This window comes from Lygodium microphyllum, chromosome 5, assembly GCF_053477565.2.
Source record: "Lygodium microphyllum isolate KBCC chromosome 5, Lygodium_microphyllum_v1.1.10, whole genome shotgun sequence".
Lineage (NCBI taxonomy): Eukaryota > Viridiplantae > Streptophyta > Polypodiopsida > Schizaeales > Lygodiaceae > Lygodium > Lygodium microphyllum.
Genome location: NC_141139.1, coordinates 112,306,812 through 112,378,900, shown reverse-complemented (window position 1 = coordinate 112,378,900; position 72,089 = coordinate 112,306,812). Strand labels below are relative to the sequence as shown.

The 72,089-nt window shown below is 41.0% G+C and overlaps 2 protein-coding genes and 1 pseudogene across 5 annotated transcripts; all 3 read left to right on the top strand.

Moving 5' to 3' along the window:
• The first annotated feature begins 25,633 nt into the window (after positions 1 to 25,633).
• LOC148036299 (UDP-N-acetylmuramoyl-L-alanyl-D-glutamate--2,6-diaminopimelate ligase MurE homolog, chloroplastic-like) lies at positions 25,634 to 67,296 on the top strand. Of its 4 annotated transcripts, none has more exons than XR_015690926.1 (5): positions 25,638 to 27,220; positions 27,371 to 27,487; positions 27,719 to 27,894; positions 60,785 to 60,979; positions 67,090 to 67,296. XR_015690926.1 is itself a non-coding variant. In XM_087678303.1 (4 exons), exons 1-4 carry the CDS (start codon positions 25,762 to 25,764, stop codon positions 60,908 to 60,910), a joined length of 1,878 nt encoding a protein of 625 aa, XP_087534429.1. In that variant the 5' UTR covers positions 25,638 to 25,761; the 3' UTR covers positions 60,911 to 61,395. The 4 variants fall into 4 exon arrangements, 1 of the variants encoding a protein (XP_087534429.1); XR_015690925.1 differs by lacking the exon at positions 67,090 to 67,296 and adding an exon at positions 61,404 to 62,123; XM_087678303.1 differs by lacking the exon at positions 67,090 to 67,296 and having other exon boundaries at positions 60,785 to 61,395.
• Positions 44,934 to 48,123, top strand: LOC148036301 (uncharacterized; annotated as a pseudogene).
• LOC148036300 (uncharacterized) lies at positions 49,171 to 49,866 on the top strand. The gene has a single exon (XM_087679130.1). It carries the CDS (start codon positions 49,171 to 49,173, stop codon positions 49,750 to 49,752), a length of 582 nt encoding a protein of 193 aa, XP_087535256.1. The 3' UTR covers positions 49,753 to 49,866.
• Positions 67,297 to 72,089: the final 4,793 nt, after the last annotated feature.

The window sequence follows — 72,089 nt, the reverse complement described above, 5'->3', positions numbered from 1 at the left end:
GGCGTCCCCATCAACTTCTCGCACAAAGAATCCACTTTGTGTATGAGCCCCGGTCATCAAAGTTTATGGAATCCACTGTAAAACCTCACAGAATCCACCGTGGAATATGCCTCCTGGCATCAGCCTATATGTTATGGGATCTCCCTCTGAGGAGAAGGAAAGGTAAATGTTGGACTACATATCAGCTACAAATGCATAATTAAGTCTATCTAGTGTACATCGGTGTATTACAGACACTCCTGGCCCGTGAGGCCGTGTGATGGGGTTGCCTGTTGTATGCATGAGGTCCGACTAGTGCATAGCGAGTGTCGGCCCATTTTAGGTCCCATCAGTGGTACATCTATCGGGAGGCACCAATAAGTGGTGGTTTTGAATCTAGGGTTTCTAGGGACCAAATAGTTGGTTTATGTCCTCTGACAAGAACCATTAAGCCGAAATAAAAAAACCAGAACGTGCCAAGAGGGCTAGACGGCTATTGGAGATTGTAAGGCACTATTCTCCTCAAAGAAGCAGTCCACTATGCATAAGCGACAATGGTTCTAATAACTTAAGTGTCGTAAGTAGCCCTTTGAGTGCAAGCAAAAGTCTTAGTACTTCCCCTCTTCCAGTCAATCAACCCACTTCAAGTGGGGTTGTAGTTTTACCTATACAAACTCCTGTTGTGAATCCGGTTGTAGCCATGGCACAACCCATCGTAATTCCAGCAAGAACATTGAATTTACCGACATTAGGAGCACCTTTTCCCATCTTCCATGGGTTAATAGAAGAAGATGGAGAACTCCATATTAAGGAGTTTCAAACGCTCATGTTCAACTATCGAATCCAAGACGAAGGATACCTAATGATATTCTTCAATATGATGTTAAAAGAAAGGGCAACAGTATGGTATCACGGTCTAGAGACCGGAACCATAACTAGCACTTGCGAATTCTTCATGGCCTTCCATAGAGAGTTTGCTCCTGAGAGGGGTGGACAGTATTGGTTATGTGTCTTGAATGTAACATGCCAAGAGCCACATGAGAATGTCTAGGCCTATGCCAAGAAGCTAAAGCAAGTTCTTCGCAAACTTAATACTTATATCCCCATTCCACCGGCTGCACACTTGCAATTTTTCCTACATGGATTAGATTTCAATATCCAGGTGCAGCTCAGTAGTGTCGCTTTGACCAACATTGACACTACTATTACCCAAACAGAAGGAGCAGAGTTGCACTTGCAAGCGGCTTATGCAGCAAGGATAAATTGGAATGGTAATAATTTGGCATTGACCAATGGGAGTCAAGGTGACCCCATGTCAAACGTGAATGGAAGAGGGAGTATCATGCCGAATCTGCTTATGTTACCAGCTCCTCCCAGTAGGTAGACTATGCCCATGGCTAGTCAGAAGTGCCCACTAAATGGTGGAGGCCAAATAACGAATCCTAATGTTGTCCTAGTAGGTCAGCGGCCAATTCCTAATCAAGTGGTTAGGCCAATGGGACAACAAACAAATGATCGCGGCTATGAGTCGAGTGTCTCTAATGTCCTGGGTGAAGTTAAGGACATGATGAAGCACTACAGCGATATGATTTCTGAAGAATATAGACAAATAGTTGTGGATGTTAATTTTCTTAAGAAGCAGCAAAAATTTTTAGGGAGTCGAGCCCTGAAGAGTGTGCCCCCTCAAGATTCAGCTGTAAGTGGTATGGTGGCCAACATTTCCTTAGGAATTGTCCGAATGTCAAATGTGATATTTGTGAAAAGTCTGGCCACTTAGCTACTACCTGTTGGAGTAAGATCAGTTCTCTCCAACAAGGGAGTAAACTGCCGTCACAAAGGAATAATCTCCACCAAGATGAGGGACCAAGACAAATACTGCAACAAGGAAAGGCTATTGTAGAGTAGTTGCCTCATGGCAGTGGAGTCAATCTTATTGAGGCTGTATGTGTCAATGACACTAAAACTTCTAATCTAGAGTCATAACAAGAGGTCAAAAGATTAGAGAGGGTGATAAAGGAACTGTAAAACCTATCGAGGGAAACCCTAGGCAAGATGCTAGGGGAAAGCAAGCTTTGAATCCTGATATGGAAGGTGGACCTCTAAGGCCTATTGATAGTAAAGTTGATCCCGAGAAGGATAAAGGATTGCCAAGCAAGAAGGCAAAAGTTAGGCACCAAAGCCAATCCAAAGACCAAAGGAGAGAATGGTTTGGCGTGAGAAGAGAACTTTGGCTAACTACCACGACTTTGATCTAGCAAATTCTCTTTGCAAAGTTAAACCAGATGTAAATCTCTTACAATTGATTAAACTTTCTCCAGAAGTACGCAAGGAATTCAAGAAAATCATGCGTATTTGGTATACTATAGAACCTTTGGGCATAGCGCAAGTGGGAGAAGATTGGTTCGATCATGTTGAAAAGCATTGCCCTAGGGTTCCAGCATACGTGGATGGAATATTGGTGAAGTGCACTATTGTGGACATTGGATCCTCCGCCAATATCATGAGTTCAGACTTGATGGAGAGGCTAGGTCTCAAAATTCAAAAAGACAGCTCCACACTTCTTAGGATGGTTGATGATAGTCTAAGACAACCGAAAGGTTGCATCCTAAAGTCCACGTTATCGTTGCAAGCGTGGAATGTTATCTGGACTTTAGGGTGATAAGGTCTGCAGGACGTCCTAGCTATCGAGTTTTGCTAGGTAGGCCATAGACTTTACAAACAGATTGTCAAGTTGATATACCCCTGGTCGAGTGATTCTAGATAGAGGTGCCAATCATGTAATAGTGGATGCTTACCTTGAGTCTCCTCAAACTGAGAGATCTCCTTTATCCTCTACTGAATTAGAAACAGTAGATGATCCATCTGCTAGTGAGACGGCATCGAGCGATGGATCTAAAGAAGGGTCTACGATAGAGGACATTTATCAGATAGCATTGAATGAGTCGATAGAGCATCAAGATCGAATAAGAGATGTGGACGTTATTGAGTTGGACCTTGGCACACCTAATGAATCATGGCCAATTAAATTAGGTTCCATGTTCAATTTGAAAGAGAGAGAGGCTTATGTGTCCCTGATTCAGGAGTTCTGTGACATCTTCGCTTGGAGCTATGATGAACTTAGGGTCATTCCCCCTAGTCTGGCTATGCATACTATTCCTGTAAAGGAAGGTACTTGTCATGCATGTCAGAAAGTAAGGTGCAAACCTTTTGAATTAAGGGATGGGTTGTTTGAGGAGCTACAAAAGTTGTGAAAAGCGGGTTTGATTTTCCCTGTTCAGCATACTGAATGGTGTTCACCGGTTGTGATTAGAAAGAAGAATAATAATCAAATCCAGCTTTAGAGAGCTAAATAAGAAAACAATCAAAGACTACTACCCATTCCCTTTACTGACCAAATTTTGGATCAATTAGCGGGTAGGCAAATATATTCATTCATGGATTGCTTTGCCGGGTATAACCAAATGGCGATTACCAAGCAAAACAAGCTCAAAACAACATTTATTACTGTCTTCGATATCTTTGCATGCCATGTGATGGCATTTGGTTTATGTAATGCACCTGGTTCATGGCAAAGAACAACCGACAAGACCTTTGGTGACATCTCCCCAAAGGAGTTGAAAGTATTCATTAATGACCTAGGAGCAGCCACCATAAGAAAAAGGCAGTTGATTGTTTTGCGGAAGTGTTTTGAGCATTGCAGACAATTTTGCATAGCTCTCAACCCACGAAAGTGTGTCTTTGGAGTGCCTTATGGGCTATTGTTAGGCCATGTGGTCAGTCCAGTAGGGATTGCAACTAACCCTAAAAAGATCAAGATAATAGTCGCCATGATTTCGATGTGTACTCCAAAGGAAGTGCAGAGCTTTCTGTCACATCGGTAGGGTATTATCGGAGGTCTATCAATGCCTTGGCAGAAAGAGTGTTGCCGCTGACGAACTTATTGTCTTTTAATTGTCAGTTTGGATGGAGTAATGCTTGCAAAGTATCTTTTGACGATGTGAAGCAGGAGCTTACCAAAGCACCTATTTTAAAAGCATCTAAAAGGGACGAAATGTTTTATATATTTTCAGCAACCACCATGTATAGTATCACATGCTGCTTATCCGAAATTTGGGAGGAAAAGTGGTACCATCCGATAGCCTTTGCTAGTCGGAAGTTGGGCATATCTGAAATTAACTATACCTATATGGAGAAGTTGTGCCTTGCGATGGTATTTGCGACCAAAAATTTCAGGCACTACATTCTTTATGAGAAGGTGGTTTTTTATGCGAAAGTGGAAGGGCTTCGATTGTTACTGAATAAGTTACAGCCGCCTGATCATTTAGCAAAGTGGTTAATCACTTTGCAAGAGTTTGATTACGAGATCAAGAGCAAGCCACCGAAGCTATAGGGCATTGTAGAATTTCTTGTGGATTTCAGAGAGCCAAAAGAGGTCTTGGTTGAAGGAAGTGATATGGAAACATTGTTTAAGATTGACACAGCATCTATTCCCTCCTGGTATGCTGTTATAACGCACTATTTATCTACGAAAGAAACTGGAACTACTTTATCCAAATCTGAGAGGAGAAAAATTAAACACTAGGCATTGAAATTATCCTCAATCTTAGGAACACTATATCGGTAGGGTGTCGATGATATATATCGCTGATGTGTGATGCCTAACAAGGTTCCATTTATCTTGGAGGAGTGCCATGACTCCACTTGTGGTGGAGGGCACTTTGCTGGGTGGTTGACGGCACAGAGAAGGCTTTAAGAGCTGGTTATTGGTGGCCCTCCATCTTTCAGGATTCATTCAAGTATGTTAAGATATGCGATACATGTCAAAGACATGACAGTAGAGAGAATAGCAAGCGTCCACTTACTCCAGTTATGGCTACCCTTCCATTTGAGAAGTGGGGAATCGATTTTGTGGGTCCTATTACCCCGTCATCTACCACTCAGAAGAGATACATTATAGTAGCCACTGATTACTTTACAAAGTGGTCAGAAGCACATGCGATGAGGTAGGACAATGCAAAAGAGACTGCCAATTTCCTACTTGAGTAGATCATTTGCCGTTTTGGTCCGCCAAAGGAAATAGTATTGGACCGTGGAACCCATTTTTTGAACAAGGTGATTAAAAGTCTAACTGAAACTTGGAAAATTAAGCACAATAAGATGACTCCCTATAATCCACAAGCAAATGGACAAGTTGAAAGTACCAATAAGCAGCTTGTGGGTATCTTGTCCAAGATAGTCTTCGAAAAGAAACGGAACTGGGATACAAAATTATATGTGGCGGTTTGGGCATACAACATGACATTTAAGCGAGCAACTGGCCACACCCCATTCAAATTAGTTTATGGGGAGGAGTGTGTCTTGCCCTTGGAAATTGAGTTGTCGACTATAAGATTCACAATCAATCATTCTTTGGGTGAGGAAGATGCCCTATTCGAGCGGTTTACGACTATAACCCACTTGGATGAGCTTCAATTGTAGAGTCTGTTGCACTAAGAGGTAGCTAAGTGTTGGATGAAGCACTTGCATGATCTAAAAGCAAAGAAGTATACCTTTAAAAAATGACAATTAATTTTGTACTATGATGCACGTAGGGAGCTATTTCCAAAAAAGCTGGAACCTAGATGGGATGGCCCTTACAAGGTAGTTAGGATAGGTAAAAATAAGTCCACGACTTTATCAGCTGATCTACAGGGAGTGGAATTTAAAAATAAGGTTAATATTAATAAGATTAAACCTTATTATTTCTAAATATGCTAACGCGATAAATGCATTGCAGGTCCATATTAGGGGGTTGAGACCTACATGAGAGCTTAAATTGGTTGATGGGGCGCGCTTAATCTCTTATTTGGAGCACCCATATCTAGAGCAAAGGTATCATTAGGGGAAGCTTATCTAGTGGAGCAAAGGATACAAAGTGATTGAGCACGAAGACGGTACCTTTGTATGGGAGATTAAAGTTTTCTGCCATCACTATTTAAAAATCTTGACAAGCATCCCTATTGAGTTTAATGAAGAAGGTGGGATGGAGCCGTCAGTTCATCCTCTAAATATGTTGAATTTTAACTATCATAATTATGAATAGGGTAGTTCTGGATGGCTAGCTATGTAAAACCATTGGGGACGTACACATTATACTTTGATGGAGCATCCCGGGGCCCTAATAAAAAAGGGATGTTGGAGTAGTTGTCCGAGATCCCCGATGTAGAGTTACAATGAAAGTGGCTACTTATCTTGGGGTAAGATTCACTAACAACATGGCAGAGTATAAAGCCTTGATTATGGGACTAAATATTGCCAAGAAAGATGGTATTTGGCAGTTGCTAGTAAAAGGGGATTCCTAGCTGATCGTAAATCAACTAAATGGGGCGTACACAGTTCGGAATCCCATCCTTCATATGTATCATTGAACTACTATAAACCTACTTGATGAATTTAAGAGCGTATCTCTTCAGCTCATTTCACATTATTGGAATCAGTTTGCAGATTCATTAGCCAATTTTGCTTATGAGGAGGACCTCTTCTTCAACTGTGGTCCTAGTCCGGATGTTGTTATTGATCATGAGACAGGACCTAGTCATTTGTGGGGAATGTTACAGACCACGCGTTATATGGCAGGCAATGGTTGATATGGGTAATGCAAAAAGTGGCTGAGACCCATCTACCACTAATATCTTGGACCCGTAGGTTGGTTAGACAATATGTTATGCGTACACCTCTTGCTCTATATGCAAGAGGGATGGGTCACAACTTGATGCATTTAGTCTAGGCAAAAAGCCCTATTTTTCCCCTTGGAATAGAGCATATTTTCTTATATCTGCCTTTCCGAGGAGGGATCTATATGAACTGGTTTGCTTGATTTCTTTAGGCTAAGAGAGTCAGTTACTTTAAGGTTTTAATGTTTGATTTCTTTAGGCCAAGAGGGCCCTATGTCTGTTTGGTGCAAGTACGTTTAATGGTTTGTTGTTTTCGTGATTGCACCATACAGGTTGACGAAGTCGCTAGAGGGAGCCTTTGCTGTGAAGGAGCTTCTTATGGCCATTCCAAGTGGTTTCGTCCCCTTTCTGAGTCTTTTTCCCTTAATAAATTAATGATACATGTGTATGTAAGGGTGCTTTCTTTTTGCTTGTTGGGGACCGGCAATCAAGGCATGAAGTCCCAGATTTAGGTTCTGTATGTCTAGGGGAGGTTTGACTAGTCATTGCCTCCTATACTGGCATTGTCTGGCACTAAAAGTCCTATTTTAGATGGGAGTTCTCGTGACCCTGTTGTGCTAACCTGCTAGGCAGATGTTCTAGGAGGTCCTGGTAGTGTGGGGCAGTTAGAGAAGCCTACTAAAACTAACCAAAAGGAAAAAATCCTAAATATTCAAAAGAAAATATATGAATATATAGAGGTGTGTAAAAAGGGATTCTAACCCTCATAAAAATAGAGAAGAAAGAAAAATCTTTGAGCAGTTGTTTATCGCCTTGCGAAGGCCTGATAGGTTTTTAGGGACGAAACAAGACCTGAGGCCGATGCCTTGTCTTCCTAGGGTGGCAAATAGCTGAAAAACAAAGCAAATAAAAGAAGGTTGGAGCGAAAATAAAAGTGCGCATTAGAAAAGGATTAAGTGTCGCCTTGCGAGGGCTTGGTAGGTTCTTGGGTATCGAGATAAGAACTAAGGTCGATGCCTTATTCTCCTTGGGTCACTATGCTCAGCTCCCTCCTTTTTACACGCCCAAATACGGAAACCTAAAGCAAGATGTGGAAAAAAAAAATGATAATACTTTTTTATCAGGCTATAGGAGTCCTTGCCTCGTAGGAGTTCCTTGTTGAGTTGTCCTTAGTTAGGTTGGTAGTTTAGACCACCACTTAGAATGACCTCTTTGCTAGTTATTTTTAGCTTGGTCGTGTTGGAGCACTTGGTTAGTGACTAGCTTTGAGCTTTCTGTTAGATTATGCTAGGCCTATTCCTCGTGGCTTTCATATTTTGCTTTTGTCAGGGGGTAAGGTGAGAGCTGTGCTGGGTTTTGTTATGTATCTATTTTGTATCAGCTTGATGCTCTTTGTGGTTGTGTCGATGTGCAGATTTGTTCATGGGATTTGACGGGCTGAGTCGCCCTATCTATGGTCACCAATGAGCGGTGATTTTTGACTATGAGAAGCGCTTAAAAATAGCCAAAAAATCTGAATTTCAAGGAAAAAATAGACTTCGTCAAAGGCGACAGCTGCAATTAGTACGATTTTGAGTGGCAAGCCCCAAAAGTGCTTTAAAGACCCACCAAGCAATCGTTGGAAAATTTTCATAATTTTTTTGATTGTTTTATGAGACTCTGAAAAGTGCCAGGCAGTGCGGGACTTTGAGACAAATGCCCATGAATTTTCAGAAGCCAATTCGAAGGCCGGACGTGGAAGGAGTGTCAAAAAATGGCCAACCACTTGAGAGTTGAAGGGGTGCCATCCTTTGGGGGGCCTTGGGCACCCCCAAATTTGAAAATTGAGGGGGGGGAGGGGGGCATTTTTTTTCAATGCATGGAAAAATGAACGCCATTATTGCAAGCGACATGATCTCGAGGGGAAGGGGGGACTATATTAGCTGAGAACAACCCCCCCTTTTGATTATATCCCTGATATTGTGCTTCTCTACGCTCTCCATCGCCGGTATTTGCATGAGCAATGGCTGCTTGGACATGGAGATTAGAAATCTGTATTTCTCTCTCCTCTCTCTCCCCCTCTCAAGGGGCTGTTCATGCACATGAAGAAGAATGAAGACCGGATGACAGAGGCTTGTCCGGCATGAATCGGATTGCTCCAAGATCAAGAGGGGGATAAGGGAATATGTTCAACATTGAAGATTTGCTGCTAGTCGATCTATTGGCAACCCATAAAAATAATAAAAAAACCCGCAACATGCAAGTAAGCGATACGCGTCATTTTTACAAAGGCAATTTGCTTCTTTTTTATGTTTGATGGTTGAAATGGAATTCATATGGAACAAAAATTTGTTTGGATATTGTTTGCATTATGATTGAGGGCTATGCATAAAAGAAATGCAAATCCGTAATAATAAATAGTCGCAATAATTAAATTATAACTCAAAAAGTGAATTTTTAGTGTAAAAGTGAATATATTATTGGTTTCGGGTAGAGAAAAGAGATGCGTATGGGATAATATTTTGAGACAAAACATCTTTCAGTTGTCATAATCAGTCTAATCATAAATCAGAAAATAATCTATTTTTATGCACAAATAAATAGAGAAAAATAGCTAAAATGAAAAAAATAGGATATTCACGTTATAAAAAATCTAGAAAATTATGATTCGTGGTTGTGGCTGTATAACAAAATTGAGGCATGAAGTTTGGCTTTAGTTTGGCTTTAGTTTGGCTTTAGTTTGGCTTTGTTTATGTGTTATAGTTCATGGTTTTTTTGTTTTATGCGAAAAATACATACAAAATAAAACTCTATACCTAGGCAATGCAGCATAACCTAAACGCTAGAGGGAAAGGGTGATGTTAAGAGATTAAGAGGGTTGAGAAGGTTTTGAATATTTGAAATATTTGATTTTTCATTGCATTTAGAATTGTGATATTTCAATTTAAGGGGCTAGTAGCACGAGGAATCGGTGCTAGTCTCCATACATCGAAGCATACGTTTAGTGAAAAAGGGTTGTTTTTCCACATCACAAAATGCTGATTTGATAAATATTGTTTGTGCACTAGGATCATATGCACTATGCATGACGCATGACATGATATCAATCCCGGATTGCATAGCAATTATCTTCCTAGGATATGACTTACATGTGGAGTGGAAAGGAGCCTTTGCTATAGGGCAGTTATATGCATTCCTTGGGACTGTTTGGTGAGGGTCTATATATTCCTGGACTGTACAAAACAATAAAAGAGTGGAGTTTGTGCGTTATGTTTTATATGTTGGAGCGACGCATCTTGGGGCCAATCCTCGAGGTGTAAGAGAGTCGTAGTGGAGCCGTGACAATCAGTCGAGGGGAGCTTCCCTATGTTTGTGTCACGAGACACTATGCCCATATGTTATGGGATCTCCCTTTGAGGAGAAGGGAAGGTAAATGTTGGACTACATATCAGCTACAAACGCATAATTAAGTCTATCTAGTGTACATCGTTGTATTACAGACACTCCTAGCCCGTAAGGCCATGTGGTGGGGTTGTCTGTTGTATGCATGAGGTCCAGCTAGTGCATAGCGAGTGCCGGCCCATTTTAGGTCCCATCAAAGCTGCTCAACAAATGTAAGGGCTTGACAAATCACCTCACCATATACGGCTTGCTCATTTTTAATAAAATTGAATATATGTTAAGTTTACTAATACATGTTCCTTTTGAATTTTAGGTTAAATAACATAGCCTAAGAGCAAATGTGAGATAGCTTCACGTCTCCAAGTGCTTAGTGCACCAAATTTGAGAAAATTTAGGAGGAAGATGAAGTTATCCTTTATATAAATTTATGTTTATGATATTTGCTCTTTAACTTTGGGATTTTGGACAAAGAAAGTTGAGATTATGTTCCTCTACAACTTCATATAAACTTTTAAAATTTTTATATTTTCCTCCATTTGAGGTGTCAATCCCTAGGAAAGATATATGTCTTATATCCTTCTACAATTTCATGATTAACAATGGTCTTAGAAAATTAAATCGTGTTTCTTTGTATATATAGAGTACAATTACACAGGAAAGACACCAATATTTTTAATTAAAGAAATAGTCTAGGGTGTGTTTAATGCATCGTTTTATACAAAGGTAAGGAATAGATTTGATTTTTCTCACGATGCACAAAAGCTTGGTCTAGATATGAAGCACAATATTATATATATACCAAAGTGTGTGCCTTGGTTTATGTATAATGTGGTTTCTATGGTGAAAATTTTTATTCAATGTCATTTAAAAAGTCAAACATAAGTTCTCAATTAAATAATAGTTATAAAAACATTATTGAGATGTAGCTTTAAAAGTAAAATGTAAGTGAATGTATACATGATGCAAAGGCTTCTTGATGCTTCTGTAAATAGCATGACATTACACAAGTTTTTTAAAATAGGGTTTATGCTTCTTTAATGCACAAAACCTATTGTTACTAACATTGGTGCCAAGCATGGACCTAATACTAGTGCGTTGTTAGAGCGTTTGGGGTCGAAGGTCTACCACGGGGGTAAGAGACAATAGTGTGAAAGGAGATTCAAGGAGAGCGGTAGATGAAAGAGAAGGGGTTTGAAGAAATAGAAGATGTAGAAGAAAACTAATAGAGATGAAACCTATCAATTTATTTCAGGATCTTGCCATACATGGAAGTCATCAGCTCATAATCATAGCTCACAACCAAATACATCCAAATAAGGGTGGGTCAAATCCGAAGACACACTGAGACAATAGCTCAGCTCATACACGGATATTTAACATAATCCTTGATCATAATCCATGATCCATGCTGCTGCCATCCATTGACTGCTATAGATATTCACCTCAAAATTACATGCAAACATCAAACTAGTAGTGGTAGAAGCCACAACAACCAAGACACAAATCAAATGCTCTTGTCAAAACCAAAGAAGCACTTCAGCCCTGACAATATCTGTGTATTCCAGCCTTCAAACAAGGCTCCAAAATGCACACAAATCAAATCATAAGCCTCTCTAATGAATGCCCAAGGTTGCCTATTGTTTAGGGGCTGTACCTAATACATACATTCACTTAAATCACTTGCAAGCTCTTTCAAATTGAGTGGACTATGGGCTGCCATGTTTACGACAGTTTTGAATAGTCTAAAACAGTCCATAGACCAAGAAAAATCACACCTTTGGCTATCCCAAGTGGTACACTAGATCATGAGAGCAAGAACCAAGATCTAGGCATCAAGAAAAGCTATAAGGGTGAAGACGAAGCAAGAAGTGACCTTGTTGGTCATGGATTCCCTGTTCAGGACATCACAATAGCTCTCTTCCTCTCACCCAAAATGTATATCAAAGACACACTTTACCTTCCTCCCCTTAATCTTTCCCGTTCCTCCTTAAGTTGAGCTTTTTTTGCAAGCTCTTGGAAGCTCCTCCTATGGTCCAACACTCTCCTTGTGCAACCCACGCCCGTGATTGGCGACGCATTTCACACTGAAGGCTCTGTTCTCTCCCACATAACTCCAAAGTTTCACATATCATACTTAAGTTACCTAAGTCACTAACAAAGGCATATACCATGTCCTGTGCTCAAACCTAGTAGACTTGTTGAACTAAGTGACATCTAAGCAAAATGAAATTAAAGAGTCATTGCATTATGTCATGTAACCTGTCATCTTGAAGCTCCTATAGACCAAGTATGCAAACCTACATGATCCACAACATCTCCATTTTTCACACTGTAAATATAAAATCCCATAATAGCGTGCCATAGGACACATAGTGCTCTAATAGTTGAGGATGACACCACTAAGTGTATGAGATACACTTACTTGTTTTCTTACTTAAATATTCTCTTTTTCCCTCCTTTTTTCTATATTTTTTCCCTCTTTTCTTGATAAGTAAGGAGGACTCTCTCTCTCTCTCTCTCTCTCTCTCTCTCTCTCTCTCTCTCTCTCTCTCTCTCTCTCTCTCTCTCTCTCTCTCTCTCTCTCTCTCTATCATACGTTATTACAATTGAATATTATTATGTAAATTATATTTAAGGTATTATATATGTATAATACTTAAATTATGATATTAATACTTAACTATTATGTATAATAATTATTAATTTATTATTAAAAATAATTATAATAAAGATACTAGTGTATATATATATATATACTATGTAAATATATAACTATAATCTCTACTATTAACTAATATATTATTATTTTAACTAATTTAGAAGAATAAGAAAAAAAAGTAATTTTCAATATACTTTATGAATTTTTAGATTTATATAATATTATAGGGCCAATATATGAGGATAATATGTATGGCATGATAGACTCAATGTGAATAGAAATCACCATTAAATGATAGGCCGAATGTGTGAGGATAATATACATGCCATGATAGGCTCAATGTGAATAGAAATCACAATTACATTGTTTATCTTTGAGAAACTTTGAGAAATAGTCATAAGGGTTCTTCGAAGATATAATTTAGGCTTAATCCTATTAATGTTGGTCTTCCACTCCATATCTGGAAGTGAGTGTCACATTCTCATATATTGCATTTTCATGCATTCAACATTGTATTAGTCTAAGTTACCAAATCTTTCAAAGTTTGGATTATGTTCCTTATATCAACCTCCCATGAACCCTCTTGCCACATGAAACGTGCTTTCGAACTTTGGTGCAAAGCACTAAGAGAACACCGAAATCTAGGCATGGAGCATGTTTTGTATACGTGTGTGTATGGGGAGAGAGAGAGAGAGAGAGAGAGAGAGAGAGAGAGAGGGTGGGGGAGATGACAAAAAATAAATATAATCCCCAATCAGCCTTAAAGAAAAAACCATGTTGAATACCAAACTCTTTTGCCTTGTGCCACATAGGCTTGCGAGCCTTCTCGTTGATTCGCAATTCCCAAGAGAAAGTTCTCATAATATATAGAATAATAATAAGATAAGATTTTATATACATAGGTTTCATTTAGATGGACACCCTTAAACCCTTTGCCTCTTTCTCTATTTACAATGCCTAGGGCCTTCATAGATTTGTAGGATATTTTCACTTTTTAACTTTTGGCAATACGATGCCACATGGGAGAAGAACTTGGTAGTTAGATTTATCCTTACTATATATTAAGGGGAGGTCGGGGGCTGCTGCCACGTGGCAGCCCCCGACCCCCCCTTGACTTTCCGTGGGCATGCCACGCGTCTAGCATCCCTCGCCCGCGAATCACACGTTGATGTGCCCGCCGCCCTCGTCTCCGGCGAATCCATATCCTCGGGCTGCGTCCTTGAGCTCGAGCTGCGTGGTGAGCTGCGTGGGGGCGAATCGCGATCCTCGGGTTGCGTGGCGAGCTCTGCAGCAACCAGCTCTATATAAAGAGCTGCTGCAAGTATCGTCTGCCACTGTTGTGAGTATCGTCTGCGATTGCTGCAGGTATCGTCTGAAACCTTATGTGTCCTTATCACTTATTAAAGTTTTTAGAGAAGGCTTTGCTTTTCTTACCAACAATATATCAAGTCATTATCTTTCTAATGGCATTGAACAAGAAAATCATTGGATGCCTTCCATAAGGTCTATTAATAATTTTAATCAGATGCAATAATTGACATAAGCAAAGTTAATTTTTGGTATGGAAGTCCCTTATAAGGTTGCTTTGTACTTTGTATTTGCTTTGGGATGCTTTGTCTCAAGGGCTTTTTGTAATAGGAAATTTATCTTTCCCTTGAAAAGAATGTTTAATTGGTTTTATGAGGAGGTCACAAATAGACGTGCATGCATGCACACATGTGGAATTTGTGCTACATTAAAGTTGAATGGAATGTATAATAGGCGTTTTAGCCCATGTGCAAGACCAAAACCCCCATGTGAAAAATGCTTGCATGGTTTCAAATTCTCTATCTTATCTTTACATCATAAGGATGATTTTAGTGGTTAATATTCATCAAGTGCTATGACTTTTTTTTTTCAAATTGAACTTAGGAATTCAAAGTTTAGTAGGCTCAATAAAATATTTTTGGAAAGAAGAGTCCCACAATTTGAAGCTATTCTAGAAAGTCCACATAGGATTTCTCACATATTCAATGCATGACTCTAGGTCGCATTCTTTAGGTTCCTTCTAAAAGCTATATTTGATAGCTTATAAACTATAAAGTATAGCTCTAGGTCTCATTTTCTAGGTGAGTCCTTTTGTGTAATGGTAGCCGTTTCTATAACTTTCTTAAATAGGTCAAAGTTCAAAATAGCAAATGCATCTTTCATAACTAACAATCAAATTCAAGAAATATATTTACATAAGAGGCAAAACTTTCATGGCCAACAAATGATATAGGAGGTTGGTAGATTTGTTCCTTTCTCAATGCTTCTTTGTGATACCTTCATGTAATAAGCTACCATGAAGTGGTCTTAAGTTCCTTACTAAGAAAAAAGGGAAAAGAAAACTATAATGCATGGGAAAGAAGTGAGGAAAGTAAAGTTTATTTAAGGGAAAGGGTTAGCATCTTAGGAGAGTAGCTATAGACCTTGGTTTGAGTTTCTTAAGGGCAAGGATTAGCATCAGTTATTAATGTACAGGAGTTATAGCATGGGAGTTATTAATGTACGGGGGTATATGAAATGGTGGTTCTATAGTCTATAGCACGGGAGTTATTAATGTAAGGATATCTCGTGTGTGTGTGTGTGTGTGTGTGTGTGTGTGTGTGTGTGTGTGTGTGTGTGTGTGCAAGTGCGTGCGTGTGTGTTGTGTGCATGCTATTGTGAAGAATGAGAGAGGGGGATGTGTGTAGGCATGTTAATAATTAATGTGCATTATTACATTGCCAATGTTTATGATGCACTTAAATATATTTGACGTTACTCTCTAACATCATTTTCATTTTTCCATGCAGTTTTTTGTACATTTGCTTTCATCATCAACTCTACTCTTTCGTCATCGTCAATACTTCTTAGGTGCATCTCTCTCTCTCTCTCTCTCTCTCTCTCTCTCTCTCTCTCTCTCTCTCTCTCTCTCTCTCTCTCTCTCTCTCTCTCTCTCTCTCTCTCTCTCTCTCTCTCTCTCTCTCTCTCTCTCTCTCAAAGGTATAAAAGTTAAATTTTAAATATTTTAATTTATTGCATGTTTAATTTTTTAATGTATGCATGTCATGTCTTTTGATATGAAAGTGTGTTAATATTATTTCTTAATGTGTTTATGTATGTTATTAATTAATGTGTTATGTGTGTCATTACATTGTTAAGGTGTATTACGTGTTTTTCAATGTATACATGTCATGTCTTTTGATATGAAAGTGTGTTAATATTATTTCTTAATGTGTTTATGCGTGTTATTAATTAATGTGTTATATGTGTCATTACATTGTTAAGGTGTATTACGTATTTTAAGTATGTTATAAATTAATGTGTGTTATGTGTTTTAGTATAAATGTGTGATAACGTTATTATGTTTGTGTTAATAGTATGTATTCATATGTATATATGTGCTAATAATTCATGTCTATTATGCATTTAAAAATGAACGTGTGTTATTAAATAATGTGTATTATGCGTATTATTAATGTATGCATGTCATGTCTTTTGATATAAAAGTGTGTTAATATTATTTCTAATGTGTTTATGCATGTTATTAATTAATGTGTTATGTGTGTCATTACATTGTTAAGGTGTATTACGTGTTTGAAGTGTGTTATTAATTAATGTGTGTATGTGTTTTAGTATAAATGTGTGATAACATTATTATGTTTGTGTTGAAAGTATGCATTCATATATATGTGCTAATAATTAATGTGTATTATGCATTTAAAAATGAATGTGTGTTATTAAATAATGTGTATTATGCGTGTTATTAATGTATGCATGTCATGTCTTTTGATATGAAAGTGTGTTACTATTAATGTATGCATGTCATGTCTTTTAATATGAAAGTGCGTTAATATTATTTGTTAATGTGTTTATGCATGTTATTAATTAATGTGTTATGTGTGTCATTACATTGTTAAGGTGTATTACGTGTTTTAAGTGTTTGATTAATTAATGTGTGTATGTGTTTTAGTATAAATGTGTGATAACATTATTATGTTTGTGTTAATAGTATGTATTCATATGTTTATATGTGCTAATAATTAATGTGTACTATGCATTTAAAAATGAATGTGTGTTATTAAATAATTTGTATTATGCGTGTTATTAATGTATGCATGTCATGTCCTTTGATATGAAAGTGTGTTACTATTAATGTATGCATGTCATGTCTTTTGATATGAAAGTGTGCTAATATTATTTCTTACTGTGTTTATACATGTTATTAATTAATGTGTTATGTGTGTCATTACATTGTTAAGATGTATTACGTATTTTAAGTGTTTGATTAATTAATGTGTCTATGTGTTTTAGTATAAATGTGTGATAACATTATTATGTTTGTGTTAATAGTATGTATTCATATGTATATATGTGTTAATAATATTTTAATTAATATTTTATTCATTTAAGTTGTAATTAATACTTGAATACTTTAATAGTTTAATGCTTTTATGATGTCCCTCATGTGTGTATGGATATTCATGCTTTGACGTGGAGAAAAAGATGTGTCAAATATTTTCTCGACATAGTCTCATTGTGTCTCTCTCATATATGCATAAATATTGTAATACTTTGGTGCGCCTACGTCATGAAAGTATACTTTTTAAATATGTTCTCTCTCTCTCTCTCTCTCTCTCTCTCTCTCTCTCTCTCTCTCTCTCTCTCTCTCTCTCTCTCTCTCTCTCTCTCTCTCTCTCTTTGTGTGTGTGATCTCTTAATACTTTGTGTAACCATGGCAGTATGGAGCATGCTAAAACATCTAATGCAAGAAATAATGTCCATGTACCAGACATTGTTTTGTGTACTCCCAATGCACGAATGAATGTGCGTAAAGCCAAAGACATGGCTAGGAGGAAGTCAGTACGGCATGCCCTCAAACATGTCAAAGGACACAACACTTCCGTTGTATCCCTAAAGGTCTTGCATCGGTTGGATGCAATTGAGAAGCAAATCAAGAGTTTAAACAAATGTCAAAGAGCTTCGAACTCCTTCTATCAAAACTTTGGTGATCGCCTTCAAAGGATCGAAAAAATCCTGGCAGAAAAATATGAAGGAGGCTTGGTTGATGGGATAATGTTGCAAGACGAGATAGATGAAATAAAGGACTATATAGGAGAAATCTATGAGTTGGTTCGCAAGCACTGGCCAGGGTGTGCTTTGGAAGACCATGCAGAAAAGTTGCGAGACCTTGCTAAGAGCAATAATCGTATAGAGGATGGAGTGTGTGAATTACTGGCTCAAAAGAATGCAAGCATTCTTGCACCTGAGAGCATTTGCCTCGATGTGCATGTCACATCTCTAAAAGTTTGCCTCAATAGGTTCTTTGCAGTGTTGAATCTATTGAATCGTCAAATGAGTTCATCATCCAATGCATAGTTCTCTTAGCATATCTAAGGATTTCAATAACTTTTTGTCGGATCCTCCGATAGATATGCCATTCTATTGTTGGATTTGAGAATTTTCATGTGATTTGGACTTTTGTATGCCCCATGATAATGACATAATATGCTCTTTCAATTTATATTCTTGCACATGTAAGATTATATTGTCGCTTATATGATGTTATAATCTTCAAATTTTATATTGAAATAGTGTTTAGAACAAATTTATCTTGAGGTATATCTTTGCTAAAGTCTTCCCTAAGAGATAGGAAGAAATTTTAGTACGCCTAGGTCATAAAAGTATGTAATTACTAATATCAAAGTACCTTTTTCTTTTTATCTCAGGTTTTTCTCGACAATGGTACTTCCAACACATTCTGTGCCTAGAGATTGTGTATTACGTGCACGTAGGGAAATGCCCAAAATTAGTAGACATAAATGTAAGCACGTTGCAAGAGTTAGGACTGAATTACATGTTCGTGACCATGCAAGAGATATGTATGAACAACATCATGCAAATGGAAACTATATGGATGTTCAAATCCCAAATCAGCTATATCAAACCAATCAATTTCACGCTGCATCTCACTCTGCTGCTCATGATTTGGTATCCTTTGAGGTTCAGATGTCTACCACAACTCGACAATACAATCCTAATGGTGGCTTGAGTGTGCGTAGGCAAATGCTTAATGTTACGAGAGCTGAATGTATGCACATGGCAATAGTTAGAACAGAATTGCAACAACTGCATCATGCTACCATAGATAGAGATAGATACAATGGCATCCAAGCTACAAGTGTCCAAATGCCAGTTGCACCATTGTTGTTGTTGGAAGTTCAACCACCTCCTATTCATCAAGGAGACAATGCAATTATCCACAATATAGATGTTGAGATGTTGGATAACCATGAGTTGCTACCCTTCAGAGTGGGGGTACATAGCACAAGTCGACAAAGAAATGGAAACACAAATAATCCAGATGGTGGATTAAGAAATTGTAGGCAAATGCTTGATGCTACTAGAGCTGAACGTAGACACAGGGCAAGAGCAAGAATGCAATTACAACAATTGCATCGCACTACAACAAATACAATTGATATAAGTGCTCAAATGCCTGGTGCACCATTACTGTCCTTAGATGTTTAATTGCCTCGCATTATTCAAGAAGAGAATGAAGCTATCCATAATGCAGGTGCAAGTACTGAGATGGTACATGACTAGTACAGTATTCAAGCTCCTATATTTCTACCTCAAAATGGTGGAATTTTGTTCAATTCTCCATGACATGCCACCTAATTTGGATGTTCATCCATCAGTAACAATTTTGCTCTTCCAAAAACCAAATTTGCATGCAATTGGTACCTTTTGCAAGGTTTGTCACCGTTGCATGGCTAAGTTGTGGCACGATGAAACTAAAACAATTCGTACAACTTCGATTGGAAAGCATTGCTATAGAGAAGGGAAAGTAATTTTACCACCTCTACAGCAGCCACCACAACCTCTATGTAACTTGCTTGATGGCACACATCCACAAAGCAGAGAGTTCAAAAAAAAATATACGTGCTTATAATAGCGCATTGGCTTTTGTTTCAATGGGTGCAAAAATTGATGAGCTTTTGCCTCAAAATGGAAATGGTTATACTTTTCGAGTTCATGGATCAGTATATCACCAGATGGGTTCCCTATTGCCAAGTGAGGATGGACAACAAATACCAAAGTTTGCACAACTTTATATTTATGACACTGATCACGAGTTATTGAATCGCATGGGGGTTTTACCTGGGCATTTACCAGACTTACCACAAGAGCTTTAACAAATGATGCATGATCACAATGCTTACGCACATGCCTTTATAGCAGTTGGTGCAAGCTTGCAATGCAATCCATCAGTAGAAATAGGAATGTCCATTTTTCAAAATCGATCCACCTCTAGATCATATTCAGTTCCCACTGCAAGTGAGGTTGCTGCAATCATGCCTGGACAAGGTGATGATGATACACTTGATCATCGTAGCATTCAAGTTCGCACATGACAAGGCCACTTCATTTATATTTCTAACTTACACAAGGCATATATGGCACTGTTATATGTTCTTCTTTTTCCAAATGGAGAGGATGGATGGCATACTAAAGTTCCATATGCATTTATGGATGCTCATATTAATGCCAATAATCTTGCAAATAAAGATTGTGTCACTCAAATGCAGTATTACGCTTTTCGACTTCAAATTCGAGATGATACTAATGCATGTCTTTTGCGTGGTGGTCGCTTGCTACAACAATACATTGTCGATGCTTATTGTAGCATTGAACAATGTAGATTGGCTTGGTGTCGTCGTAATCAAGCAACATTGCGAGTTGAAATGTATAGGGGATTGGCTGATATGGTCAATGGTTCATATGTAGTTGAGCATACTAATATTGTTGGGATTGGTGTGGGCAGGAGAATAGTATTGCCATCTAGCTTTACAAGTGGACCAAGATTCATGTACCAATTATATCAAGATGCTATGGCAATTGTGCGTAGCAAAGGTAAACCTGATTTGTTTATCACCATGACATGCAATCCTAAGTGGTCTGAAATTACAGATGCTTTGTTGCCTGGTCAAATTGCACATGATCGACTAGATTTAACTGCTAGAGTTTTTCATTTGAAACATAAGGACATGATGCAGTCGATAGTGAAAAAGGAGTTGTTTGGTAAAGTTGCTGGATATGTGTCCGTCATAGAATTCCAAAAGAGAGGCTTGCCTCATTCACATACCCTCTTGATATTAGAACCATGCTTTAAGCCACTAGAAGCACGTCATTATGATAGACTAGTGTGCGTTGAGCTACCTGATAAGGAAAGGTTTTCGGATTTGTATCGAATTATTACTAAATGTAACATACATGGTCTGTGTGGTGAGTTCAATCCAAAAAGTGCTTGCATGGTGGACGGAAAGTGTATAAAGGATTATCCAAAAAAAGTTTATACATACAACTATAGTTGATAAAACTGGTTACCCTTTATACATATGTCGAGAGGATGGAAGGACCCATAATGCTAATGGTAACCTCTTGGATAACCAATGGATAGTGCCTTACAATCCTTATTTGAGTTCCAAGTATAGTGCTCACATAAATGTTGAGGTTTGCTCAACAATTGTAGTTGTCAAATTTTTGTATAAATATGTATATAAGGGCCATGATCGAGCAACCATTCGGTTTACAAGTACGCGTGTTCCAGAACCAATGATATTGACATAAAAAATATTGATGCACAAAATATTGATGAGATTGAGAGGTACTTAGATGCACTATATATTTCAGCTTCTGAAGCATGTTGGCGAATATTTGAATTCAAACTTCATGATGAGAAACCCGATATTCAACGATTGCAAATACATTTACCTAGAGAGAATATTGTTTCCTTTCATGACTCTGATAACATTTGTGATGTGGTGCAAAATGAAAATGCTCAAAAAACAACTCTCACAGAATGGTTTACATGCAATCGTTTGCACCCTGATGCTAACAACATTTCTCTATCAAGACTTTCCAATGTTTTGGGTTTGGAATGCACGCAAAAAAATGTGGACAAAGAGAAAGCAAGGAAACACATGTGGTTGAATATACTTTGTTTCACCTACGTGTGGAGAAAAATACTATTTGCGCCTACTACTCACTGTATGCAAGGGGTGCACATCCTTTGAGGCATTGCGTACGGTTGATAATGTGGTATATTCAACTTTTAAGAAGGCTTGCATTGCAAAAGGAATGTTAGAAACAGATGATGAATGGCAAATGTGTTTGCATGAAGCTGCATTGATGCAAATCGGTGCTCAATTAAGAAATTTTTTTGCATCCATCTTGGTATTTTGTTTGCCTGCCCGATCTAGGGCTCTATGGGAAGAGTTCTTAGGTCCGCTGACAGAGGATATAAAAACATCGACTCTCCTTGCAAAATAGACAAAATGTTGATATGCAAGATGAGGCCAATAATCATGCATTGATGCATATTCAACAACTTTTAGATCAACATGGATGCAATTTGGCAGAGTATCATGGATTGCCTGAGATGACAATGCAAGAGTACACAAATCCTTTGGTCCTTGATGAACAACTATATGATAAGGTAACAAGAGAATACCTTCTTAACAATGCAAGCTTTGTTGAATGATGGACAAAGAAATTGTTTTATGGCAATAATGAATGCTATTGATAGTGGTTTGGGTAAACCATTTTTCTTAGATGGCCCAGGCGATTCTGGAAAAACATTCCTATACAAATGTTTGCTTGCAAAGCTTCGCAGTCAAGGTTGCATTGCAATATCTACAACATCCTCTGGTATTGCTGCACTGCTTTTGCCACATGGTCGTACTGCCCATTCAAAGTTCAAAATTCCATTGCAAGCAGATAATAATTCTACATGTAAAATACATGTTCAAAGTCACCTTGCAACATTGTTAAAAGAGGCAACTCTTATTTTGTGGGATGAAGCTCCTATGTTGCATCGTAATACCTTTGAGGCAATGGACAAAACTTTAAAGGATATAATGCAGTGTGATATGCCATTTGGTGGTAAAGTTATTCTACTAGGTGGAGATTTTAGGTAAATATTACCTGTTGTACCAAAGGGTACCCGTGAGGATATTGCCGGTGCTGCTATATGTTGTTCCAATTTATGGCAATATTTCAATGTTTTAAAACTTACACAGAATATGCGGGTCGCATCAGATCAGGATCAGTTTGTTGCATGGTTGCAAGACATTGGAGATGGAAAAGATTTGACACATACTAATAATATATTGCAAATTCCACCTGCATTGTTGTTAAAGGGAGGATCTATGCAAGACTTGATCAATTTTGTCTATTGTGAAATGAATTGTGTAATTGATTACAAAACGTTCTTTAGTGGACGTGCCATTCTTGCACCTCGAAACAATGATGTGGAAATGATAAACAATCATGCATTGCAACTGATGCCGGGAGAGGTTAAACAATACTACAGTGCTGATTCTGTGGATAGAACCTAGGAGAACTCATTCCTCTATTCTGTGGAATATCTAAATTCCCTTGACCTCGGTGGAGGTATTCCTCCTCATATCTTGCTGCTCAAAGTAAATGCTCCAATAATATTGCTCATGAACTTGAATCCTTCTAAAGGTTTATGCAATGGTACTAGGCTGGTATGCAAGGCTTTCAATAACAAGGTCATTGATGCAGAGATAATTACAAGGACCAATATTGGTGACAGAGTTTTTATCCCGAGGATAACTTTCATCCCAACTACACTGGAACTTCCTTTCTCAATGAAATGCTTGCAATTCCCAGTCCGTTTGGCGTTTGCAATGACAATCAACAAATCTCAAGGCCAAATGTTATCAGGTTTGGGCATATATCTAAAAACCCCAGTCTTTACTCATGGTCAATTCTATGTTGCTTTCTCAAGAGTAAAGTCTCTGGAGGACAGATTGAAAGTCTTGATTAATGAGAAAGAGGACATGGTAAATGGTACCATCAATATTGTATATAATGAAGTTTTACAGAAAGTAGTGTAACCTCTATTTTTTCAAAAGTGTAATGTTTGTTCTCTCATATTATATTTGCATAATGTTTTTATTTCAATACAATCAAAGCCTTTTTCTCTTCTTTGTTCACATATCTATAAAATGTAGTGTTGTACTTTCTTATGCTCTTTTTCAGTAGTGAGTTCTTTGTTGATGAAAAGCAAGTTTAACTTATTTTCTCTGATTTAATACTTTAATGTTTTAATCATATCTCTCATGTATGGATAAAGTTCTTTTATACAATATGCATTACAAACTCTTTTTCTCTTCTAAATTGGTCTTCTAATTTCAATATTGTAAAGTCATTTTTTTCATTTTTTAAAAATTTGATCAATATTACTAATTTTTATGTTTTCTAAATTTTATTGATAGATGGCCCAAACAGTATTTGAATATTATCGTGCCTCTCCTTATCAAATGAGACTTCAAGAAGCATTGCAAACTATTGCTACGGATGATATTATCCATAGAACTTTGGCTAGGGTAATCGAAAGATTACCCAATGATGGATTTACTAATGGAAACACTCCGTTATATTTAGAATTTTTATATTTTGGATGGATTCAATGTTACTATGTTGGACAAACAGATGTTGAGTACTTCATATCTCGGTCCCACACTAAACACATACCGAATGACTGGAGTAAATGGGAGTTTCAAGATTTATCATGTTTTGTAACTTTGCATCTGTTTCATCCAAATTCCGCTGACTGCTCTACTAATGTTAGAGCCAATCATATCACATCCCCAGGTAATACTTACTCACCATTTTCATTAATGTTTTGGTTTATAAATTTAATATTGTTATTTTTAAAGTCTTTTTTTTTCGTTTTTAGATGTTGCAGCACAATCTGGGGCGGGGCATGTCACAGCTTCACCCACATATGTTCCCTGTGCTAGATCCATTGTTGATAATTCATCTAAGAAGAGAAAGCTTTCTTTTCGACAGTTGATTTTCGACAGTACAACTATCTTTTTGAAAACATTATATACTTTCTTTTCCATTTACCTGTTGTTATAGTTGGAATTCTTTCAGTGATATTTAAAAATCACTTTTGCTTCAGTTATGTTTTCCAATTATTATGGTTGAGATAATCAAGGTTATTGTATTGAATTGTTAGATTTTATAATGAAGTTTAAAAATTGCAAGACTATTTGATTCATTACTAAGTGGAAGAATGTGTGAACAAATTAAAACATTTGTGCTTCACATCCTGATGTGAAGCGCTGGGAGAAAGCTGGCACGAATGCCGGGCTGAGTCTAGGTGCGGAGCGCCTAGTAATCATTAATGAATAGTTGGATTTACACAAAAAAAAAAATCTCTAATGTGTTAAGGTGATGTTGTCATCATATTCATTTGTCTGCCTTGCATCTCATCTTTTGTCGTGCTCTGTCTTTGTTTCTAGCTTCATTGCTCTTTTAGCTCTTCAATTCTTTGGTCTTTAGGCCTAGTTGCCTTAGCATTTTTTTCATCTCTACCCATAATCATGGTAATGGTGTAATAGCAATAGAGTTGATGATAACAGAGATGATTCTTATATATTTTTTCTCATAAATAATGTTTCTAAGTTCCGTAGGCGATGCGGGATGGAAGGATCGAGCACACACGCCCTCAGAACTTAGGCCGGATATACACCGAGCTGCGGACGGATGTAAGGTATAAAAAGAACCTTCCGTTGCCCTACGTGTCGAAAGGCCATTGGGCCCAATTTTTGCGGGTGGCGGACACTTCTAGGCGGGGGATCTTTCCCGTCCCGAAATTCGAGCGCGTCCCATGAACAAGACGACAACACCTTTTTCCAAAAAGTAACCTTAGCGACTGACAAGAATTGAACCCCTACCAATCCTCTCACACCCTTCAATCGTTACCAATGGGCCAGCCTTCTTTTCGTAAACTTCATGGGCGTACTTTAGTGTGTAAACGATGTAATGGACAACTTGTACCTCCTGTCCGTCCATAGCCCGGTGTGTAACGGGCCTTAACCCTCTCTCCACTCTCCATCCACTACGTGACGAGCCCATTGTCATGATTTCAGTATGCTTACTTCACCACGGTCCACGAGGTGAAGTGGTGCTAAGAATACGAAAATAATTACACCTGAGCTTTTCGCGCACATCTGCATGTGATCTGTCCGCGGGTCCGACGGTATGGGATCTTGTTGCCGGCATATCCGTCTCTCCCAATCACCTTCTCTGTGGATTCCAGGATCTGTACGTTTTGTCAGACCTTACATTGCTTTCCCTAAGCATGGTGACACTTGGCGCTGGAAACAAAGAGGGAAGAAAGGAAAAGGAGCCATCACGAATCAAATAGCCATTGCCAAGCTGCAACCGGATCATTCCACCATGGTTCATGGTGGTGATGACGCTGCTACTGCTACTGCTGCTGCTGCTGCTGCTGCTGCTGCTGCTGCTGCTGTTGATGATGATGATGACCGGCACATTGAAGTGCCTGCATTCAGCACCACTCTAGACAAGCTTTTAGACGCGGCTGGAGTGGTGCCAATCAAGGTCTGCGGCAGCTCATCTGTGGTAATAGCCGGCATCCAGGAGGATTCTCGCCAGGTTGTGCCTGGTGATCTATTTGTCTGCTGCAAAGGGTTTCACGTGGATGGCCATTCGTACATCTCTCAGGCAGTCCAGAATGGTGCAGTGGCTGTCATCATAAGCAAGGATGTTCTGGTGCCAAAGAATGTGCAGGCAGTGGTGCAGGTTGAAGACACCAATGCCATTATTTCAGCTCTTGCTGCAGCATTCTTCTGCAACCCCTCTCAGAAACTTACAGTGGTTGGCATCACTGGCACCAATGGTAAGACTACAACTTCGTACCTCTTGAAAGGCATGTTCGAAGCGTTGGGACATAAGGTGGGTTTGCTTGGAACAGTAGCCTACTATGTCAATGCCAATAAGATATTGGATAATGCCACTCACACAACTCCTGGGGCTCTTCAACTGCAAAGGCTTATGGCAACAATGGTGCATAATGGCTCAGATATGTGTGTTATGGAAGTGTCTTCACATGCCCTTGCCCTTGATCGCTGCAAACATGTGGATTTTGATGTGGCGGTGTTCACAAATCTGACCAGGGATCACATGGATTTCCATAAAACTGAGCAACACTATAGAGAGTCGAAAGGACGACTGTTTGCAAGAATGGTCAGCCCCAAACAACATAGAAAAGTTGTTAACATGGATGACCCTCATGCTTCTTACTTTGTCAGTCAAGGCAATGATGATGTTCCCTTAGTTGGCTTCTCTATGCAAAGTCAAAATACCGACGTGTTTGCCTCAGAGATGTATTTGTCTTCACTTGGCACACGAGTGGTGATTGACACGCCGCATGGCAAAGCATGTATTTCCTCATCTTTGCTTGGCAGGCATAATGTTAGTAATATCCTTACAGCAGTTGCTGTTGGGATTGCTGTGAATGGGCCATTAGGTCAAATCATCCGAGGCATTGAACAGGTTCAAGCAGTGCCAGGAAGGTGTGAACAAATCAGCGAGGGACAAAATTTTGCAGTTCTAGTTGATTATGCCCATACTCCTGATGCTCTCTTAAGGCTACTGGATACGATTAGAGAGTGTGGTGCACAGCGAGTGCTTACAGGTGTATTTCGGTGTCTTAATATGTGACGTTTCACATGTCAAGCCTTCACTGCCAAGTAGTCTGGCTGTTGGATGCACATGACATAAAAATGTCAACTTCTGGAAAACTTACTAGCCTGATAATGTGTGATTTTCCTGACAAGGCTCTCAGTTGTTGGGTGTGGAGGTGACCGTGACAAAGGGAAGCGACCGATGATGGCTAAGATTGCAGCAGCAGGAAGTGATGTTTGCGTTTTTACTTCAGATAATCCAAGGACAGAGGACCCTTGTAAGGCATTGGTCTTGGTTAACTCTTTAGGGACAATATATTTCCTTTGTTTAGGTTTAGTGTTGTAATGTGGAAGGGCTTTGTACCTTGGTTTGCTTCTCTTGCTTGTTTATAGATGTAGACATTGATGTTTTCTCTTTCAACCTTCTACATGCTCTTATGTGAACATTGCACTGCAACAGAATGACAAATTTTGCTGCACAATCTAATGTGAATGTTTGCTGTTGACAGGTTCCATACTTAATGATATGCTGCGTGGGGTTGGGATATCAATGAAGGATTTTCAGCAGCTGCAAGATAAGACTATTTATCGTACTCTGCAGAATGGTTGCAGACTCCATGTTTGTGAAAACCGATCCCAAGCCATAAAGGAAGCTATAGCTATGGGAAAGGAGGGTGATGCTGTTGTAAGTTCTTACGTTTGAACACCTTTTCCTGTCATTGCATTGAAGAATCATGCTAAGCTTTTATATATTACACATCATTGTTGTTAAGAGATATTGGAGTCAAATTTTATGTGGAACATGTCTTATTATACTGAAGCTAACTTTTGTGCTTGTTAAGATAATGCTTTGTTGGGAAGCTGAGAGAAGGAGCAGCAGAATTAGGATAATATCCTATGTGCAGGATGGAAGGTGTGGGAGATAGATTGGAGTTGATGAAAAACACTTTGATTTAGATATGGATGGATAAGAAAGAAAGAAATTAATGTATGTTGAGGCTGCAAATGGCACATGAGACAAAGCCATGTACAATGGTAATTGCCACTAGACATCAAGCTTTACATGCTAAATGATGATCAGTGACATACTGTGCAAAGAAAGATAAAAGTGATGTACAATATAGTGCCCATATAGAGATACAGCAATAAGAGGATGGGATGGATGTATGGGGCAATATATGGCTAGTTGTGTGACTGAATAACGATATACTGATGACTAGCTCCAGCCAGTCAAGATCAGTGGGTATAGAATGTCATACATCCCTGATGAGATAGTGTAGGGGTAGCTGGGATGGATGTATGGGGTAATATATGGCTAGTTGTGTGACTGAATAACGATACACTGATGACTAGCTCCAGCCAGTCAAGATCAGTGGGTATAGAATGTCATACATCCCTGATGAGATAGTGTAGGGGTAGCATCTGGATTGATCCCTCAGCTTTGTCAGGTGCTGGTGTTGTCGGCGCATCTCCCTCCTCTCACTCTCGTGTAGCCTTTGTGTTTGGTACCCCTACACCCTTGGTCGGTGTGCCTCTCTGATCTCCTCAGTGAGTTGTAACCATCGCCCCCTCTTTGCAGAGTGTTTGCCTGTAGTAGTGATGTATGCAGCCATTGGATCTTGAGTAGGAATTGGCCCTTGTGACAGTAGGCTGGGGACTCCATGACTAGTCTCAGGGGGGTTGACTCCTCTGAATAGTATGGTGTATCTAGCCCAGACTGTACTGTAGGCCCTGCATCTGCAGATGTAGTACTCATCGTCATGCTCCACCCCCTCCTGGCATAGTCTGCAGATTGCGAGAGGTAGTTTTAGGTGTGCATTTAGTGGTGCTGCAGATAGCTGCCTTTTATATGAAGTTACTGTTCTCTATTTTACACGTCATATCCCCATGATTGGGCTGTGGGCATATACTGGCGTAGCTTGAGGCTGCCTTGGGTTGTGGTAACGAGGAACAAGAGATGGTGGAACATACTTAATTTGTTGCATTTGCGTTGGAGAAGTTCATTTCATATGCATTTCTTGCTCCCAATGGACCTTTTCTTGAGGAGACTCTAAAACAAAATGTTCCAATCACCACATCTAAACCAATAGCCAACATATATATCCCATTTAAGCTCATATCTTCATCCCTTCCGCTTCATTACTTGGCAACCCCGTTTCTCCCATTGGAGACGTAGGTTACACCATTTTTGAAGGAATGACGAGTCAGATTCAACGAGGCGCGTGAGTTCCTCAAGCTCAGTGGGTGACGCAAGCCTTTGGGGCTTGTGGTATGATGTTATTAGCCGTCTGATGAGCGCTTGCTCTTTTGAGATTTCACCATTATTGATCAACTCCTTTGCGACCTTGGGATATTTTACGGTTATGAACTTGTATTCTTTCCAAGTGCAGGATAAAGAACGAGCATTAGAGGCAAGGGGTTCATCAAGTAAGTTGAGGTCAAGTTTTTCATAGCTCCTAGCGAACGTGGTGAAAGTGTTGTTCAAGAGCTTGATGGAAGTCACCAAATCATCTCTCGTATTCTCAACAAGGTCCTTGGCAACCGTTAGGAATGAATGCTACTCGTAGGAAGTTCTAAGACCTACTGGTTGTTGCAGTGGAGCTGCGGTAGGTAGTGATGGTTCTAGCTATAGCGGACTTGACAGTGGTGTGTCTAAGGGTAGCTCCGTAGTCTGATCCGTGTGTCGAGTGTTGCTTTGGGGTACTGAGGGTGGGTCCAGTGGCATAGATGGTGTGTTGCCCTCTTCTTGCGCAGCCACCGGGGTGCCAAGCTCTTTAGACTTAGATGATCCCGGGATATCAAGCTAGTGTTTGGGTCGATAGATTAGTTGGGGTTTTTTGGCCGCAACCGTCGCGGGTTCTGTAGGCTTTGCAGCTCAGGTTTTCTGGTTGTTCGCTGCCTTAGCATTAGTGTGACTTTCTGGAGATGGGGGTGGCAAGCGATGATCGTGGTTGGGCTACGCCTCTAGGATTTCCTTTCTTGGGTACCCATATCCAGGTGTTGCCTTTATAGTATCCTTGGGCTCGCAACAGATCTTTGGGGATCCATTGCGGCTTGATTGTGCGCCTATATTGATAGCATTGTGTCGGTTTCTTAGGTCTTGAATGATAGCCGTTAGCCTTGCGGGGCTGGGTTTGTTGGCTACGAGTAGGTCACTTTTGGTGTTGTGATGCCCATTTAAGCGCGGGCTCTGTGGCTTTGGGGATGGCCCTTGTTGGCGGTGGTTTTGTAGTCTGGGTGGGTTGTGATGAGTCACGACCCCCCTCCCTAGGCTTGGTCCTAGGTAGCTCTATTGGTGGCATAGCAGGCTTGAGTGGAGCCTCGCTGCCCTTGCTATAAGCTGTCCCGATTTGAACGTTGCCAATGACAAGGTGAATACGCTACAGATCATAATCTACGTTGTAGTGTGCTTGCTTCTTGAAAGTGCGTCCTAATAACGATTCTTGATCTGGACCCTTCGTGTTTGGCAATACATAGAAGATGACTGATAGGCTCTCAGACTCCATAGAGATTGCAATTTTGTACTTCCCTAGGAGCGCATATGGCTTGTCTCCGAATGGGCTGAGTTTAGCGTTGGTGGGCTGTAAGTGTGGTTAACCAATGAGGGTCCAATGAGCGTGAGTCAAGACATTGAAGTTAGCTCCCTCGTCAATCAAGACCTCAAAAGTGTGTGTGCCAGGCGGTGGCTATGATGCGTAGGTATGCTGGTGCTACTACCTCTTCATCCTTGTCCTCTAGTTCGGTGATGGTGGCTACGCGGACATTGATAGGGGCTTCTAGCATGGGGGGCTCATGCAGTGGGTGTGTGGGAAGGTAGTACTTTTTCATGCGACTACCATTAAAGAAGCCTATGCCCTCACCTTCAAGGGTTTCAAGTTCTACGTTACCTGTCCTACTAATGGTGCACACTCATAAAGGTCCGAACCCTCGGAATTTCATTTTATGCTTGTGGCCCTTTACCGAGTAGAGCAAAACAAGGTCTCCTTGCTCAAAGTCATGTTGTTTGTGTAGTGACGAGTTAGGCACGAAGATCAAGACAGTAGGTGTTCGTTGTCCACGGGGAGACAGAGTGAGTGAGAGCAATAGCAGAGAGTGAGCACGTTTGTAGGTACAATGACGAGTGTGTACCTTTCGGTTTTTAGATAGATATATACATGTGTAAGTACAAGTGCTAAGGGTGTGTTCACACCCAAGCACATTTAAAGGCATGAGGCCTTTATTCCCAACAACCTTCCACCTAAAGGCAATGTGTCTTAAGAGGAGAAAAGAATCAGCTAAGTTTAGTTATGTACAAAGCTGAAATACATATATCTATTCAACTGCCATCATCTGTCGGCAATGAGCAAACAGCTCTGACCCTTCATGAGAAGGTCTGCAGGATTATCATCTGTATGCACTTTGACAAGCTCAATGCTCTTGCTGTCAAGTATATCTCTAATGAAGTGGTACTTCACTTGTATGTGCTTTGTCTTTGCATGAAAGACAGGATTCCGTGCTAGCATGATCGCACTCTGACTATCACAATGGAGAACTGGTAACTCTGTGATGCCAAGCTCTCCCACCAAACGTGAAAGCCGTAAAGCCTCCTTGCATGCCTCAGTGGCAGCCACATACTCTGCCTCTGTAGTAGACAATGCAACACACTTTTGTAGCTTGGAGATCCAAGAGACTGCTCCTCCTGTGAAAGTAAACACATACCCAGAAGTGGACTTTTTGCAATCCGCATGACCAGCATAGTTTGCATCTGTAAAGCCAACAATAGATGCCTTCTGCTTTCCAAAGCAGATGGACAACTCCTTTGTGCCTTTGAGGTATCTTATAATACCTTTCATTGCATCCCAATGCTTCTTGTGAGGGGTTGCCATGTATCTGCTAACCACTCTCACTGCAAAGGCAATGTCAGGATGTGTAGCAACCATAGCATACATCAAATTGCCAACAGCTGAAGCATATGGTATTTTGGCCATTTCAGCCTTCTCATCATCAGATGTAGGGCTGTCCTCTGCACTGAGTTTCACATATGGAGGCAATGGAACCCCAATTGTTTTCCCCCCTCCATATTGAAACGCTGCAAAACCTTGGAGATATACTCCTGCTGAGATAGATAGAGTAATCCTTTTGATCTATCTCTAAGTATTCGCATATTAAGAATGTGATTTGCATCACCAAGACCCTTCATGTCTAAACTACCATGAAGACTTTGCTTTAGTGAGTCCAAGGCATGAGTATCCTTGCCAGCAATCAATATGTCATCTATATACAAAACCAAGATAATCAGATTGCCATCTGCTGCCTTCTTAGTGTACAAGTAGTGATCCACTTGACTTCTATGAAAGCCTTGAGATTGCATGAATGTATCAAACTTATGATACCATTCTCTTGGTGCTTGTTTTAGCCCATATAAACTCCTTTTGAGTTTACATACCATCTTCTCTTTCCCTTGTTCAACGGCTCCATATCTTCAACTGCAACCAAGCCCAAAATGGTTCTCAATGTAGTCATCTTGACTACAAAAGAGAAAATCTAATCAAAGTCAATTCCATGCTTCTGCTTGTATCCCTTTGCAACCAATCTTTCTTTGTACTTTGGTGAGGAACCAGAAGTGACCATCTTGTAAACCCATTTGCATGGAAGTGTTTTTTGCCCTTTAGGCAATTGCACCAAGTCCCAAGTGCCATTTTTCTCAAGAGATTCCATTTCCAGGCTTTATACCATTTCTTGCTGTCCTATCTATCCATTGCTTCCTTGAAGCAAGACGGTTCACCACAGTCAGTCAACATGACATAATTAGCCACATTGTTTGCACCAGGAATAAATCTCTCAGGTTGTCTAGTAGCCCTAGACCAATTTCACTAAAATGTGAAAAGTCTCAAAATTATCGGGCAAATGTGCACCAACCTTGCAATTTCTGAGTTAAATATTACAATTTTGCATTAAGATCCCAAAATTCGGGAAAAGCCCCAAATTTTTGGGCCTATATCTGCACAGATTTGCACACTATGCATGCGTGCGTGAGCACGTGGAGAAGAGGAGGCAAATTCAAAGGAGATTTTGAAGAAATAGAATTTTTGATTAAAAAAAAAAAAACCCGGGGGGGGGGGGGGGGGGCTTGTTGACGCGTGGGGCGGGTCGCGTGACCTACCAACGTTACGTTGCCTACTCGACCGCCGTCCCATGATGCCATGCGTTGGCACCTGGTCGGTGGTGTGGCGTGTTTGGTGCCCGCATGCCTTGTTGTCGTCAGCTCTCTGCAACGTCACCTTTTGCATGCTGTCAGGCGTGACCTGTTTGTGCCTTTTACCCATGACCCGTCTATTGGTTGTCGCCCCACTCGCCAGTCAACAGTCGTCCGTGTGTCAGACACCCATTACACCTGTACTTGACTAGTCGCTTGGCACGTTGTGACTGTTGCTGCTCTTCGCACTTCTGCACCAGTCGACTGTCTCTCTTGCTCACGAGCCTGCGTGCCGCAACCGACTGCTCAACTGTGACAACTTCTGCTCGTCGAGTCCACCCGGGACTACGGCAACACTTGAGGTGTCTCTTGCCAGCTTTGATACCAGTTTGTAGTGATAGGTTAGGCATGAAGATCAAGACAGTAGGTGTTCTTTGTGCACGGAGAGACAGAGAGAGTGAGTGAGAGCAATAGCGGAGAGTGAGCATGTTTGTAGGTACAATGACGAGTGTGTATCTTTAGGTTTTTAGATAGATATATATATGTGTAAGTACAAGTGCTAAGGGTGTGTTCACACCCGAGCACATTTAAAGGCATGAGGCCTTTATTCCCAACAGTTTGACGTGCGTGAACCACATGTTTCGTCGTGCTTTCTCACAAATTAGGGCGTGGGTGGCTAGGAGCCGAGAGTCTCAGTGAGTTGTTCCAATTCCATGAGGTGGTTGGTCCAAGCTTCCTTCCCTTCCCATCTCTCCTGCACTGCTATCCTCAGGCTAGGGACAAAGAATTCTAATGACAAAATTGCCTCAGTCCCGTAGGTCATCCTAAAGGGCGTTTGTCCCACAACCGTTTTATAGGCTGCCCGATAAGCCCATAATGCTACCATAAGTTTATTGTCCCAGTCACTTTGCGAGGTAGAAACTACCTTTATAAGGATGTTGACTAAGATCTTGTTCGTGGATTCTGCTTGGCCATTAGCTTGAGGGTAGTAGGGTGAGGATTTCCTGTAGATGACTAAGAAGGTTGAGAGCAGCTGGGCAATCACCTCATTGATGAAGTGAGTGCCTTGGTCGCTTACTAATTCAATAGGGCAACCAAATCGTGAGATAACTTGCTCCCACAAGAACTTCACTGTGGCCTAGCGTCGTTCTTCCTAGTTGCTCGTGCCTCGGCCCATTTCATGAGATAATCAGTTGCTACGATGATATATCCAGCATGTGAGTATTGTGGTGCGGGACTGACGGGTCCAATGAAGTCAACTCCCCATTTCTCAAAGGGTTGTTGTGCAATGATAGGGGTCAACCCCATCTTATCCTTTTGTGCAGGAACTTTAGTCCTTTGGCACTCGTCGCAATGCTTTACGAACCTAGCAACGTCACGGAATAGGGTGGGCCACCACAACTGAGATTGCAGCACCTTGTGGGTTGTTGTATCCCCGCTGAAGTGCCCTCCAGCAATTCCTTCGTGTGCTTCGCTCAACACGTCGTGCATTTTGTGTTCGCACATACATCGCCATAGCAACCCATCTTGCCCTAGCCTATAAAGTTGATGGGTTATCAATTGGTAAGGTTGGATTTTCAGAATAAGTCTCCTAAGCCTGGCCTTCTTGATGGGTCTATCGGACAAACCATGCTCTAGCACTTGGACTATATCATCCGCCCAGTACGGCATTAGATCGACTTTGAAAAAATCTTTCTCGCTAGACAAGTTGAAAAGATGAGCATCCGGTAAATCGTTAGCTATGCCTTGTTCAACAACTTCTCCTGTAGGTATTCAGGACATGTGATCAGCCATGTAGTGCTGCTTATCCTTGCGTACCACCACAGAGACATCAAATTCTAGAAGAACAAGCAACCATCTAGCAATGCGTCCAATAGTGCATGGCTTATTCACGAGATACAACAATGCTTGATGGTCTACGAAAAAGGTGAAAGGCATGGCTAGGAAGTAGTGTCGAAACTTCTTTACAGTGAATACCATGGCCAGCCCCTTTCTTTTTGTGGTGGAGTAGTTCATCTCTGTGTTAGTGAGTTGTCTGCTAGCGAAATTCATGGGGTAATCTAGGTTGGCACAAGACAGCTCCAATAGCAAATTTAGACACATCTATATGCACGTGGAAGGTGATGTTCGAGGCTGGGGCTTGTAAGATTGATGCAGTTGTAAGAGCCTTCTTCAACTCTTCATATGCTTGTTGGCACTCATCAGTCCAGTCCAACACGATCAACAGGTTATACAATGGTCTTGCAATCAATGCATAGTTCAATACGAAGCGCCGATAGTATCCGATGTGACCTAAGAAACACTGAACTTTCTTATAGTCCTTTGATGGCGGCAAGTCGACAATGACCCTGACCTTCGAAGAGTCAGTGGCCATGCCGTTCTTGGACACCACGTGCCCTAGGATGCATCCATGCTTGACCCAGAATTGGTATTTCAAGGGGTTCAATGACAAGTTGTGAAGTCTGCATCGTTCAAAGATTGCTCGCAGCTTCTCCAAGTGCTCTGTCCAACTAGAGTACATGCATAGATCGCCTACAAATATCTCTAGCTCTCGTTTAAGCATATCTTTGAAGATGGTGCACATTAGTCGCTGAAAGGTTGCAGGTGCGTTCATCAACCCAAAGGGCACCACGATGTAAGCGAAGACACCCCACTCAGTAGCAAACACAGTCTTGTGTCTGTTGTCGGGATGTACTTGCACTTGGTTGTATCTTGAGAAGATGTCCAGAAAGCTATAGGCCTCTTTGCTTGCTACCCTTTCGAGCATGTGCTCCGTGTATGGTAATGGGTAATTATCCCTTTTTGTTGTAGCGTTGACCTTCTTATAGTTCACGCACACTCGTATCTTCCCATTCTTCTTCATGACTATCACGACCGGTGATACCCAGTCTGTGTGCTCTATTTCGTAGATGAATCTTGTCCTCATTAGCTTATCGATTTCCTCTCTCACAACTTGGGCATGCTTTGGATTCATAGGGTATGGTCGTCGTTTTATAGGCATGGCATCAGGGGCCATCGGTATGCTATGCGTCACCACTCTAGGATCCACTCCTTTGAGCTCGTCTAAGGACCAAGCGAACACGCCCACGTACTCTTGCAAGAGTGCAATGAGACCAGCCTCTTTCCCCTTGGTCAGGTCGTCAGCTATAAACACAGGTTGAGGCTTCTCGCTTTCCCTTGTCAAGTTGACTTCCTTGACCTTGGTGGGTCCCTCGATCGACTCACTTGACTGTCCTTGTCGTTTCGCCCCTAGCAACATCACTACCCTGTCACCTTTCTTAAACTTCGTGAAACATTTTGGTAGGTTCTGCGGTTTCTTCTGCTGCTCCATCTTTGACTTCTTCGTCTGTCTTTTCCCGTCTTCCTTCAATTGTCTGCACCTCAGGTGGACTGGTTGGTCCCCCTTAGCGCGTTTGGTCCTAGGAGTTCGGGTTATCTCTAGGTCACTCTCTGTGTACTGACCTCCGATTCGGAATTAAACTCGCAATCCTATCTCGGAGGGTGCGTCTATCTTAAGCAAGGGTGCTGCCAGTGGTTGGGCTACTTCTGCTTGTTTGTACTCTACTGCTCCAATGTGCTCCAACCAGGAGCGATCGCACTCCATCCGCATGACTCCTCTCTCAACCCTGCAAGCATTCCCTCTTTGGGGCTTGGAGTTTGCTCTTATCTGCTCTATTACCCTTCCTTCGGTGTCGTATTCTATGGTGTTAATTTCTTTCTTGCTATCCTCACTAACCGAGAGGCAGTCCTCGTACTCATCATCGGAATCGCCACCTTTTGATTGCTCATCATCTCCTAGACTCTCATCTCTAGCTTCTTCCTTATCAGCGACTAAAGCCCAAGTGTACAGTAAGTTCAGATCATGCACCTTGGTCCATCTCTACTTCGGTTTGTCCAGGAGGTCTCTGAGAGGCTTGACATTAGTGGCGAGATTTCTGGCCAATTTGCCTGTCAGATACTCGAGGATCTTGTGAAGTTCTAGCCTATTGCTAGGAACATGGAAAGAGATAGGCCTTGGTCAGTTGCTCGAGCTCATGGCCATCATGTAGAGTGGCACTAGGGGCTTCTTCGACACGCTCGCAGTTTTTGCAGCCTGTTTGTACATCCCCTCTTCGCCGGAGAATGGGAGATCGATGGTCGCTAGGACGTGCATCCAATCTTGCTCATCCTCAGGATAAGGGATGTATTTGGTCAAAGGCCCGTAAGACTGCCTTACTGGCTCATTGCCTCTAAGCATGGCAGAGATGGTGTCTAGGTCGACAAGGGTCGTCTTCCAAGTGTCCATCTCGACCCTAACTGCTTCCGTTCGGTTTCCTAGAAAGATTAAACAGTTGCCCCAGTCTTCAATGACTCGAGCGTTCCTCATCTAGGGTCGGTCTAGCAGAATGTCATAGTCCACTCCCTTCATGACGATGAAGTTCACGGAGAATTGGATACCCACAATCTTCATTGGCTAATTCTTCAAGATTCCAAATGGCCTTACGTTTCTTCCGTTAGCTAGAGTGAGGTTGAACCTAGCTGTTTCGACAGGCGGATTTTCCCAAGCCTGGAGCACAGCATAGCTCAACACACTCACTCCTGCCCCAGTATCTATAATTTCCTTCCGTGTTACGTCTCCTAGGGCTAGGATAGACAAGATTGTGTGCGTCTCAGTGCCTTTTCAAAAAGCGTTGACATGTAGTGACTTTGGCACCGAGTGCAGCGTCAAGCTGGGTATCTGCAGACTGTATCGTGATCCTGTAAGTTAGCTACAACATGCTCCATAGGTTCTTCCACCCAGTGTTTTAACTCCTACCACAGCGTGGGGTGCTGCCTGAGCAAGTCTCCTACACTGAGAGTCACTGGGGTGGTTACCAAGGTCGCGAGGAGGTTGCTGGTTGCTTGCCTCTCTCCTAGTGTTGTACCTCTTGGCCATTGGTCTTGACTGATTGGCTGGTCCATAGCACCTAAATTTGGCCTTGAGGGGGCCGCCTGTGGCATGGATGCGTTTATCGACCTTGGTCGTGCAGGCGAGACTGGCATGCTCACACTAGAGAGATCCTCGATCTCATCCTCTAGGATAGGCTCAGCATCCTTGAGGTGCTCTTGGGCTTCCTTTATCCACTCTTTTACTTTGGCTATTGCTTCGAGTTGGTGTCTAGGATGAGGATACTCCCTTACCTTGACACTTTCTTTCTTTGCCATCTTTGGAGCGGTAGTCTTTGCCTCTGTATCCGTGACTTTCTTGCTAGTCGCTAGCATTGTTGCACCCTCAGTCTTAAGTGTGACCTTTGCATCAGTTTTTTCCTTCCTTTTCCTTCGGCTCTTCTTTCCTATTGAGGTTGCATCTAAATTGTTGGGACCTGGCAGTGATGTGTCTGCTTGCTTCGTTTGTGCTCTGGTCATGATATACAGAGAGATGGGTGTATCCTCGCTATCGAATGTCTGGACTTCAAACAACCCCAAGGGTATTGATGGCACGATTGCCGAGCTAGGGGATGGCTTTCGTCTAGGGCAATCGGCAAAGAGATGAGTGATGCCGCACTCAACACATTTGATGTTGGTTTTTTTTTAATTTGCTTGTTCTCTCTGTGGACAACGCAATGAGATATGGCCCGGGTGACCACAAGTCCAACACGAGATTGGATCTTGGGTCGGCCCTGCGAATCCCCTTTCCCTACCTCTATCTAACTTCATCACCGACACTGGTCAATAGTCCATTAGGACTGGATTGTCCTCTTCGTCATATGAGACGTAAGGGCTCATATAGGCTTTGTCTTCGTTAGGCTCCTCCACGTAATGGACTGGAGCATTACTCGGTGGCTGGGTCACGTAGGGTCCTGGTGACCTGGGTATGCCCGTTGGGTTGATCTCCATCCTAGGAATGACTAGTTTTGTATCGTTTGGTGCTGGGAGCGCCAATTGGGCTCCTCTTCCAAAGAAAATTAACGGCCTACTCCCTAGGTATGGCGAATTGTACTGTTGAACACAGGGGAAACTCCTAGGCAGCCTACAATGCATGGCATCATGGCCGAACCTACCACAATTTGCGCAAGGCCTAGATCTAGGATCCTGGCACTTAGCTAGAAGGTGGTTGCTGCCACAATGCACACATTGGACGTGCAGTCACGTTGGTTTTCTTACCAATTCTTGCAGTCGTGCTAGCTCCATTCTCACCTTAGCTAGCTCCTGGCCCTGATCTACACTCTTCCCCTTGTCGTGTGCTAGGGGTTGGCGCCTCGCTAGAGGTTGTGGTCCTCTCTAAGGTCCTCTGACTGGGGTTATCATAGTTCAAACTTCGAGAGCTTCTCTCTCTCAGCTTGTCATCCACTCTAATTGCTTCATCAAAGACCCTAGTTAACATGTTTCGCTGCAAGCTAGAGTTACTTGCCAAAGCCTTGTACAACTCCTCGCTGCGGATTTTGTTCATGAACACGGTGATGGAGACAGCTCTTTCATTGGGTTGCTCATTTGTAGGGATTCTCTTGAAGAGGCTGCGCACATGAGTGACATAGTCTCTTATGTCCTCCTTGTCCTTTTGATTGACGTTCATCAGTCGGACTATGAGATTATCAGAGTATCATGCTTTCGAGAATCTCTTAATGAAGAGATCTTTCAGTTGGGCAAAGTTTGCCCGCTCTGCCACGTCTAAGCTGGTGTACCATGTTCTACCTTTATTGCCTAAGCAGAGCCCAAACGCCTGGGAGCGTTGTGCAAGGTCTGTGAGAGCATTGGCCTCGCAAACTTGCTCGAAATGCTCTATGAAACTGCACGGGTCGCTACTAGGCTGGTACTTGCCCACTGGTAATTGTCTAGCTGCTTAGCTACTACATGGATTTTTGATTGACTCTTCACCTCCTGAGTAATTTCTAGGCCTGAGAGTCGAGAGGTTGCTAGTGTTGTTGCACTTTGTTCAGCAGCCATATTGTCCATGAACCGCTTGGTCACAAGCTCGCTCAACGTGAGGTTTGCCTGTAGCGCTCTCTCTCTCTCTCTCCGTGTTTGGTCCCGTCTTGCTTTTACCTGCTAAGGCTAGCACGCGTCGCGCTTCGTGCACATCTATGTCTTGTTGTAGCTTTCTAGCTCTCTACTCGCGGTTATAGGCTGCTATGCCCTGTAGCGCTTTCCTAATTGCTTTCCTCTCTTCCTCTAGGCTAGCCACTATCTCCTCTACTGGCCTACTGTGGATTACTGTTTTGGTCAGCAGGTCGTATTCATTGACCATGTAACGTGTTGGCTCCTCAAATTGCGGGACATGTCTTAGCAGTCCATCGAGAGATATATCTAGAAGACGCCGCTTGGCACTCCCAAGGAATGACATGGGGTTTGCCAACTAGGGTCTCTCGAGTCTGCCCCGCAACGGAACTTATCCGGCCGTTCCCACTAGGATCGACCTGAAGTCCGGGTTCCTTGTAATTGGGTCTTCCTAACAGCCTTCTAGCGTCGGTCTACAACTGCTCCACCTGCGCAGGCACAACTGGGTTAAAGCAGACTCATACCGCACTTGGTTCAAAGAGAATGGGAAACGAGAGGGATGCATCGCTCGACCTCTCTGCCCGTAGGGCATAGTCCTATTCCGGTCCCCTAAAATGGTATGAACCAGGGCTCTACCCAACATTGTCTAAGGTCATCGTTCGATTTTTCCTAACATTTCTCGTTAACATTTCCTTTGAGGAAAGCTCTCGGCTAATCGAGACCACCCTTCCGTAGGATAGACCCATTGGTCACATCCACCACGCTTCCCTTGGGGGTTGGTTTAGTTATCTAATTACCTACCACATTATGTTTGACACATAAAAGTAGCTTCCTTAATTAACCCGTTAATCACAGGTTCCTTTATGTAATTTAGGCCACTGACACGAAGACAAGATAAAACAAGATCAAATACTTCCTTAACTTATCTTCAGATTAATGTTTGTCTTCCGCCCATACAGGAGAATTAAGTGTTCCTTTCTGCCTCTGCAAAAAAATCCTTTCGTCTCACGGCAATAAAACCCGAAGGTTTATCCTACCAAGATTCCGCCTTGTTACTAGTATCAAGGCCTCGAGATCCCATCTCAAGTCACATAGAACACTTGTGTAGGGCCCGGAGGCATTGGGATTTATAGCCAAAGCACCCACTGGCACCCAAGCGTCCTCCTACGCCAAGTAATTTCCACGGAGAGACCTCTCACAGTGGGTTCGGTCCACATTCCCGGCGCGGATTAACAACCCCCTTGGTTAGGGTTTGGCGGTTCGCGGGGGGTAGCTAGCACCATCCTTCCGTAATTATCCCTTTAGGAAATCAACCACAACTGAAGCAACCAGCTTAAAAACAATTACTAGGGAAAACATTCCTTTTGTTTCCATGGCAATCAGTCATCTCAGACCCGGCGATGCAATCATCAATCACACCCCACTTGGGTTAACATCCAAAACCACATTAACAAACAGTTGAATGCACAACCTCTTGCTTCAAGGCATCACAATCCCATTGCATGCACAACCAGAATTTAACTTGGATGTATCAACATACTTTTACAACCTTTCAAACAACCAAGCATAACTTGGATCAACAATCCATCTTGACAAGATCACCTTCGTTAAAACCATTTCAACAGTTCCAAGCAACATGCTTAGCATGAATCAACTACCCTAAAGTTCGCTCTCCCCCTTGGATTAGGGCTTTGCAAGGTCAATTTAACCAATTCCTTCTAGATCCTTTAAATGATCTAAGTGATTTCATCTTGACCTTTATTAATCCTGGCTACCTATTTAGGATAGAAGATCAACCCAATTCCTAGAGTAGCTATCTAATATCATAGGTCACCAAGTGCTAACCCATATTGCTAGTACATCACCAAGAGTACATTAATGAGATTCCAACCTGATTAGCCATAGGTTATCCAATCTTCATCTATCGGCTAGAGTTCGGACAAGGATCTCTCAAGTTAACATATATCGACATGTGTATGATCTAACTGTTACTTTAATGTACTCTATCATCCTTGCGCATGAAAAATTGGTTTACAATCTTAGGATGCTATTGCATTTTTTTGATAAGAGAGTACCTTTATCTCTTTCGATGCGAGGTTCCAATCCTTTTCATGAAAATAATGCAAGATTCTAGCTCTTTCTAAATGCAAGCTAGGGTAATCCATTCGGTGTATAATAAAAAAATATCTTCTATTTTTAACCAGTAGAATGTTCTTCATGCAAGTGTTTGTGTCAGGCATTTCGGCATCTTATAATGCGTTTTTCTTAATCAAATTTACCTATCATTTCACTGACCATAAGCATGAAATATCTTATGATTATTACAACTGTCGTAACTAGATTCATGCCTAGGTTCTTTACCTATCAAACCATGCAATATGAATTTTATTATGATTCCCTATTCTCATGAGATAAGCAAGACTTCGAAGCAGTACTTGATTGTGGGGAGAAACTTTAGTGTTTATCGTTGGCAGTGTGTTTGCATGGGTGGTGGTATCTTGACCCGAATCTCCGTCCATGGTTGTGGGATTCCCATTCACTTGGGAAGATTTCCGCTTCAGGGCCATCCTCAATTATGAGACTCTCTGTCACAAGACTGTGACAACGATTACCTTTTTTCTGCTTTCTTTATTACTACTTTATTTGGTTTTTCTTTTTGGAAGGATCCCTCTTGAAATCTAAACGCCTAAGTTGCATGGCTAGTATGTGAAACGGACAGGAATGTCCAGTGAGTCAATACTGGACAGTTAAGGTCCAGTACAAGTCTAGAAGAGACTGATGGCACTGTAGATTGACAAGCCTGGAAGAGACTTGTGAAAGTGTATATGGACAAGTGTGTTGAAGAACTAGCCTGGAAGAGACTAGTTCAAAGTGAAGATGGACAAATCTGCAAGAGATTAGTCCATGTGGGGTCATCAGTGGAAATTCACTTTTAGTTGAGCTACATTGCAAATTTGGATGTAGCCATAGTCTGCAAAGATGGTCAGAAGACTAGTGGGGATGCAATGGAAGTAGCTCCTAAAATTTAGGGAGTTACTATTTTTGGACCCCAGAATCTGTTCGCTTCATTATCTTCGTTTTTGCACGAGGATTAATCCTTTGGTTTGTGCCGAGGTCAAATTTTGCACCGATCATAGAGAATTTTAGACCGAAAGGTTTAAACAGGAAAATTGTTACGTGTATGCCATGTGTCACAATTTGGGCATAAATTCGCAAAAGAGAGAGAGAGAGCAGCACAAAAACGAGTTTCAATGCATGAGGGGCAGATTGGAGTATGGAACTCATGGGGCTGAGGGCAGATTGCTGCAAATACAGCAGCTATGGAGGGTACTTTTTCATCTCTGACTCATGTACAGAAGCTGAGCTTGCTCCTCCTAGGTCACTCTCTCCTTATCTGAGCAGATGGATTATGTAGTGTTGATGGATCATGTACAGTGTTGTGGGTTTATGCATAATTGCCGAGGAAAGAGCCTCTTGAACAAGTACAGGGTTTGCTAATTGCATTCCCAAGCAAATACTTGTGTGTGGAAAACGCTGTTTTCCTGAGATTTCTGGCGTGAAATCTCGCCAGATTCAAAGGGCAAGTGGCCCATAAGGTGCGGGAGCCCGCTGGCTACGCAGACAAGTGATTGGCAGGTAAAACAGGGCCCAAAACAGGAAATTACAGCCTGCTGTATATTTTTTCAGGTTTAGGTTTTTGGACATTTTTGGTGTCTGTTTGCTCCAAAAGCTTCAAGGAAGCTCCAGGGACACTGTACATGTATTTTGGAGCAGTTTAAAGACAAAAACCAGAAAATTCAGCATGCTGAATTTCTTACCAGGCACTTCATTGAGTGTGTTTAGGTGTATGGAGGCACCTATTGAGTAGGGATAATGACCAGGTCAAGTTGTACTGCCGTTATGGTGTCGAAATCGGGTTGGAGCTGTGTTTCCTTCTCCACTTTGTACAAGGACAGCTTGTAGGCAGGTTATTGTGGGATTATCCCTTTGTTAATGAATAAAGAAATACCGCAAGGGGCGCTTGAGTTAGGGGCCAATAGGGTGTCTGTGTCGCAACAGGAGCATTCTAGCTTCCTGTATTTCTTCTTGGTTCAGTGTCTTTAAGTTCAGGTAAAGTGGGCGACTGTGAATTGGGTGAAAGCGTTTATATATTTTGGTTGTACACTACCGCCCTTTCCAGTGAACAGGCCGGTTTCATGGTTCCATTGCCGGGACATGAATCACTTTTTCCCTAAAGAGTGAGCGAGGGTCTGTTTGGGTGTAGACACAGAATTGTGCATTATGGCTGATAGAAAGGAAGACACCAGAGAGGAAGCGTCTTCATCACAGGAGATCCCTGTTGTTCATGAGGTGGGAGAGTCTTCTAGACCTCCATAGTTTGTTACTCCTCCTGTTATTTGAGCCACAAGTTCTTACGGCTTCTTCTATGGATGAAGACATTTTCAAGACTAAGTTAGTTGCTGCTGTGAGTATGTTTACTCAAGTGATGCAGAATCCAAGATTTTTGGCATTTTTGCAGCCCTCTCTTCCTTTACAGCAAGTTGGGCAATTTGCAAAGATTTCAGATCCAGTAGAGGTCTAGGATAAGGGTAAGAATGCTGCGATTCAGTGGAAACACCAAGGCAGCTTGTGGAGTCAATGGAGACTCCAAGATTGGTTCCGACTGTCTAGGAACAGGTGGCGGAAACGCTAGTTACACAGGCATTGCCAATTCAGCTCGCCACTTTATAGCAGCCAAATGTTGGCTTAAATGGACAGGGAAGCAGTTTTCAGACTTTACCACAGGTTTTCCCACCGACCTCTGTACATCCTGGGTACTTTGGAGGTGGATCTGTATTTTAGAGTATGGCTGGTTATGCGCCTGGAAACCAGATTTATGTACCAGGAACAGGGTTTGGGGGTACACAGGGTTTTATGCCAAACCCCATGTATGGCAATATAGGCATGCAGCCTGGATTTTAGGGAGTTCAGGGCAGTTTTTGCATGCCACAGGGCACTTTTGGTATGGCTGGTTATCAAAATCAGCAAGCAAGTACTGTGTCTACAAGCCCTGTAGTCAGTGGTCCGGCAACTTCCATGCCACCTGTTAGTGTTCCTATGTTACAGGCATATCCTACGGACCCTTTGATGGCTCATGAGAAGCCAAAGCCATACAAGGAAGGTGGTGCAGCCGTACAGTTTGACATCTTTCAAGGATTTGAAGATAGGACTAAGGCTCTCTCTTTCTTATAGCAGTTTGATGTTGCATTTGCAGGAGGGAACTTTATAGAGCCTTCTAAGGTCCGGAAAGCTGCCACCTTTCTCAAGGACAATGCTAGTCAGTGGTGGAATACAGTGTTGATGCAAGGACAGGCTCTTGCCACTTGGACTTACTTTAAGCAAGTATTTGCTTCTGCTGGGTTGACCAATGAATTTGAGATCGATGTTATGTCAGCTTGGCACAATTTGGATGCATCTAAATGCAAGGATCTGGAAGATTATAACAAGAAGTTTTGGGAGGCTTTGCTTCCAGTCACTTCTTATAGGGTTGTGCCATTGACCGAGCAGATAGAGAAATACTGCTGCGGGCTGCCCAAGGAACTCTGGAATTATTGTACAAAGACAAAGGTCACCACTTTGACTCAGTTAATTGAGAATGCCAGCACAGGAAATGCATTATTGCTGGGAGAGTCAAATGGTTTTGGGGGCAGCATTAAACAGGACAAATCTGAGAAATTTTCAGCAAAGAAGCCATTTGGTAAACAGGTTTCTCAGATTTCTCAAAGCACAGGTAAACCTTGGCAGTTCAAGAAGAAGCCAGCCAAGTTCTTTGGACAGCAGTCAAAGGACCAGAAGAAGCCTTTTGTGCACAAGTCTCTTGAAGAGAAAAAGGCTTTAATGGCTGAGAGGAAGTGCTTTATCTGTGAGCAGACTGGTCATATTGCGTCTAATTGTCCGGACAAGAATAAGAGACCAGCTGATGATGATAAAGAGGACAGGAAAGGAAAGAAGCCCAAACCTTTAGCAGGTTTAGTGCCAGATATGCTGGGAGACAAGCCACACTCGGATGCTAATGAGCTTTGCAGAGCTTGGGGTAAAGTTAGGGATCAACATGTACTCATTTTCTTTGATCCTGGAGCTAAGGCAAACTTTATCTCACCAGAGTTGGCTTCTACTTTGGGCATCAGAGCAGATGAGATGGGCTACACAGCAGAGGCAGGGTTGGCATGTCCTGGCCACTCAGAGTCTGTGACACCCATTCGTGGAAAGTTGTGTCTTCATATACAGTCTTATGTTGATGCAGAAGAATTTTATATCATGCCACTTGAAGGCTGTGATGTCTTGTTGGGAATGCCATGGATGTTCAGAAAGCATGGTGTGTTGGATGCCTTTAACAAGACACTGACTTTGGAACATAGGGGAAAGACTCATGTGCTTGATGTGAAGCAGGAGAGTCTGTACCTGTTGTATCGGCTTCTGCCATTACATCTGTAATAAAGAATCATCTTTTTGCGTACTTGATTTTTGCACGTGATGTCAAGGATAATGATGAGTCAAATTTCTCTATGTTAGATAGAGACAGGTCTGCTTTCTTGTCTTAGTTCAGTGATTGATTTTTTGACTCATTACCATCACAGTTGCCACCAGAGAGGTCTGAGGATCATGCGATAGATTTGGTGCTAGGCAGTAGCCCACCAAATAGACCTCCGTATAGGGTTAGTGCAGCCCAATAGAAAGAGATATTGAGCTAGGTGAATGAGCTGTTAGAAAAAGGGCTGATTTAGCCAAGTTCATCTCCCTTTTGCTCACTAGTGCTCTTAGTGCAGAAGAAGGATGGCTCTTGGCGCATGTGCATAGATTATCGTGCAAGAGTACCATCAAGAACAGGTTCCCCATTCCAAGAATTGACAACATCCTTGACCGTTTGGAAGGAGCATCAATTTTCAGCAGGATAGATTTGAAGAGTGGATACCATTAGATCAGGATTAAGCGAGAGGATGTGCATAAGACTGCATTTGGAACCACGTTTGGTCTCTATGAGTTCTTGGTAATGCCATTTGGACTTACTAATGCTCTTGCTACGTTTAATCGAATGATGGTCAAGATTTTTCATCCACACAGGCAGTTTGTTGGTACATTCTTTGATGACATGATTGTCTTTTCAAAGAATGAACAGGAGCATAGAGAACACTTGAAAGCAGTCTTTGATGAGCTTCGCAGTAATAGGTTGCTTATCAACGGCAAGAAGAGTGAGTTCTTCTTGGAAGAAATTCAGTTCTTGGGGCACATAGTGTCAAAGGATGGTGTTCGAATGGATCCTGCTAAGGTTGAAGCAATTAGAACATATGGCCAGATTTGAAGACTGTCCATGATGTTAGAAGCTTCCTGGGTTTGTGTTCTTACTGCAGGAGGTTCATTCGCAATTTTGCAGAGATTGCTTCACCTTTACATGCTTTATAGAAGAAAGGAGTCTCTTTCCAGTGGACACAGAAAGAGATTTCAGCTTTTAATCTTCTTAAAGAAAAGATGACTTCTAGTCCAGTGATCATTTTGCCAAATCTTAGGAAGTCATTTGTTGTCCAGTGTGATACCTGTGGCAATAGCATTGATGCAGTGCTAATGCAAGATGGCCGGGTAGCGGCTTATGAAAGCAGAATCTTGCGAGGGCCAGAGAAGACTATGCAGGTCTATAAGAAAGAATTGCTAGCTGTGATTCATGTGCTTTCTAGTCGGAAACACTACCTACTTGGGGCAGATTTTGTTGTCCAGACAGATCATCAGACATTGCGTTATTTCTTAACTTAGACTAAGCTGTCAGAAAAGCGTGTGCGTTGGGCAAACTTTTTGTCAATGTTCCATTTTCAGATTGTGCATGTGGAAGGCAAAAAGAATGTTGTGGCTGATGCTTTGTCAAGGAAGCCACAAATTTTAGCTGTGTCAATTCCTTATTATCATGAGCTTGATGATATGAAGGAACAATATGCTGATGATGAAGATTTTGCAAGGATCTTTGATCAGCTTGTCAATGGACAACATCATGAGCATTATCTTCTCAAGGATGGTTTCATGTTGATGCATGGTAGACTATGTGTGACTACGCCATTGAGACGGAAAGTTATGACAGAGAGTCATTCTCCACCGTATGCAGGGCATCTTGGTATTGATGCAACAGTCAAAGCAGTAGAGACATTCTTTTATTGGCCTACTTTGAGAAGAGACGTGGACGCTTTTGTGCGGCAGTGTTTGATTTGCTAGAAGGTTAAGTTTGACAAGCAAAAAGCACCAGGGCTTTTACAGCCATTGCCTATTCCAGATAAACCATGGGAAATCATAGCTATGGATTTTATCTTTGATCTTCCAAGGACACAGACAGGAAATGATGGGATATGGACTATTATTTACAGGTTTAGCAAACAAGCTCATTTCATTCCTATTAGGAAGAAGATAAAACCAGATCAGATGGCACGTTTGTTTATGTGCAATGTCTTCAAGTATCATGGTATGCCACAGTCTATTGTCAGTGACCGTGATCCACGGATGACAAGTCTATTCTGGAGAGGCATATTTGAGAACATGGGCACAATTCTTAAGTTCTCATCGTCATTTCATCCACAGACTGATGGACAGTCAGAAGAGGCAAATTCTACTGTCTTGGATTTGCTTAAGTGCTATGTGTCAGAGCACAAGTCAAAGTGGGAGCAATATTTCCCTTTGGTTGAGTATGCATACAATAATACTGTGCATTCGTCAACAGGCAAAGCCCCTTTTGAAATTGTTAAAGGTGGTAAAAAGGTTCCTCCCATTTTGCATACAAAGGATAAGATCTTTCAGGCAGATCAGTATGTGTAGAATATGGATGAAATGTATCAGAAAGTTAAGCATGCCCTTGAAAGGACTCAGGCAAAGCAAAAGAAAGCTGTTGATCATCACCGTCGTGAATTGTTATTTTCACTTGGTGATTGGGTACTGTTGCGGTTTGAAAAGACACGCTTAAAGAAGCGGAAAGGCAAGGAAAGTCTTTTCACTAAGCTTAGTATGCAATACTATGGGCCTTTTCAAGTAATAGAGAAGATTAGTGATGTTAGCTATAGGCTGAAATTGCCTGACAATTGGAAGACTCATAATACTTTCCATGTAAGTCTTCTTAGACCCTATGTGGGTGATGTGCCAAAAGATATGCCAGCTGAGGAACAGCCCGAAGTTGAGGAACTTGATGAAATTCTTGTTCCAGAACAGGTACTGACACACAAGGAAAGGAAAGTGAAAGGCAAGGTTGCTAGAAGGTATTTGGTTAAGTTTAAGAACTATCCAGCTATAGATGCTAAGTGGATGGACGAAGGTGAACTTGCAGAGTCACCTAATGTGTTGGAACTTTACCTTGAAGCATTTCGCTTGCAACCTACCTTGACCCCTTGTATCTCTAAGCTGAAATAGATTGTCAAAGTGACAATTGCTCAAGAAAGAAATTATGTACAGAAACATATTTTGTACAGGTTAACACTTATTGTGTCCATATGGTTTTCTCAGTGCTAAAGAAGTAAGTATTGCTTGCAAAAATACAGTTTTTACTTCTATTGAATTGAATACATGTTGTAACAATGGTTACTCGATCGGGCATGTATTCTGTGAATTGACTCAGTGGGGATATCATTTTGATGTACCGGCCACTAGATCTCTAGTCAGGGTGATATGGAGTCATCAAATGAGAATCTGCCACTATGGGGATATCATTGTGGTGTACCGGGTCACATGATGATAGTCTGCCATGTTTCACAGTTAGAACATACATGTGTTAAAAGTGTGTTCAGTACACAATGTTGACTGATAGCATGTATGTGTTGTAAATGTGCTGCCAAGTGTAAGTTCACTGGGTTAGCTGGAAGCATGTATGACATTCATGCAAACGAGGACGTTTGCGATTTCGAGAGGGCGGTATGTCACAAGACTGTGACAACTATTACCTTTTTGTTGATTTCTTTATTACTACTTTATTTGGTTTTTCTTTTTGGAAGGATCCCTCTTGAAATCTAAATGCCTGAGTTGCATGGCTAGTATGTGAAACGGACAAGAATGTCCAGTGAGTCAATACTAGACAGTTAAGGTCCAGTATAAGTCTAGAAGAGACTGATGGCACTGTAGATTGACAAGCCTGGAAGAGACTTGTGAAAGTGTATATGCACAAGTGTGTTAAAGAACTAGCCTGGAAGAGACTAGTTCAAAGTGAAGATGGACAAATCTGCAAGAGATTAGTCCATGTGGGGTCATCAGTGGAAATTCACTTTTAGTTGAGCTACATTGCAAATTTGGATGTAGCCATAGTTTGCAAAGATGGTCAGAAGGCTAGTGGGGATGCAATGGAAGCAACTCCTAAAATTTAGGGAGTTACTATTTTTGGACCCCAGAATTTGTTCGCGTCATTATCTTCGTTTTTGCACAAGGATTAATTCTCTGGTCTGTGCCGAGGTCAAATTTTGCACCGATCATAGAGAATTTTAGACCGAAAGGTTTAAACAGGAAAATTGTTACGTGTATGCCATGTGTCACAATGTGGGCATAAATTCCCAAAAGAGAGAGAGAGAGCAGCACAAAAACGAGTTTCAATGCATGAGGGGCAGATTGGAGCATGGAACTCATGGGGCTGAGGGCAGATTGCTGCAAATACATCAGCTATGGAGGGTACTTCTTCATCTCTGACTCATGTACAGAAGTTGAGCTTGCTCCTCCTAGGTCACTCTCTCCTTATCTGAGCAGATGGATTATGTACAGTGTTGATGGATCATGTACAGTGTTGTGGGTTTATGCATAATTGCCGAGGCAAGAGCCTCTTGAACAGGTACAGGGTTTGCTAATTGCATTCCCAAGCAGATACTTGTGTAGAAAACGCTGTTTTCCTGAGATTTCTTGCGTGAAATCTTGTAGGATTCAAATGGCAAGTGGCCCATAAGGTGCGAGAGCCCGCTGGCTACGCAGACAAGTGATTGGCAGGTAAAACAGGGCCCAAAACAGGAAATTACAGCCTGCTGTATATTTTTGCAGGTTTAGGTTTTTGGACATTTTTGGTGTCTATTTGCTCCAGAAGCTTCAAGGAAGCTCCAGGGACACTGTACATGTATTTTGGAGCAGTTTAAAGACAAAAACCGGAAAATTCAGCGTGTTGAATTTCTTACCAGGCACTTCATTGAGTGTGTTTAGGTGTATGGAGGCACCTATTGAGTAGGGATAATGACTAGGTCAAGTTGTACTGCCGTTATGGTGTCGAAATCGGGTTGGAGCTGTGTTTCCTTCTCCACTTTGTACAAGGACAGCTTGTAGGCAGGTTATTGTGGGATTATCCCTTTGTTAATGAATAAAGAAATACCGCAAGGGGCGCCTGACTTAGGGGCCAATAGGGTGCTTGTGTTGCAACAGGAGCATACTAGCTTCCTGTATTTCTTCTTGGTTCAGTGTCTTTAAGTTCAGGTAAAGTGGGGGACTGTGAATTGGGTGAAAGCGTTTATATATTTTGGTTGTACACTACCGCCCTTTCCAGTGAACAGGCCAGTTTCACTCTCTCACCCTCTTCTTCTCCTTCTTCTTCTCCTCTCTCTCCCTCTTCTCCTTTTTCTTCTCCTTCTTTTTTCTTCTCCTTCTCTCTCTCCCTCTTCTTCTTCTTCTTCTTCTCTTCTTCTTCTCCACTTCCTCTTCTACTTCTTTTTCTCTTTTTCTCCTTCTTCTCTTTCTCTTCGCCTTCTCTCTTCTCTCTCCTTCTCTTCTTCTCTCTCCTTCTCTTCCTCTCTTTCTCTCTCCCTCTCCTCTTCCTCTTCTCTTCCTCTTCTCTCTCTCCTTCTCTTCTTCTCTCCCTCTCCTCTTCCTCTTCTCCTTCCTCTTCTCTCTCTCCTTCTCTTCTCTCCCTCTCCTCTTCCTCTTCTCCTTCTCTCTCTTCTCTCCCTCTTCTCCTTCTTCTTTTCCTCTCTCTCCTCTTCTTCCCCTGGGCAGCAGGGCGGTGTGATCACAGGGTGGAGGGGGAAATGCTGTCGCTGTCGAGGTTGGAGAAGGGGCTGCTGCCTGTAGTTCCAGAAAGGAGGGGGGCGATGTGTAGTCTAGGGAGGGGGGGGCGTTCTGCCTCAGCAAACGAGGGGGGGGGTGCAACATTTGTACGCCAAGGAGGAGGGGCCGCCTGTCATCGATGCAGGGAGGGGGAGGCTTTATAGAGGGAGGAGGTGGTAAGGCGGTGCCACCCGCCACATGGAGGGGTTGCATGCCTAACCCCCCCCCCCCTTATCATTAACTCCACTCCCTCTCTCTCTCTCTCTCTCTCTCTCTCTCTCTCTCTCTCTCTCTCTCTCCCCCTGCCATACACACGGCAGGGGGAGAGAGGGAGAGAGAAAAAAAATTTAAAAAAAATTAAAAGGGGTGGGGGAGTTCCTATGGAGGGGTTAGTACCGGGTTACGGGGGAGGGAAGGAGACATTACAGACCATGTCTTGGACCGCGACTGGGAACTCACCCAAGTCCAGTTGATCATCTCCCTGATCTGCATTTGCTTCTGACATCATTTCTGTTGCCTGCTCCACGAGGTTGTTGATCAATTCGAGCAGTTCTGGTAGCGCTTTGCCCTCAATCTTGATGTTCTTTTTGTCTTGCCGCTGTCTTCTAGGGTCCTATTAATGGGGCTCTGAGGCACCTAACTGTGTTTTGGGGTCTCCTCCTATTGGTGGATTCCTTTGAGTTATTATATCTGAGTGTGTTCCTTGTTATTGAAAATAGTTCTCAACTTGTGTACACTCAATGTTGGGTGCTCTATTGTGCACGGCGCAAATTCAGGCTTTTTGTCCTTTTGGTGCACTTATGTAAAAGAAATCACTGTGGGGTGCGCAAGAAAAACAAAACAATCATACAGGTATGGCTACCCCCTTGGCTTGTCCACGACCTAGTATGGCTCTAAGTCAGGTTGGTCTCTTGGTTAGGCTGCTAGAGGCCGCTTCTAGGCTGTACCATTTCGGTTTTCTCTGGTCTTTGGGTTTAGCGAGTTGGGTCGGGTTTCTAGGGGAGTTCGGTAATGTGTCCCAATTGGTCCTAACCTGGGGGGTGGTCCTATTCTTGGTTCTGTTGTCCTCTGCCCAACTGGTCCAATTTTCAGAATTAGACAGATCCAATTCTGGTGGTTCGACTCTAGGAGTCAGATAGTCCAACTTGAATGTCCAATTGGACCGGGCTAGTCTGACTCAGAGCTTGGTCCGAGTGGCAATTGGGTGTCCGATTGAGTGGTGGTCCGACTGGACCAGTTGGATGGTGCGATTGGGGAAGGTCATCCGATTGGACAGGTGGTCCGATTGGACTGTTGGTTTGATTGGACCAAAGCGGCTGGTCCGATTGTCAAAATATGTCCAATTGGACAAGTGGTCCGATCAGACTCGGAGTGGTGGTCTGACTCCTGGAGTCGGATGGTGCGATTCTCCCAATCGGACGGTTTGACTGCCCGACTCTAGGAGTCGGACCAGAACACAGTGGTCCGCTGACTGCGAACCCGACAGTGTATTGCGATGCGTCTTAGCCGATTTCTCCTAGCGCTTGTTACGGCCCCCCTGTTATATCTTCTAGATCACATCAATGGCACATAAAGAAGATTCTTATGTATTTGGATCGGTTGAAAACACCAGAATCAAAACGCGTAATCTCCTCTGTGATTAGCAGGTCTCTCTCTCTCTCAAGATCCCTCTTTCACTCAGTGTGAAGAAATGAGCTCTTTCCCCCTATCCTTGGGGTTTTAGGGTCCTGCCTTCCTTAATCCTTACCTCCCAACCTACCCTCCTTAGTTATTAGGCTTGGAAGCCTATCTTTTTCTTGCTCTTTCTTGGTTGTATCCTATTTACAACAACAAAACCCTACTGTTTTTTCACAATCTTTTAGTCCTATCCTACCTTAATGCAAACAAAAATCACAAGACAAAGCTTGGGCTGGATCATCCTACCCGTCTATATATCAGAAACCCAAAATACTTACTTGTTTCGTAGATTAAAATGCCTAAATCTCCTATCTATCTCAAGCACTGGTTCGGGGATGAAACCCTACTTCCATGCTCGATTCGAAGCACGTGGTGCTCAAGGCTCGAATCTGTTGGTCCCGGCAACGGAACCAAAATGAAGGGAGCTCTCTAGCTTAACCCCTGAGATCTACGGACTGCTTATTGGTCAAGCGTTTCAAGCCGAGCGGCCATGGCTACTTCTCACATAGTTGACGTGCTATCCTTACCCATGGGGTGTAGTGAGCTTATCTTGATGCTCAATTGAGTACCTTTCTCTCTCTTGTACGCCGGTAGCTCCACGATCCTTGAGGCAAGCTCAAGCAACCTCAATCCCTATCCATCAAGCTCCATCCTCCATAGTCGTGAGAGACAAGAGAAGAGAAGAGAAGAGAAGAGAAGAGAAGAATATGAAGAGAGGAGATGGGAGCTTCTTCTCCTCAATCCCTCACTCTCACACACTTACTCTCACTCTCTCACTCTCCCTCACTCCCTCACTCAAGCACAAGCAAGAAGACAATAGAAGAGAAGAAGAAGAATTAGCTTTTTGCCACACGCCAAGAATGAGCTTCTCATTTACTTTTCAACTTTTTACACAAAACCCTAAATCCCTTTTGGGTGGTCATCCCCTTATCCCCCTTTTCTTACATGGCCATAGGCCCTTTTTCCCATTGTCCTCCTCTCTTCCTAGTTTAATCCTACCGCCCGTTCATGGTTACAAATTGCACAGGAGGGAGCGTGACGCTCTTTTACAGAGGTTTTGATTGCGGCTTTATATTTAAAGGTGTGCCTTCTTGCTTTTGGCTTTCTGCACCCTTCATGGTTGCATCTTGTACTCCTGGTGGTTGTTCCCTTGCTTTTAGATTTCTTCTAGGCCCACTCTCTTGTAGGGCGCCTTTTCCTTTTTTCCGCCTTGTGCTTTTCCCCTTGATGCCTCGTTTTCCACTTCCTTCGCTTTGCAGAAAACAACGGCTTAGCAAGCAGGCACAAATTACGTGATAGGTCAATTGGGACCAAGTGGGTGGGCTTAGCGAGTAGGCGACAGGCTGGACAGGTCAGCTGTGACCAAACAGGCAGCATGTGGCAGGTCAAAGCAGTTGTTGTGTCACGATTCAATAGACAATTTTTGTCATTTTTAAAATTATTTTCTGCAATTTGTTCCCCTTCTATTGGTATGGGTGTTCGGATGCACAAGAACAATGTGAAATTTTGAGCCGAAAAATTGTGGCTTTTTCCGGTTTTGGTAATTTTGATTTAGAACAGGACAATTTGACTCAGAAATTGCAAATTTGATGCACACTTAAATGCCTGGGAAATTTGGGGCTTTTCACTTTTTAGTGAAATTTTGTCAATTTCACTGAGATTTGTGTATATTGGACTTCAGAAAATTGGGCCTTTTGTAGAATTTTATCAAATTGTGCAAGAATTGCCTAGTATATGCACTTGGGTAGATGCATTAATGCAATTTGGGCAGATTTGCCTTTGAAAATTTGGTGCTTTTGACCGCAATCATCAAATTTGTGCCTGAGGATGCATTTGGAGCAGAATCTTGGGGATTTCACATGCAATTGGTGCGTTGGCCTATTAATCTGGCTGTAATTGAATGTGGAGTGCATTAGTAGACACTTTGTAATTCTGGAAATCAATTTGCAGATCTGAAATTTCTGCAATTTCTTGATTTTCACAGCTAGTTGGTACTTGTAGTGTACCGTGGTCATTTGTGTGACATTTGGGCTTGCATTTGCTGATATTTGAGTCAATTTAGTGCTGCAAATCATGGCTGGAAACAGTGAAAGCAGCAACCTTTTGCACATCAGGAAGCTTGAGGGTACACACAATTTTGCAATATGGCAATGACAATGCTACAATGTCTTGGTGTAGAAGAAACATGTGAAGTCTACAGCGAAGGGAATAACACTAGCAGGTATGGAACAAGAAGAGTCGGATGATTTGGATGAGCTAGCACGCTCTACCATAGTGTCAGACAACTTGCTCTTTAACATTTGAGAAGCTGAATTTTGCATATGAAATGTGGCAAAGACTTCACGAATTGTATGCTAGAAAAGTGCAGCCAGCAAGGTTTATTGGCTAAAAAAGTTGATGGATCTTCGCATGAAGGAAGGTACAGCCATGTTTGTACATTTGAATGAGTTCAACTCAATTTTCAGTCAGCTAATTGCTTTGGATTTCCACATTGATGATGAGTTTAAGGTTACTTTCTTACTATGCACTTTGCCTGAAAGATACTTTCAGGACAGCTTTGAGTAACTGATGTGGAGAGTTCTTTGTTGATGGAAGAACTCAATAGACAAAATAATTCAACAAACAAGTCTTCTAATGCATTGCACACTCGGGGAAGATTTCAGCAGAAGGGCAGTTTTGAAAATAGAGCACGCAGCAAGTCTTGTGGCAAAAATGGAGTGTTATCATTGTGGCAAGAAAGGACACTGCAAACGAGACTGTTTTCAATTGAAGAAAGAGAAAGCCAAAAGCAAAAACACTGAAGACAACAAGGCTGAGAAAAAGAACAGCCAACCTACAAAGAAAAGCTGTGTGAAGATAGAGGAGGTAAATGTGATGGTGATGTACTCGCTTCTTTTTTAAGCGCACATGCATTGATTGCAGATTTTGATGGTGACATGCACACTTGGATACTTAATTTAGGTGCGTCTTTTCATGTTACACCACATCATGAGTGGTTTTCTGACTACAATGGTGGTGCACGTGGTGTTGTCCACTTGGGGGACAACTATGCATGTAAAATTGCAGGTATTGGCAGTGTGAAATTGGAATTTCAGCATGGCTCCGTGTTTGTTTTGCATAATGTGAGGCATGTACCTCAGCTCATGAAGAGCTTGATAAGCGCATGGCAGCTAGATAACGAAGGCTATCACACCACCTTTGGGGATAGCAAATGGAAAATTTGTAAAGGCTCTCAAATTGTTGCCAAGGGCTCCAAAAGTGATACTTTGTATCCGTTGCATGTATGTAGCGTGTGTGACCATGTAGTTGCCATAACCGAGTAGCCAAGTGTTTCTTTGTGGCATTGCCGGTTGGGAGACATGAGTGAAATTGGAATGAAAGTGCTTTCTTATTTGGTTTATTTGTCGTCTTTGAGGTATGCTGATTTTGAACAATGTGATCATTGTATTTATGGTAAGCATGCTCAAACGTCACATAAACAATCTCTTTCTCTAAAGTCTTCACCCTTAGAGTGGGTACATTTAGATGTATGCTAGATATTAGAGTTATGTCTAGAGGAAAAGAAGTATTTCATTATCTTTGTTGATGATGTCACATGCAAAGTATGGGTTTATCCAATCCGTTGTAGAGATGAGGCCTTGGATAAATTTAAAAAATTCCAGGCACTTATTGAAAATCAGACTAGTAAGACATTAAAGTGTCTTCACTCTGACAATAGTGGGGAATATGTGTCCAAATCCTTTGAGGATTTTGTGATAGCAAAGGGATTAAAAGGGAGCTCACCAACTGTGACAATCCACCTCAAAATGGTTTGTAGACTGTATGAAGAGGACCATTTAAGACAGGGTCCATACAATACTGTCACATGCTGCTTTACCTCATGGATTTTGGGTAGAGGTTGTTATGATAGCCGTACACTTGATTAATTGGTCACCAAACAGGTCTTTTGGGAGGGGGGAGGGGGGGAGTTCGTCAAGAAGCTTGGTCGGGCAAGCCACCTTCGTATGCTCACTTGAGTGTGCTTGGCTGCAAGGCATTTGTGCACATTCGCAATGAAGAACACAACAAACTTGAGCCAAAGTCTTGTAAATGTATTTTCCTAGGATATGGTAATGAGGGTGAAATGGGGTATAGGTTATGGGATCTCGAAAAAATGAAAATTGTACGCAGCAATGATGTTATCTTTACTTGTGTATCTGCTTTGGGAAGTAGAAGTTATCTGTTGTTGGCTTCACAGATGTAGACTATGCTGGTCATCCTAACTGCAGGAGGTCTACTTTAGGATATGTGTTCATGTCCACAAGAGGGCAGTCTCTTGGATATCCAGGTTGCAAAAGTGTGTTGCATTGTCTACTATAGAGGCAGAGGATGTGGCTGCCACCACTAAGGCATGCAAGGAGGTTTTATGGCTTTCACATCTGGGGAGAGAGCTTGGCATTACAGAGGTTCCTATCCTTCACTGTGATAGTCAGAGTGCTATCATGCTGTTGATAGCAAGAGCATTGAGCTTGTCAAGGTACCTACCGATGATAACCTTGTAGACCTTCTCATGAAGGGTCTTCCAGTAGAGTGGTTGGCTCATTGCCGCCAGATGATGGGGGTTGGATAGTATATGTGTATTTAAGCTTTGTATATACATAGACTTAGCTGATTCTTTCCTCTATCTTCATGCATGTTGCCTTTAGGTGGGAGGTTGTTGGGAATAAAGGATCGCCGTGCCTTTTATGGTGTTCAGGTGTGCACGTACCCTTATACATGTACTTTATATATACTATCAAAAACCTAAAGTGGTACACTTTTTGTGATTGTATCCACATCGAGTCTTCTGCTTCACTCTCTCTCACTCTCTACTCTGCACTAACTCTCTCTCATTGAGCATTTCTCATCATTGCGTGTCTCGATCCTCGCGCACTCGATAACAGATTTGACATTGGTTGCTTCTAATGTAGTGATGATGGCCCCATAGCTTGGACTCCTACATATGGTATTGCCTGTGTGTGTCCGATGCATGGGCAAATTCTCATTGGTGACAACTCTTTGGTCCCTATCAAAGGCAAAAGTGATATGTGGCTGATTCCAGATGGGCATGTTGGTGTTCACACATTAGAGGTTCTCTATGTGCCGGGTTTGGGATATCATCTAATTTCAGTGAGCAAGATTTGTGCACTTGGCCTTATGGTCGAGTTTGATAAGGACTACTTCGGAATCATTGATGGAGATTCGAGATAGGTTCTTTGTGTAGGTCATCACGAGGAGAATGGAGTCTACAAGATGCGGACTTCGTTGGCCTTTACCTCTCTTCTTTCTTCATAGACATAGACCAAGCTTTGGCATGCTTGGTTCTGCCACCTCAACGAGTACCTTAGGAAGGCGGCTCATGGACAGCTTGTTCGTGGATTGCTAGAGATTGGGGTGAGCCACCCGCCATGTGTGTCTTGCAATTGTGGCAGGCAGCATAGAGATGCGATTCCTAGAAGATGTTTGATCTGATCAAGATGGAAGTAGTTGGCAGTAGTCATTAGCTTCTGGATGCAGTGTCTGATTAGGGCGTCAGCTGCAAACAGCAAATGCAGGTTGGAAATAATTAGGCGGCAGCTGGTTGGTGATGTCAGCAGCTGTACAACAGTGCAGGACAGGAAAATGCTGCCCTAGCAGCAGTTGCCTGGCTGAAGAACTGTAGACTGCAGCAAACGCAGCAGCAGAGGGCTGATTGCAGGTGCCTGGCTGATGAACAGCACCATGAACTGAGGTATCCACCTGGAGAGGGGTGTAGACAGCAGTGAACAGGGTGCCAACAATTTGCAAAACAAAATGGGCTGAGTGGGAAGGTAGCCTTCTATTTATAGATGTGGATCCTCCCAAAGTTGGGTGTTGGCTTATGGGATGCGGACACTTTGGTAATCTCTCGCAAAAGCTAGGTAAATTTGAGTTTTGGGACTGTTTAAAGAGCTAATGAAGGGATTAAATTTGTAATGTGCTTTTTTTGGCTTAACAACCACCATTTGTCTCTCTCTGATTGAACACATGCACATTGCTTAAAGCTCTCTGTGTGTGTGTGTGTGTGTCTCTCTCTCTAAATTGTTCACATAGCCTTTGATCTCCTAAGCCCCAACCCCAAACCCATGTGTCAAACATCAACAATTTGTAAACATTCGCAACCAAAGCTTCATGGTTTTGGGATCATCACTACCTTAGTCACACAAGAGATGTATTTATTACCTACTTATGCATGTGAGGACTCCTGGAAAATCAAATTTCATTGATTACTTTGTAAAAAATCAAAAGCTAATATTGACAAAAATAACTTAGATTTATGAGTTTCCCAGGACCAATCTAGTTTAAAAATTAGATCCATACAAAAAATATGGAGAAATGCTGGGGATGGATTTGTTTGTGCTCGCCACAATCTACGTCAGCTTCATAAGAACACACGTTGAAACCATTAGAAAGCCATGACACACTTCCTGTGTAAACTTGATATTAGATGCTTTGAATATCTGCATTTGGTTGAACATGCTTTTGCAATGTGGTATGTATTGGGATCTCCAAAATCTTTGATCTGTTCTCTTGACGTTGTGCTTTGTTATAAAAGTGGTGGCGATGCAACATAGTGAAGCTAGCCTGCTTGCTCAAAAAGCTGTTCTTACCTGACAATTTACTGCAAAATAAATTCAACATGCTGTCATTGGGTTAGCACTTTTTCTTTCACAGAAAAAAAGGCAAAGGATGTGTGTTGAAGGCTCATTCTTACTCTCCTTGATAGGTGATAGCGGGCAAAGGGCATGAAACATATCAAATAATTGGAGACAAGATCACCCACTTCGATGACAGGGAGCAGTGTTGCGAAGCTCTGAAGTCTGTCACTGGTGTACGCGCTGGAGGTTTTTAGATCCCCATGTGCTAAATCCTGATTCCACATCATTTACTCTGCCAGTGCTTTTTTATTGATGTTAATAAGGTAAAATATCACACTGATTTTTGCTCTCAAATCTAACATAAACTCAGTAGTCATTTATGAAGAACTTCATTTGGCTACTCTTTTGATAATTTTGTCCAAAGTGGTAATACTGCTCTGTGCCCAGCTGATGGAACATGGATGTTTGACTTGATTTTTATTGCATCATTATGGTAATCTGTAGTACTTTTTTGGCTGCTAAAGCAATGGACAGATTGCATGCTCATTGGTTTAGGCCCTGGGGTAAGATTTTAAATCCAACTTATGTTTTATAGGATTGCTAAATGTGCAAGTTTTGGATGCTTGCTTTGTAATCATAATGCACTAGTCTTGCTTTAGATAGATAACTTTATCTTGTAATCCAAGAGTAAATCAACAATGCCGCCGAAAGGGTTCCCTTGTAGTAATGCAGTTTCTGATCCAGCAGATGGTAAGAACAAAGGGTTTTCCAACAATCTGTCAGGGATAGCACACGATGGCAAGAGATGATTGCTGCCTGGATAGCATCTCGATGATACATTTTTCTGATCTACTGGAGAATATTACAAGGTTTTCAGGGACCGATCACAACTTATCATTTGCTTGATGAATATTACAAGGTTTCCAGTAACTGGTGACTTACTGTGGTATAATGATCCATGTGGTTAAAGCCTTCTCAGAAACAGCTGAATGTACGTGTAAACTGGATAAGGAGAGATTTTGGGCTTATTTAAGACTACTTATTTAGGTGATAATTGTGAAAATAATTGATTGCTTTGAAAGATTTATTATGTAAGAGAGGTATAAGTAGTAGAGTGGCAGTGTTGTCATTGGGTTTCGCTCAGGATGTGGAACTAATTGTAGTTCTACACGTCTCTTTCCTTCTAGAAGAACTGATCAGCGTTTCCAAAGCCAAATGAACTTTCGAGAATGGATGTGGTTCATACACCCAGATAGGACTGCTGACAAGCCGAATGAATGATGGAACTTGGTTGCATTGGGACCCTCCCACTGAGCATTTGAATGGGCAAAAGCCGCCATACTTGCACGAACACACCATGTGAACATAGCTGTCTAACAAGTGATGCACCCCAACAAGACTTGAACCTACGACCTTACAACTATGAGTGCTTGTATTGGTAGGTTATCACCTTTGGGATTGCTCTACATTGATTTAAAAAGCTAATATATTGAAAAGTTTGAAAATTTAGATTTCAATTTTTTTTTTCTTTTTTTTTGGGGGGGGGGGGGGGGGTGCATTTCACATAAATGCAAAAGTAATATGGTTTCCTCGCCAATTTTCTCGACGTTGGCATTGACATTTGTTAAATTGTTACCATGCAAACCCTTGTCACGATTCAACATTAAACATATGTTCCCTTTGCCCATAGTGTTTGGTTTTCTTCTTTGGTTAAGCTAGGTCATGTAGTTGCTACATTCAATCCATTTTGGCATGCTTTAGAAGTTCATACATCCAATATCTCGGACCACTTGCCCTTCCTAATTATTCCTTATCCCTTTTAAAAATCGTGTGTCCTAATGTTCGCCTAGTTGAGGTTACAAAAGAGCAAGCTTCCTTAGTGGAGTGCCTTTCTTACTCTACCCAATTAGATGCTAGTCACGTAGACTACTATTGCTAGTCTTTACTTAGCAAATACATAACTCTTGTTGAGTTAATGTTGTTCCAACTATTCAAATTCTGCAAGTAGTAAAACCTAGTGAGTCCAATTGATGGATTGGAGCCTCAAAAAAGGAAAAGCTAGGCTTTCCTCGAAAGCATCGAAGGCCATAACTTTTGCTTCATCCTTTGTTCACACTTAACTTTAGATTGGATAGAGTTGTTGGGCTCATAGAATATGGGGCTTTGAGTCATTAATCATAGGAACCCCTTTTGTAAATAGCCAGTGGCTTTGATTTGCAATCTCTCCAATATGTTTATAGATGTTGATTGTTAAGTATACAATCTAAGCAAATTTAGCTACTAATTCCATGTCGCCAGATCAAGAGGAGGGCTCAACCTAAAATCTACATTGTCTAAAAAGATTGCCCGTTGAAATAGAAATGTCAGTATTAAATAAAATATATGAACATAAAGAGGACACCTACGGAATGGTGAACTAGGATATTGATGGTAAAGCGAACTACTCTTGCTTGACCCATTGAAATTTTGTCTTCAATCTCATTCTTGATACTCGTAGAAAACAAACTGTTAGTCCAATGTTGAGATGCAAGTTGAGTAAATGGAAAAATATTGATATAAAGGAGGTGATGTAATCACCTTCTATCACCAAGGACCTTCCACGGCAAGAGTGGAGGTTAGGTTCAAAGGCCTAGTGAAGGTGAGGGAATTGTTTAACCAACAACAGAAGTGAATATTTAAGATAATAAGAAAAGGGGATATTCAAAGGACAATGCATTGAAGCTTTGAAATGGCTAGGGTAAAATTTTAATACACTTGATTCTCATCTAAACAACAAGTAATAGATAAACATGTTAGCCATTTTGAGCATACAATGCATTTTTAAAGCAACGAACCACCTACACTCTAGTATGTAGTTTTAAAAAATGAATCCAATCCGATGAAACATGTAATCTTTTGTTTCCAATATTGAGTTTTTATTATAGAAGGTAACAATAATATTGAAGTCCTTTAGGATGCTTTTGTTTCCAATATTGAGTTTTTATTATAGAAGGTAATAGTAATATTGAAGTCCTTTAGTATGCTTTCCATTAGATTCTATTAATAGTATTTAGTCTATCAACAAGTTAGATATATGTGTGCGTGCTTATACAAAGCAAACAAGAATGTACTAGATAGACACCCTCTTTTTGTATATCAACATTTATAAATAGGCATGTATGTACACGTGTGCATGCAAATGCATGTGCATGTGCATGCACATGCAAATGTATGTATGCATGTATGCATATGCACATGCGCGTGCAAATTTGCTCATAGACAAAATGTAAATTTAAGTTCAAAGGTTTACTAAAGGTAAGAAAATGATTTGCTCATTGACGAAAGTGAATTGCAAATATAATAATTGAAGAGTTAGGGTCTTAACTCTCGGTAAAAATCATTGTGGAATTGGGAAAGTGATTCAAAATCTAAGATATAAAATTTATAGTACCATAAACCAACATAGGGCTATTCACATACAAATGTGTGAAGCTCTAAAATAGTTAGGAAAAAGTTTTGATCCCATCAAATTCCTAGTATTTACTCAAAGGAGACTTTGAGAACTAGTGATCTCAAAGATTAACTTTGAAGAAAGTGGATTGGTGCAGTAACTTGTGGTTGATGTCATTGGGATATGAGAGAGAATATTGAGGAGAAAGAAAATTTAGACTTTCTTAACGAAGAACGGAAGAAAATCAATCATTTACTGCTGCTACCGTATCTCAATAGCATGTAGATATTGTCTTGTGCTGTTGGTTGGTCTTCTCTTGCCTCTGTTTGTCTCAGAATATCCTCTAATGGTTGTAGATCAAACCAGCAACATCTCTCTCTCTCTCTCTCTCTCTCTCTCTCTCTCTCTCTCTCTCTCTCTCTCTCTCTCTTTCTCTCTCTCGCAGGCTAAATGTACTAAAATGCCTCTCTTTAGCCTCTAAAGACGTTTTTTAGTCTTGCATGGGCATTTTTGACAAATGACAGCCTTTCCAAATGGTTTTTTCAATATTATTCATAATTAAATATTAACGTTTAATCTTTAAATACTAAAAATTAATCCAATAATTATTTCGATGGCCAAATTTTTATTGACTAGCCGATAATTAAATTGGCTAGTCAACTTTCATTCCTGAGTGCCTTTGTGTCATCTTTGAATCGGATTGACATTATATACCGTTAAACACCACTTCTCTAGTATCACCAACTGACACTTATGGTCAAATGAATGACCTAGGCCAACAACTGGCACCAAATACCACTAAGTACCTTTGTGGCATAACTTATAGCAAATTTTGCCTTTGACATCGCGTGATTTTCTTGGGTCTTGGGCTCATAAATTTACTCTAATCCCAGTTACACAACATGTGCAACATTTACTTAACCATGTGATTAAAAATTAATCCACATATTAAGTGGAATTTTAAAAATACATGTCGCCATGACACATGGCATTTTCATATAGATTGTAGATTGCATTTATTGTTATGCACTCATGAAAAAGACTGCATGTTTTGGTTGTAGTGCACCTTTGATTCTAGATTACAGGTTTTGTATGGTTCTTTGTCTTGTCAAAATATTTGACAATCATAACTAGGTTGTCAATTACAAGCTCGATAAGAATACTTATATTGCATGAAACTTTAGGACTACAAATTTCTTAAAGGAGGGCAAAGGCGTCTGGAATTACATTGAAGGAGACATGGCTACGACATTTGAGGTTCTCAGTGAAATGCTACCGTAGAATAGATTAAGGCTAAGAAGGATTAGGAGCAAACATAGAATAAAGTGATGTATTGGCCATTTGTGAGTATCATAGATAGTATGATGGGCTATTTGCAAGAATTTGAAATCCATGTTATTGCTTAGAAGAATCTAGCAAGATTATTTGAGGTAAATACGAAGACTTGAAAGCTGTAGCTCAAGTTAGAGTTAAATCAAGTTAAAAGAGGATTTTTCCCATCAATGACTATGCATTAAAAAAATCAAGAGTATTGTGGAAGCTCTTGCATCTCTCAGTATAGTAGTAGTTGATGATGATGATGATGATGATGTGTGCGAGCATATTTAGATGGAGTTGAAGATGAGTACAAGAGCTTCAAGTCATCTATGAATACGAGGGATAATATCCGTGACTTTGTAGATGTAATTTCTATCATGTTGATACTTGAGAAGAAGAATCTTGGCTTGTATTCATCTTCTTCTCAAAGTAGGAGCAAGTATAAAGAAGTGTTTTACTCTACTAGGAGAGGTAGAGGTCGCGGCGAAGGAAAAAGTAGTAGTTGTGGTCAAAGTTATGGTGCACATCAAATAGGGGAAGATAGTCTTGAGTAAGGGGGAGCCAAAGAGGGAAAGTTATAGGTTTTAACTGATAGAAAAGACTTATGGTGAAATGCTAGCATAGTGGTGAGAAAGGCCATATTTTGAGTAACTGTTTCCAAAAGAAGGCTAAAATTAGAAATGGAAAAAAGCAATAAGGTAATTATGCTTTGACTAGCAAAAACAATGATGACAAAAACGAGGAACTCTTTATCATGTAGCATTTTATTATGAATCCTATGATTATTGATGGTTCATCTAAGAATGACATATGCTATACAGACACCCGTGCCTGCAACCACATGACTTCTCGTGGAGAGTGGGCTTAGAGAGTTGTGCAATCCAAAGTCTCCAAGCTATGTGGAGATAGGGGATGATAAAACCCATTCTATTACTCACATATAAAATTTTCCATTGAGTATGCAAGATGGTAAAACAAAGTACTTGGATGATGTGCTACATGTACCAAACATAACTAAGAACATGGTTTCTGTTGGTGGAACATGGATTTCAGGTTTAGTTCACATATTTAGTTCACATATGTTGATTGTTATGTAGAGGATCCTAGAAATAGTTGTGGCTCGATTGCATAGGCAAATTGATTACTCTTGATGCATATTTATTTGAAATGGTTGCTATGTTCACACAAGGTTCAAGTGTTGTGGCTGACATTAAAATTTGGCATAAGTGAATTGGTCATGTAAATGTGTAGCAACTAAAATATATGTAGTCAAAACAGATTGTAGATGGCTCACCAAAGTTTAGAGTTGATGGGATGTATAAAGTATACATAGCATGTCAATTTGGAAAGTAGGTAAGAGATGCATTTTTCACATGAAAAGCATGTATGCAACAAGCCACTTGAGCTTATACATTCTGATGGGTGGGATCCTACAAAGGTTGCAACTATGAATGGTTGCAAGTATTACATCTCCTTCATTGATGACCATACTAAAAAATTATGGGTTTATTTTATGCTTGAGAAAAGTGAGGTGTTCACTCACTTTAAAAGCTTTAAAGTTTTGGTTGAGAAGGAGACATGGTTGCATATTAAATACCTAAGGTTGAATGGAGGGGGAGAGTACTTCTGCAATGAGTTTTCTCATTTTTTGCAAAAAAATGGTATTTAGAGATAGTTTACATGCAGGTACACTTTGGAGCAAAATGGAGTTATTGAGCGAAAAAACATGCATATTGCAAAGGTAGCTCGAGCATTGGTGTGTTTGAATGAGGCTTGCCTCAATATTATTGGGCCAAAGCAATTGTTAAATTTGTATACATTATGAATAGGACACCTACTGAATGTTGTACATGGTATGAGACCTGAGAAGAAGTATATAGGTAAAAAGCTATATCTACCCCATCTAAAAGTATTTGGTTGTATTACTTATGTGCATATTTGTGATGATGAGTTGCAAAATAAATTGGATCCCAAAGCAAAAAAATGTATATTTGTGGAATATTCTCTTGAGAAAAAGAGATACATATGTTATAATGCTATTACACGTGAGTTGAGAGTTAGAAAGGATATTGTCTTTGATGAAATGAGTAGTTGGTATAGCGATGTGCAAGATATAGCTGGGAACAATGTGTATGAGAGTGGTCCTATGAAAAAAAGATATCAACAATCATAGACATTGAGTGGGCCATAGGTGTCTCCTAGTTATGGATTTGCAGATAGATCTTGGAGTAGTAGATTATTGTCATAGGTCACTCCACCAAGTACATCATAGGTGTCAATGAAAGTTAAAGAGAAGGTTGGAGACTCACATGTTATGATTGATGTATCATTAAGTTTCTCTCATGTTGATGTGGATTTAGATGGTTCTAAGTAAAGCTTCAATCAAGAGTTTGGGATTTCATTTATTAAGGCCCCTGGTGTGGGGAAGACAAAAGAGGATGCTAAGGCATCTAGTAGTGATCCACCAGGACCATGAATGTCAACAAGAGTAATAAAAGCCCATGCGGTGATTCTTCAAGTGCTTATTGGATTGGACTCCACCTCTTATCCATCTCCCCAATGATGTCTCTCCAATAACCTCCTTTTCCTTCTACAACAACAATTCTTCTTATCTACAATAGTGCAAGATTCCTTGCTTCATCAACCACCATCATCAATAGAAGAACCCTTGGAGCAATCTTCTAGCTAAGTATTAGCCTATCTACACACGTGTACTCACATAATATTTACACTATAACCTATTCAGAGCCTTGGATCCTCAAGTGTGGGACCACTTTAGGCTTGTTACCTAGAGCATGACCTATCTCCCAAATCAAAAATATTCTATCTTTTGTGCACAAATTGAAGACGCACTCTCCCCTAGGAAGTGAATCTAGAGAGGGTTTGGTTTGTGGGTAAAAATGTTTGTGGGGACTCATGATCACTCCCTTTTGCATCCATGATTGAATCTCCCATCTTTTGCAACCTTCTCTTATTTTTAGATAGGCCTTCAAGTGCTTTTCCCTAGATTAACCATTATTCAAGTGTCTCTTTACCAACACCAACTTTTGAAGCTATATTCCCAACCATATTGTTCTCATTGCCATCTACCACAGACATGTAACATCACTTGTATTGCATGCAACATGAATATCATCATCATCATAATCATTCAAAGTTCTTCATCAGCAATATGTATTACTCCATTAGGATTGTTTCTTGATTGTTTCCAGCATTCTATATCTACTTTTGATGTTAGTCCCATGGGATTGTCACTAAGAAAAGTGAAAGCTAAAGTTTCAGAATTATTTGATGGTGGATTATTATTATTGAAGTGCTCCAATGATTATTTTTGGGTACTTGTAATATCAGTGTACTTCATGGATATCGGATTATAATGATTTTATTATTTTGTGAGAGTCGAGCTCACAATACCCATTGTCGTGTTGCTATGTGGACACAATGTGAAAAACCCTAAAGTGTATCATCATCTGACTTTCTTACTAATCTAGAGAGTCAATGTATTAGTCATTAGTGTTAGTGTCCATAGTTTGGATGGTTCAAAAAGATGAGATTTTTGGACAATTTTAGCCTATTTTTGATCTTTTGATATGATTTTCTATAAATATCCTAAAAAAGTGTAGAAAACTTCTAGAATAGGGTGACATGAAAAAAGCAAGTTACTTTTCAACTAGTTTCGGAAAATCTATGAAAAACAAGGGCTCTCGAATTCGTGTTGCACACGATCGATATTTTTAGGTAGCAAACAACACTCCAAACAAGAAGAGGGGAGAAGGAGTGATCCGAAAGTATTCTAAGTAGGCATTTTGGGATTTTACCCCCCTTTGGGAGCTAGGGAAACCATCAGATTTGCCATTTGAGCAGTAAAGAAGAAGCTAGTGTTTGGTGTGCGTTTTGGGATAATAGGGAGCTCCAAGATATCTAATGCTTGGAGATTGCTTTTGAGCAGTAGTAGACATTGTCTAGATAATCCAAGAATCATTTGCCTTGGAGTTTAGCCATCAAACAATCGGTATTATGATTGCTGTAATAACTAGGAATACACAGGGCTGAAGTGTGTTTGGAGTCCTATACAAGGATATTGTTTACCTTCTCAGATTTTATCATTACATAGTGATCCCAGGAGAAGTACTTGGGCTTCTCCTACCAAGATATCATCTAAAACTATTGACATTTGGATTGTTTAGACTCTTTGGCTTGGATATACAACAAAGTATCTCCTACCTATTCTTTTTCTTCTCTTCTGTCTCCTATTCTCTACTTTCTTCTCTCTCTAATCCTCCTTGCTGGATATGATCTTTTGACTAAAACCCCTTCAACACCGTGTACATTGTATCATCACTCGGAGCTGTATTTATTGCACATGCAATTGTTGTGTGGGTTGCACATATGGATTTGTGACTAGAACAGCATAGGCTAGGTCTATTTAGGTTAAGGACAAAGCATGCTTTAAGAAAGGACCAAGCCTAGATCCCACAAAGTGGGTAGGGCACCCAAGAGAGGGTGCAAACCCAAATTCACAGTTGTGGAAACCCTTAATGCAAACGGGCTACCACTCTAGATAATGGACCTAACTCTAACCCTAATCTTGGTCTATATGGTAGGAGGTCTCACACCCTTTAGTACATCCATGCCATGGAAGCTCTATTAGTGCAACCATTTAATATTTCTATTCTATCATCTTGCTTCCATTGTTGAGAGGGAGTGAGTGAGAAGTGTGGAGAGTGAGACATTGAGGAAAGGTAAAGCTCTTTGTTGTCTTCTTAGTGTTCTCTTCTTTTCTACTAGCTCCTTGACTAGTTGGTCTACTTGGTGGTGGATGTGAAGGAGCAACGACATTGGATAGTATTGCTTGGGTCATGGAACCATCATTAAGCCTTTGCGATATCAAATGCAAGAAGGTAAGGTAGGTGAATTTGTGCAACTTGATGCTAGTCTTGTGTTCTTGCTTTCTTGGGATAGAGAGAGGGATGCATGGCTAGTTAGAGCAAAGTGATGAGAGACAAGATGAGAGATTATTGCCAAAGCAAGTTGCATCTTTTGAGAGAATAGAAGTTTATCCAAAGTCCTAACTATTATTGTGTTTAGCCCAACAAGAGATAAACATGCTTGCTTTTCCATGTGAGGAAAAAGATAATCAAACTCTTCATTTATCTAGCATTGAGGTGCTACCTACCCTTAATTGGTTGGAAAAAGACCATGCAAAGGAAGTGGGACACCGTAATAGGATAATTTCTATGGGGAAAATTAAAAAAAGCAAACCTACCTTGCCTTGACAGAAATGGATTGCCTAAAATAGGATTATCTATTAGGTGGGTTACAATAATTAGACATCAACATTGAAAAGCATGCGTTGAGATTCAAAAAATGATTCTCAGATACTAGGAATTCAAGGTGCCATGGGCACCATTATTAGTGTATTGTCTCTATCTAAAAAAGAGGAAGTTTAGAGGAGTGCAAAATCTTACTTCGTAGAAGGTATGGCTAACCACTTACTTAGCATCAAATCCTTTGGTCTACTTGCAGACATCATCTCTCATGTAGGGAAATCCTCAAGTCATTCTACTGGAATGAGAATTATAAGGAAATGAATGGGAAAGTTTTTTTTTTTTTTTTTTTTGCACGAAAAATGTTAGTATCCTTGGAAAACATGCTTGGTAGGAGAGGAAGTATTGTTGCTAGGTTCAGCCATGTGGAGACTTGGACAAACCAAGGGGGTGCATCGATACCTTTCAAAAAGATAATATCTAATGGAATTTGTGCAAGAATTGTCATCTTGTGTTTCGACCAGTGAATGCAAAATCTTTTGTGATGATTATCAATTTACTGGAACAAAATAGTGGTGGAATATAAAAACTCAAGACAAATAATAAAGGTATAATAGTGCTTGTAATACCAAAACTAAAAATAAATAATAAAGATGTAAGTTACGGTTGCTTTGACAACTAGCTTATTAAGGGGAAGGGGGATGCTAATAGTAGCATTGGTTTGACTTTGCAATTAATTAGCTTGAAACACATTGTGAGGTGCTTTTGTGACAATTGATGAATGCTATCCCAGATAAGTTGGGAATTTCTTCTAGGATTATTTTGAGTTATGTGGGATGCCGTGCAGGGTGGCAATATATTGGTGGATTCACACAGTTTGTTTGGGCGGCGGGTGGAATCTCTATAAGGAGTGCTTATATTTTTTGGATATTACATCTTGCTCATGAACATGTGCGTTGGAACCACATAAGAGAAGATGGTTGGCAAACTCCATGTAGTCGTAAAGATTTGTTATGTAACTAGTTAGGGCCCCCCGGCTAATCGAGACTAGTGGAGTGAGAAGGAATGGAATTAATTTATGAGTCTCTTCTCCTCCTTTTGATTATTCTAGAAGCAATGCTTCGGGCTGAATATGCCTATTTTTTTCCTTTTAGATCACATACTTTCGGGTGAGAAGGCTTCTAAAAGGGTGGTTCTATCAATGTCCTCTAAGGTTACTTTTGATTTATATATTTCCAAGGCTTCACACCTTCGGTACATAAACTTTCAACAAAGAAATCACAAGTAGATACTCATTAAGTGACAACCATTATGGGATGCTTTTTGTCATGGTTAAAAAGGAGACATAAGATGTGATTCTTGGCATGCTTGAAGCTGGATAGATGAAAATATTAAGACTAGTGATTATTGGGCATTTAT

What these genes read in the sequence shown, in the direction of transcription:
- LOC148036300 (XM_087679130.1), top strand. Translation starts at nt 49,171, where the DNA reads ATGGATGAAATGTATCAGAAAGTTAAGCATGCCCTTGAAAGGACTCAG.
- LOC148036299 (XM_087678303.1), top strand. Translation starts at nt 25,762, where the DNA reads ATGGGATCTTGTTGCCGGCATATCCGTCTCTCCCAATCACCTTCTCTG. An exon ending in TCCAAGGACAGAGGACCCTT is followed by an intron (nt 27,488 to 27,718) that starts GTAAGGCATTGG and finishes TGCTGTTGACAG; the next exon opens with GTTCCATACTTAATGATATG. An exon ending in GAAAGGAGGGTGATGCTGTT is followed by an intron (nt 27,895 to 60,784) that starts GTAAGTTCTTAC and finishes TCTCCTTGATAG; the next exon opens with GTGATAGCGGGCAAAGGGCA.